The sequence below is a fragment of the Chaetodon trifascialis genome, chromosome 16 (genome assembly GCF_039877785.1).
Source record: "Chaetodon trifascialis isolate fChaTrf1 chromosome 16, fChaTrf1.hap1, whole genome shotgun sequence".
Lineage (NCBI taxonomy): Eukaryota > Metazoa > Chordata > Actinopteri > Chaetodontiformes > Chaetodontidae > Chaetodon > Chaetodon trifascialis.
In genome coordinates this window covers 22,638,741-22,699,688 of record NC_092071.1, presented here as the reverse complement: position 1 = coordinate 22,699,688, position 60,948 = coordinate 22,638,741, and the positions used below count along the sequence as shown (strand labels likewise).

The window sequence follows — 60,948 nt, the reverse complement described above, 5'->3', positions numbered from 1 at the left end:
CTTTAGCTTTGTTTCTAAGGTGGAAAAAAGTTTTCATCACCTTGTTGATGTGGACTTGAAGCTAAGATCTGAATCTTGGATAAAACCAAGACTGAACCTCAGATTTTCTCCAGGGAGTAAATTTCCCCAGATTACTAAACAGCATTTCTCTTCTACCTTACATTTTACTACTGGTTATTACTGGAGTACTGGAGTACTTCATTTATTTGCTAGATCTATAAATGGAAGAAAACAGCTGATCTTTCATGGTTTTCTATGGCCGCTGGCTTCACAGCACTGGGTGGGAGATGCGACCATGTCTCAAATAAGATCAACCACAAACATTAACCCTCCAGGATCTAATCTGTAGTGTTTCATTAACTCTGTCAGTCAGTGTTTGGAGAATGTTTCTCCTACCTCTGCCTTTCCACTAGTTATAACCTGTGAGCCTCTTAGAAGTCCTCCTCCCTACTCCGAACTCACCTTAGGAGCTCTCTGAGGGGCTAAGATGCTTTATGAGTATGTTTCACTGCAATAATGAGTCCTGTACACAGTTCTAGTCAAACATCAGAATTCTAACAATTTAGTCTCTATATTTTTTTTGTTTGTTTGTTTGTTTGTTTTAGCTCAGACTTTTACAGACCTCAATTTGATACATTGATCATTAATTTGTTAATGCAGTGGCCAATTCTGACACATAGGGATATACGTGACATTATGTAGGGTCCATGGACAAAGTCTGGGAGAGTAGAGGTGGCAAACGAAAAGAGATTTTCAATAATGTTAATTTCCTAACAAGAGGAATAAAATCTATGAATTGCCTTTATCAATTAGAGCCACATGAGCTCCTTCCATTCAGTCAGCCAACATTCAAGTCAAAGCAGCTTTTCATTTTCTCTGAATTTTTACATTCGTGCTATATATCAATGAATTACAAAGATATTTCCTAAACCTGGCAACTTTCAAACTTCTTTTCTATTGAAACGTATTATGAAGGTACAGAAAAGTGAGAAAACCACAATGTTTGCCTTTTTTTTTAAACATATCAGTAGCTATGCAATCTAGCACAGTTAGCCCCCACTGGACTGCTCAAGTTGTCTGTTTCAATGCACCAACCCCTAAAATCAAGTAACCATGTGAACACATTAACAAAATAACAGTCAAATTAAAAACAAAAAAAGATGTTTTATTAACAGTTTAGAAACACAACATTGCTTTGATCTCCCATTCCTGACAAGGTTTTCTTTGATTCCCCCCTTAAATAATTCAGAGTGCTGCAAACACACAGCTGAATCCCCCCCACCCCCTTCTCACAGAAAAATGGAGCCAACATCTGAGCAAGAATCTCCACCACAGGGCACGTTGAGGTAAAGAGCAGTGACGATATGAATACACCACCTCTTCCATGATTAGCAGCTTAGGAATCTTTGAAAACATCGAGTTTGTTCACTTTCACCAAAACACATTCAAGGTTGTATCGGCTTCAGCAGAAAAACCAACTCATGAGTCACTTTGCTTTATCCAACTGGATCAGAGGGATGATGGGAAGCAGACAAAATGTTAAATCATCCCTATTTGGGAGTTCAGGTTTAGAACTTTTCCTCAGTCTGTGCATACAGGAGCCCCTGAGCAGCAACCACCAACACTAACTGCTACATGATGGACCCAAGCTTTTCATTTTTGCACTGTCAGGAGAGGTTATCAAGATTCTATACAGCCAATAATTAGAAGAAAACTCTAGACAGACTTCAGGAGGACTGGAATATCTTTGTGTATTGTTTTCTGCAAATATAGCAACAAATTATATGGGTAAATAAATTCTGCATTGGAGCATGGTTTTTCCATGGAGAATCCTCCAAAGGACTCTAAACCACCCCTCACCCGCCGCTGTGGCCAACACCTTTAAGCAGTGCACTTACTCAGTGGCCATGGAAAGTCAGTAAAGGTGGAGGCGTGATGACAGCGCTCCGAGGTCAAGAACACAGTGTACAGGGCAAAGCAGGAAATGGGTGGGGTGTTTTGTTTGCGCTGCGTCGCAGAACAGAAGCAGTCTTGGGCTTCATTTTCACTGAAACGCTTCCTCTTGATGTTCAAAGTAAAAGTGTCCGTTCCTTACAGAATCCATGAAAGACAGAAGAGACTGACAGCACAGAGGAGGGAAGGGGAGCAAGATGAGTGGTCTCCAATCGTTATCCAATCAGCTTCCAGCAGTTCAATAAACAGGGACATAAAGACCAAAAAGAAACAGAAAAAAACAACAGAAAAAGAGTGTGAGAAGGAGCTTGAACATTTATACACTGTCAATAAATAGTGATTTTTTTCCCAGTTCCAGCTGTTATAATTCATCCTCTATGTGGTTTTCAGGTTGGGCCTTCTCTGTTGGTCCTGGAAATAAGACAGAGAAGAAAAAATGAACACTGTGCGTGTGTGGTGTCATGTCAACTCAGTTCATTAGTACAGACGAGCATTAAGACTAGCGAGCAGGTTCCCTCTCCAGTCCACCAACACAAGTGCTGAGTAACTCAAGCCCACGTTTACTGATTTAATAAAAGACAAACAAAAAGCTGTTGCTATGGTAAAGCCTGTTGGCTGACACTCCTTGGCTGCAGGGAGAGGAAGAGTGCAGACCTGGCTTATCAGCTTGCCCTCTTTGCTGATGTTACAATACAAACATCAGGTCACGTCTGACTGTGACGATGACTTCTGGAGCCACTTTAAAAAGCATGAGACTCATTCTTGAAATCTAAGACTGAACAAAGTAAGAGAATGACTGACAAACTAATGCAAACATAAGACTTTATTGATCCCACACCCGGAAATTCAGTCATTACAGGCAGAGAGTATTACAGATAACAATACAACAGTCCAGCTGTGATACAATGTTTCATTTGTGTAAAGACTGTATGTGTTCATTCAGGTCAGTGGTGATTCCTGAGTCTGTAGTTGTATTGAGCCACATTTAATGTGTTGCAATTATTTTGTCCACCCCCTAAAGTTCTCCAGCATCATCAGCAACAGGTATGGCAGACCAACCTGTAGTTGTTGTTTCTTCCGTGGGCTGTGATTGGCTGTCTGAGTCTGTGTCTACAGTGCTCTTGTCAGTGGGCGGAGCTTCACCAGGCTGCGCTTCCTCTGGCCTTTCTGTATTTGAATGAAAATAAACATGAGATGTTACTTGAAGCTTTATTACAGTTCTGGATTCTCTCTCTATTTGTGTTCACATGCGACTTTTGCTGTTTGACCCACCACTCTTTGAGTCCGTGCTCTCCTCTGTGGGAGGAATGACTTTCTCCTCAGCCGTGGTGTTGTTGTTGGCCTTGCTGCTTTTATCAGAGCTGGTGCTGTTCTTGGCTTTGGCTTTGGCCTTCGGCTTGGCAAACTTGGCTTTGTTCAGCAAGTAGTTGACCTCTCGATCCAGCAGAGCCAGCTTGGACTCGATGTCTTTGGACAGCAGGATTGGCCGCTCCTTTGGAGAGCGTTTGTCCTGCTCTGCTACCGTCTCATTCTTCCACGTCTGAAGCAAATGGAGACCATTACAAGGAGAACTACTCAGGCTGAGAAAACAGTTCTGAAATGTCTTTTGTTGCTCTGGAAGGACCTTTTGAAAGCCTGATAAAATAACCCTGAGGTGAAATCTCAGCTTGAGCAAAGAGGATCTACAGAAAGTCACTACTGAGCTCCAGCATTTTGGATTTCAGCCCATACTGAGCACTAAAAGTCAGGATACCTTTGCTTTGCCGCTTCAATAAATTAAATATTGTGCTCTTAATCTGTCTTTTGCAAATTCTCTTTCAAGGAAATGAATAAGGTAGAAGCTGTCCTCATCAGAGCGGTGACAGAGTGATAGCATTTATTCATTCACCACCTACCGTTGTTTCGTTGATCACTTTTTCTAACATATTCAGCTCAACTTCAGTGAAGATTTGGTCATCCTCTGGAATCAGTTTGGCACTCCTAAGGAAGACAAATAACAATGAGTTGATACAAAATGACAAAATCTCATCTCTTCTTCACTTCTTCACCTTCCTCTCGACACTCACCTCAAGAAGAAGCTGGAGGTGTTGAGCATGCTGTCCAGGGCAGCCAGGCGGTCAGGCCACTTGCGTCTCTCCTCCACCCTGAAAAACATGTCCTTGCACAGGCTCTTCAGCTGAGACAGCTTCTCTCTCAGCTGCTTGGTGGTGGCTGCATAGCCGTCCTCGTCCATCCACTCCGATGCCTCACGCAGCTTGGTGGAGATCTGCTCCTTCTCCTCCTCTGACACCACCAGCTGGTAATCCTCCTGGTACATCTTGTCCTGGAGTGAGAGCGTACAGTAAATATTAATGTGTTTTTGGGAGGTAATAATAAATCCTCGTCTCTCTTGCAACCCACTTACTGATTGCACTGCTTGTATCTTTACATGATATGATTTAAGAACTAGGATTAATGTGGCTGGAATTCCCTCTAAGATGCACTGGCAACTCCAATTATCTTACTTAAAAACAAGGACAGAAAAAAGAACAGACAGCTTCTGTTGCTTACCTGTGTCTCAAAGATAAAAGCTTCCAGACTGTTCAGGGTCTTCTCCCTTTCCTGCTTGGCCAGGTCTCTGTCTGTCAAATCCTGCAACCTGAAAACATACAAAGTTATTTTAGACAACAACACTGAGAACTAAACAGCACAAGAGCTGAAAAGAAATGAAACAGGCTGCTTTACTTCTTCTTAGAGGAAGTGACATCATCTTCAGTGGGATCAAGGATGTCATTGATGATGAGCGTCACTGCGATGTCTTCAGAGATCTTGCTCTTTTTCTGAGGTTTCGCCTTCTTCTCTGCATCCTTCTCTGCCTCAGTGTTTCCAGATTTCTCTCCGTCCTTTTCCTCCTTTACCAGCAGAAATATGGTTACTTTCAATATAAGCCGGTAGATGCTCATGTCTCTTGAATATAGATTTCAGAACCAGTGTTAATCAGAGAGATTACGTGTGACAGATCTTACCTTGGCATCAGTCTTGCTGTTCGCGTCCTGTGCCTTCTCCTGACTTTTCTCTTCAGCTGTACTTTTCTCTGATTCATCCTGCTTCTCCTTGGCAGTCTCATCCCTCTGAGCCTCTTCCTTTTCGTCCTCGTCCTTGCCGCCCTTTCCAGACTCTGGAGGCACTTCCTCCTCGTCCTGGACACACACAAATACAGGGAACAATGAAAGCTACAATCTCAGGTCACCATTCAGTGTCAGTGTCTGTTCCAGAAGAACTAAGACATAGAGGGACAACAGTCTATGCCAAGTGTTCAGACACTGAGCTCATGTAGGCCTTACTGTATATCCTGAACAAACATGTCCCTGTTTAACTGAGCTGTGCCACATATAGAGCTGCAAGTACCTGGACAGGCTCAGTCACATTTGGGGCAGGTTCTGACGATCCTCCTCCAAACAAGGTGGAAATTGTATTACCCAGTTCTGAAAGAGAAAAGTGTTGGCTCAGTTATGCAATAATGAGTCCTGTACACTGTAATACAGGTTGCAGGCAATTCACATGGCATCACATTATCATTATTGCTATTGGTGTTATCAGTAGTGTTATTATCATTATACGCTGTTTTCAAGCTCATTACTGGCTCATTTACAGTTGAAGTATTGTGCGGTAATTGCTGAGTATTTCAAGTATTTAGTCTGCTCCCGTCAAACATGTGACTTTGCTTTGAGAAATGACGTTTCAGAACCACGTCTAACACCCAGTTTCCACCATATCAGCAACAACTTGCTTTGTGCGGCTTCATTTGAATCAACCTCCCATCTGTTTATACGCTGGACACCAGTATACTTCACAGTTGAGCAAAGCCAAGCTCAAGATGAGGAAAAGAGAAATCCGCACACTGGTCGTTTTGCCTCCATGAAAACAGACTGAAGTGCCCACTCCTCACACTGATCACACATCTTGGGCGGCTGAGGTTACAGACCTACATGTGCAAAACCTACTAGTTAATGTTGATTCCTCTTCTTTCTCCTCCACAATGGTCTCAAACACAGACTCCACCTGTGCAGAAAAATCAGAGCAATGAAAAGTTATTTGACTTGTTATTATTCAAGTAAATGAATAAAACAAAAAAGATTGGATGATTTGAACTGTATCCCTCTTTATATTTGAACAACAGTCTGATGCTTCTTTTACAATCGTCACTTCCTTCTGTGTCTGCTAGTATGTGATGAGCATGCTGACACAGCCAGCTGCTTCATTGTACAGGATACATGTATTGATTGCCAAACTTTATTCACTTGGGGCATCATGTTATACTGTGTTTCATCCAAAAATGAAAGATTAATTAAGATGCATTGGAAATGTAATGTAAAACTGGAAACTGTACAGGTTATTATGTGATTAGGTACCATAAATCCTCAGATTTTTGTTTTTCCACTTCTATTAATCTCCTTAGAGGTAAGCACGTTTTCTTGGAGTCAAGTGTTTTTGGCTTTGATTTCAATAAGCCTCACTGATCACCACAGCAACCAGGAGTGATGGCAGAACAGTCCAAGTCTGACCCAAGAAGGTAAAAACACTGACAAACACTGTGACCTTACAATAAAAAGGAGATTCCAGTTAGAAAGCTGAACTGACCCGATCCAGCAGGAGCAGTCCACTTTCATCCATGTTGAAATGGGCTTTGATGCCTTTGGACTCTGCATCTGCGTGCTTCTGAAAGCTGCTGCCGACACCAGACAGCTTGACTGTGGTCAGGTTCAGAGAGCCAAACACACTGCAAAGCACAGAGGACAACAATGCTTATCTTCCAATCCATTCAGAGCATGAGGAGCACATCAGGCCCTGAGGTTTCCATCACACAGCAAACAGACAGTACCTGAAACTGATAAAAACATGTAAAATGCAGAATATCACGGAAATTGCTGAAAAGTGGATGTTATGTTTTGGTGTCTCTCACACATATCCGCGCATGCAGACATACACACACACACACACGCACGCACGCACGCACGCACGCACGCACACATACATACATACATACATACATACACACACACACACACACACACACACACACACACACACATAACAAATGCAATCCTTTTGCCAGATATCCAGTGTCACTGGACGTTTGCCTTGGATCTAAGTCATAAGATGCAGATTCGTCCAATATGAACAAAACAGAATTGCTTGAGATATGGGGCCGCATAAATCATGCAGTCATCATGCTATGGATCTAGATATAAAGCTTTACTGTATAGTAGTTGTATTTTCAGACAACATTTTCATGGAAATCAGAAAGTTTTTCATTTTCACTGCGGCTTATCAAGTACTCTATTACACTTTAAAAGCCTAAGGTACTTTGTTTTTGCTGGAAAACTGAGCTAACCAAAAACTGATAAAAACATGTAAAACGCAGAATATCACGGAAATTGCTGAAAAGTGGATGTTATGTTTTGGTGTCTCTCACACATATCCGCGCATGCAGACACACACACACACACACACACACACACACACACACACACACACACACACACACACACACACACACACACACACACACACACACACACACACACACACACACACACACACACACACACACACACTCGTGCTGAAGAGGCAGCGCACTGCAAAGAGCCCATCACTGAAACTCTACACGAACTAAATTAAATACAGAAATGGGTTAAATCAACAACTTGGAAGGGATCACACATCTGAAGTCATTTGAAAGCCATCAAAGTCTAGTTAAACGCCATAATATAAGCTTTCTGTAAACTCTGGCTTCTCCTAGTTGGTGCTTCATTAGCACCAGTCTAGAAGTGCCATTAACACTGATTAAGTGATTCAATATCTGTGTTTTTCAAAAACTCCATTGAGCAACAACAACAAAAAAAAAACTTAAGAGGAGAAGCTCTCCAACCTGATGTCATCCGGACTCAGGAAGCTGAGGTCGCCGTAGTTGATGTCAAAAGCAAAGTCAGCATTGTAGCGGTTGAATGTAATGACCTTGCGCTGGGGGTAGGGCGCCATCCTCTGGAAGAGCACACGTTTGTTGTGCTTCAGGGTTTTGATGCCCTCTTCCTCCGTCTCACGGGTGAACTCCACCTAATGGAATGAAATGACATGTGGCTAGAATCAACTTGGCCTGTGTTCAGGATATATTTTTGCATCGAATTTTGCAACAGTGAACAATGCAAGGCATCATATTTTGCTTTTAGTCCTCCTCAAAAATTCTTCACAGTGTAATTAGGGATACAAGATGGAAAAGACCACCGATCCCTTCTGAACACACATCACCTCCAGATACCATCAGCTTCCCCACCAATAATTGATATAGTTCATTAGTAAAGCCCTAAGAAAATTCCACCAATGATTCTGTGAGGTGATGTTATTAAAATGAGTCTCCAGCATCATGGGACAGGTAATGACCTGCACTGACCTGAATGGGGAAGACGGCTGCATCTCTGATCAGGAAAGGCTTGACCTTGAAGGCCTTGCTGAGGGCAGCAGCCTGGTACACAGCGCCCATGGCTGCTGCCTCATCTGCATTGATGTTCTTGCCCAGCTCCTCTCTGCACAGGAAATGCACAATGTCAACGAACGGTATCCTCAATCCTACCAAACCTTCTGAACTAAAGCTTTAATTTCTCTCATCAAGTAAGGGACAATGTGGAATCAAAGCACCGGCTGCAGAAGAATGCAGTTCTTTGTGTTCATTTAAGAAATTCAAAGTCATTCAAATGAGAGCAAGATCTCAGCAGTTGACACTTACTTCCCAACAGCTTTGAGCAGCACTTCCTGTACCTTGGGGACGCGGGTGGAGCCGCCGACTAAGATCACCTGCTCAATTTCATCCTGTTGGCACAAATAGAAGAACTCAGATTTACAGCAGTAATGCAAACATCAATGTATTTATACTAACCATTTATTATTTGAAAAATAAAAATGATTTCGCCCAGCAATTCATCAGTTCATGCTTTAAGATTTGCACGTCATTAATCATTTTTAATTTTGTCATACTCTAACGTCTGTATATGTAATTTCAAACATAATAATTTTTTAACTAAGAAAACATATGACTTACAGAGCCCTTTTTACCTTTAACACAGGTAACTGCCCCCTCAGGGCTTGTTGAAGTTTCATCATATCCTGTCATGTGGCATGACCAGGCTGCACTTGATAAGACTTGTCGAGTTGTGCAATGAGAATACTGACCAGCTTCATTTCTGCAGCGGTGAGGGCATCCTGCACCGGGCGAGGCACTCTTTCAAAAAGATCAGCACACAGCTCTTCAAACTCAGTCCTGGTCACCTTCGCTTTGAAGTCAATGTCGTCCATCAGACCCTCCACCTGAACAAACACATTTAACGTTGCAACTGCATTCAAGATTGTCTGGACAGGAATCTGTATCACTGATGTGATTTCTCATAGAAATACCAAGAAACTGCAACATTTCTAAGATCTTAAAAACAGTGAGCCATTTTAAGTCATTTTCCAGGTGCTGCAGATGGTTTGGTTTTAGGTCTGACAGACATGTTTACTGTGAGATGCACAGGGGTCACGTCCCTGGACTGACCTGGGCCATGAAGTCCACGTTTGCACTAAGCACCGTCTTGAGCCTCTGAGCCTCTTTGAGGAGCTTGGCCATGGCCCGGTGGTTCTCCCTCACGTCTTTCTTGGTCTTCTTCTGCTCATTGAAAAGTTTGGCCAGGTGGTCCCGGAGCCGCAGGTCCATCTCAAAGCCCCCCAACCCACGATCAAACCTACAGCCAGAACAAGAGGAGCACAGCTTAGTCAGAGGACTGAATTATAATTTCAAAATGTGGCGACTGAAAACCAAAAGCACAAAGCATTTAACATCTTTTATACTCGAAGACACTTCAGGAGAAACAAACACCCACATGAAGACGCTTTAATCGCTTTATGTGGATATTAATTAACTTTAATGGCTAAAGAAATTCTGAACAAAACCCTGGTTTAGCCATTAAAATCTGAAAATTATTGATTACACTCAATCACCTTTACTTAGAAGTGTAGGTGTTTGGTCAAGTGTGTTGTGGGGATAATATTACCACATGGTGAGTGTACCCAAAATCAATTTATCAGTTTTCAGCACAGGTGGTGCAAACAGTATGTACATCAGCAAACATGCAGCAGTGTTTGACTCCTGGGCCCTGTGTCACGAGGACGATCATTAGGCAAGCCAGCAATCTCTGGGCACAACTGAGGTTTTCTGATATCACAAGGAAAAAAACCATGGCAGCCACAGCTGCTTCAGAGCTAGTTCGATTCTGAAGCAGACAAGCACAACAGTCTCTTAATAAACCCTCTCTCTACATGGCTCTGGGTATAACACAGTCACTGACTGTCATTTAAACTCACACATGCGTACATCTAAAACTGTGGGTCTGGAGCACCTGCATGTAGAAAGTTAGTTATGTGCATAACTCAGATTCTATGAATACAGGCGCAGCCCTCATAGGCTATAGCTAGTGGGATTTGATTTTGATATTTAATGTGTCCAATTTGTGTATAACCAAGGAAACTATAAATCAAGAACGGGTCATTATGTCTTACTAAATACATTCTAATGCTCTGCACATCCACATTGTACGACCTTTAATGAAGAAATTTAATGTCTCTAGATTAAATAAGTGTCCCATAAAAATAAGGGCCTCATGATAAATAAATATTGTTAACAAAAAATACATTCTTCACTCCTTCTCGTTTGCTGGCTGCTTTACAGTGACTGACAAGATTAATAACAGCTGAAGGAAATATCATGTATTCAAACCTCCTCTGATTATTAACTGTGCATCAGTAGGTTATAACCATTAGCTATAACACAACAAAGGCATATCCCACATCTATCGGAAAATTTAAGAATTTAAGAGGAACTTTTAACAACAACAACCTGATCTTGATAGACCATTCTTAAAATTGAAAAATATGACATGAAAGAGCGCCAAAATGCTGTAGAGATAACTCTAGAATTAAAGAGCAGGCTCAGTGGGTTGATCCTGTAGCCTTCGTATGAGGTTAGTTATTGTGTCTATACCATACACAGCCTCTTGTTGGTTGATTAAGATTTACTTCTGCACTCCTGTGGTAGCAAACAGGTGCAAGGCTAGTGACAGGAGATGACTGTATCAAAAAAATGTCATTATGAAATAAAAAGACACTTTTGAAAAGGGTATTTTGCAATAAAATGTAATTAAAATGAAGTCCCATAAAATATGAAAAGATTAAATAACTAAGAAATTGAAAAGGTTATTAAGTGATTTCCTTGATTATTCATTCATGTATGTAGTATATTTTAGACTATTTATTTATATGATTTTTTTAGTCCATCATATTTATTTTTTCAATATTGAACACTTAGGGAGCCCATACACACAAAGGCAAAGGGAAGAAAATAATACATTACACCAATGTGCACACCTAAAACTGGCCGCATCTTTTATCTGCACATCACCAAGTTTTACATATTTCAAAGCCTCTTTGAGACAACAAGCCTGATACAGACTGGTATCTCTGGACCATTAAACAGAATCGACACTTTGCTGGTAGAGACATTTTGGACATCTTAGTGGTAATCAGACTTACCCAACACCTCTGATCTGTAACTGGGGCTGGGTGCCGGACTCCTTGGTTTTGATCGTTTGATAAGAGACAATGGTGGCAGTTGTGCTGCCCGACCCCATATCATAAAACATGACATTCTGAAAGGGAGAAAGATCAGACTTTGAGCAATTTCAAGTCACAATTTGAAGTTCAGTCTGTTTTCCTACACAGTTAGAGATACAATAATGTCACTACTGAATAAATATAAAGCTGCTTTAAACAATATCAGCAATATCATATCCAAGATTCTTATCAAGTACTCCTCCAGTACATGGTAAAATACATTTAAGGATAAAGCTGTTGATATTCTATGTTTATTACTGTCAACAAATCCAATGAAATGACCAAAACCAACAATGTGTTAGTCCATCTCTCAACAGTTTCTGTGGCATTCAACAGTGCATTTGTTGGAGACTATTTTCAGCGGTGGAGCTCTATGACACAGAGGAATAATATATATCAGGTTTTGTGAGCACACAATACTTGTCAGAATGATACATTCGTTGTTACCTGGGTCTGCACATGGGATTTGTTGACGATAAGATGCATATCTGATTGTCTAACGTGTATTTGGGATGTGTATTTGTTGGGTGAGCACCTTAGCTGTGTTGTCAATATCTTTCCTTCTGAACACCCCATAGTTCAAGGCCACGGCAGTGTTGTCATTAATGAGCTGGAGAACCTTTAGACCTGCCATCTGTGCAGCCTGGAGGACTGCCCTGCGCTCTGCCTGGTTGAAAAAGGCTGGGACAGTGATCACTGCATCTTTGATTGGTTGCTCTGTGAGTTGAAGAGATTAGGAGGAGGAAGGAAAAAATTTTGCATGATTCACACCGTGGTACAAGCGATTTAATGATGCATCTTCTTCCTCAAGCAAACTGACCTGCAAAGTCCTGAGCCAGTCCACAAGAATAATTGAGCACCATCCCAAGGAGCTCCTCAGGTGTGTACTGCATTTCTCTAGTAGAAAAAAAGCAGGAAGACAGGTTAGATGCCCTGTGTACAATAGTGCTGTGTGTCTTCTGTAATTCATCGCAGTGTATCACTGTATATAATATGTGTAGACTAAATGATAAACCACTGCTGTAGCTTATTTCAAATGAGTAGACATGTCTGTATTTATTGTATGATGGGAAATTCAAAAAAACAAAAACTCACTCTGAGTTTTTAAAGTAAACTGTGCCTCTAACCGGGTCCTCCTGCAGCTGGTGCTCAGGGAAACGTTCCTGGTACAGCGCCACCTGGAGATTATTGTGCTTTTTGCCCAGGAGACTTTGGAGGTGTCTATAAACAGTTTTGGGGTTCTTCACAGACTGAAATACACACAACATGTGATCATTAAAAGCAGACAAGGAAAGGATCAATGTCATTTAGGTAATCTGAATGTTTAAACTATGCATTCACTGAGCAAAAGGTACTCATCAAATTAAGATGATATTCTAGAAGTCTTACCACTCCGAGTGCACTGTCCCCAAAAAGTCTTTCATTTTCCTTGAGACATACAGCTATGGGTGTTTTCCTCCTTGACTCCCTGAAGACAAAGACAACAGCCATGGTGTTCAACTCTCAAATGTAATGTCATGCTGTATAGATTTTGCTTTTGTATTTTGATTGTTCATTAAGGCATGCTCTTAAGGAAACAGACGCTGTGTACACTAACTGGACACAGCATAAACAATGAGCTGTACTCACTTGTTGAGAACAATCTCCATTGGCACACCAGGTTTCACTATCGCCATTTTCATCCACTCACTGCCCAGGTCAACTGACATGACGGCTACAGTCACTGCAAATATAAAGAGGTGTTGCATAAAGCTGGCAGGCAGACAGGTGAGAGCAAAGATCCTGAGGTACAGTAGAGTTCCATTATTGATCTAGCTTATCTGTTTTCTGTATGTATTCATCAGTGTGGTAGTGCTGTAAAACCAGGCTGTAGCCCAAGAGTAAGCCTGTCTTTACCAGATACATTTTAAGAAAAACATGTCTGCATATGCCATGGATCATATTACCTGTGTAAGAAGGCAGCATCGCCACAACAAGGCTAAAGAGAGCACCCAGCACCAGCTTCCTGCCGCCCATGATGAGCTGTAATGATGAACAAATGAAACATTTATGTGAAAATAATAGAATGAGCTGGATGGATTTTCACAGCTCCTTCCTTGTCCATATTTGTCCAGTGTGTCAAAGCCTCACTCTGACAGGAACCTCATCAAACACCACCATCAAAACCAAACCACTTCTCTTGCCTGCTCATCTTTGTCCATCCTCCTGCACCTCAGAGATGCTTTCCGTGCAGTGTTGTTGCTGGAAGGCAATCTTGCACTTAAAAGGCTGAACTTTTTGTTTCTACACCCAAGCTTGATATATCCACAGGGATCTTTACACCATGTACTGTCTTTAGACATGTGACCAGTTACTGTTTATGTTTCCTCGTGGTTTTTCAGAGCTAGTGTGGCTGCCATTAACCTTAAGCAGGAGCGGTATGTGCCACTACTACCTTTGCCCTAGGATATGCAAATCATCTCATGTTTGTGCACCTGATCCCACCCATATAGGTGTAGACAGTTCTAAAACACGTGGCATTATACCATGCTTTAATGTTGGCTAAATCCTTAATATCTACAAGAAACCACTGTGCACGCAGAGGAAAGAGTGTGTTTAATCTTTGAAGGGGAGTATGCACACTATAGAGGAAACTGAAAATTCAGATGGAGTTCATCAAAATCCAAAACACTGTTTGTGTTTAAGGGAGAGAACAACAGGCACTCTGCATAGAAACTTCTAGCCCCGGTGAAGCAGTGACGCATGCATGCAAAACGGATGCACATCTCAAGCCTTCACCATTTTAAAAATGACTGAATAATAAGAATGAAAAACAACAACAAAAACCTGATGTCTTCCGATGGATGATCTGGCTAGTCACAGGTAAGTTGCTGATGTGTATTAGCTATATGGCTATGTTAGCATTACACCATTAACCACCAGCCGTTCAATTCACACACAACTGAACAATGTGGACCACCCTCTGACCCTTCCAAATAAAAAACTAGCACTATTAAGGTGGAAGAAAGAGCTGTATCTTAAGTTGACAGCTACTATTAGCTAGCTCACTGGCTGACAACCATCAATAAGAGAGCATGATTGGCACACTGTGCTGTTGCATGAACTTACCTTTCCTCAGCCGGCACAAATGAAACTGTGAAGGGACTACCAACAGACTGTGCTTCTCCGGGCAGGTTCTGGGATTAGAGGTCCTGGCTCTGCCTTAATTCAGAGCCTCTTTATTGTCACACTTGCCAGTTTTTAGTTCCCCTTATCACCGGCTTGCTCTCAGCAGTCGGGCCCGGAACGCGGCGTCACCTCATTGGATCCACTGGAGCCGCTGCTGAGAGAGAAACTAAGGTCAAGATGCAAACAATTACACGTACTGTTTCCGGTGAGCGTTTAACAGCAAAACACCCGCAGACAAACAGACCGCTATTGTGACAGACTTCTTTTTGACCGGATATCAAATTGAAAATTAAGAACAAATGCGAACAGACCTCTTACGAAGTATGTAAAGCACTTCAATATCAAAAAATGCTGCGAATGTCATTCTCAAAGTAAAGTTGTATTAATTTATGGTGGCCCAACAGATAAACAACCACTAACTGGGGAAACAAGTTAAAGACAGGGGGTAACTGCCAGCTGTCTTGGATGGTAACCTTTATTTAATTTTAGAATTACAGCGAAACCAAAGGGCGAGGGCGTCTGTTGTCTTGCACTAGCGTTGCATGTGCTCTTGTTTTGAAGGGCAAACCTCTCTGCTTCTGGTAATTAATTCCAGTTCTTTTGACGAATGGCTCCGCAACCAGCGTTGACCCTCCAACCCAAAGCCCTCCTACCTCACTCCACGCACTGCCCCGTGATTGGTCCACGTGAAATGAGTGACGTCGATAAACGACTTCTGGCTACATCCAATTGGTCCACGTCCAGATAGTGGGCGTAAATTGAATGACGCAATTTCCAGGTAAAATCGTACCAAACCACATGCCTCCTTAAAAGTAATTGGTTTAGATAATTGTTTATTTTCTCACTTTGAGGGAACTCAGTGTAACTTTCATAAATTCTGTATGCTATGTACTCTTTCACTGAAAATCATTTTCATTTAGTAAATCTGTGTTTTCAGTATAAAGCCTGTCTCATGACTTGTACACAACTTTCTGCAAAACGTGTTGAAAATAGGTGAAAACATTGTTGACAAATACAAATAACTATGATGACACAAAGAAACTGAGCTGGCTCTGTGCTGGGGACGGCACTGGAGCCCCTGAAGTTGTCAAGTGAAGGATGTTGCACAAACTGCTCACCATAATCTACAACACTTAAATCCTCTGCATGACCTACTAACCAGACAGCAGAATGCTTTCAGTTGGAGGCCTCTTTAACTCGCCGTATAAAGGACCGCTGCAGAAAGTCATTCCTACCCACTGTAATAATGCTGTACAATGACTTATCATCTGAGGAACTTTGCACAACTTTTTTAAATCTAGTAGTTTCCATGGACATGTGTATGTATTTTTAAAATAGTATTTTCTTACCTACCTCAGGTCAGCTTAGTGTAAATTATGTGTGTTTTGTGATATGTCAATTGCTGCTGCAACACTGCAGTTCCCTTTCCAGGATCAATAATATACATTCTACCATGAAAAATACAGTGGAAAAGAAGGCTGCACATTTGGGGCAACAAGAAAAGCTCGACCTGCATTAAGGTGCACCTACTACAAGCTGGAACCTCAGGGTCACAGACCGTAGGGATTTTGAAGCTGAGAGCATCTTAAAACAGGTTTTGGACGGGTGCTTTACAAGGCGTTGGGTACAGAGGATATATAGCACCAGTGCAATTTACACTCAATTAAAATACATATACTGTATGTTACATTTGACAAATACAAATATACCATGTAATGCAATATGATCTGATATGATAAACATAGTTATGCAATATATGATGTCATCATATGACAAGTTTTGTGTATTTTTTAAAGGGCACACTAGCAGTTGACACAAACTGCAAAACCCACAAAGTCCAGAGAAAATGCAACATCAAGAAAATTAACTTTATGACTTTATTCACAATTTGAATCATCAAATGTGAGTGACAGACATCACAGACGTGCAAGGTTACATATCCAGTACAAGCAAACACACCGAGGAAAAGTTCTCCAAGGTGTGATTCAGCAAAGTTTAAGGGCACAGTATTCGTTTTAAACTAAAGTACATTTATACAGTCCCCAGTGAATCGACTCCAGCTAGGAACACAATTATGCTAATAGGTCCATCACAGGTACTAAAAGCAGGCAGTTGCATTTGCTGCTAAACAAAGGGGTACCACGTACAGCAAAGCAAGTGGTCGAGGGCCAGTGCTGATGTGAAGCTGGACACAAAGTGTCTGCTCAGGAAGGATTCAGACCATGATCACAAGCTGAGGCTCCTAGCAGTTTCTCTTGGTGTGGATGAGAAGGTCTCTCTGTAGGTTGACTTCTAGACTGCCAACAGTTTTGCTGCCAGGCGGGTCAGTGACAAGAGTCAGTTTGTTAAACACTCCTCGACCAAAATAGTCAGCCACGACAGAGAAACCATCATTAGAGGTGCGTAGCTGAAAAGCACAGAAAAGACAAGAGAGCTTGCATTTACAAAGAGTCCTGCACTGAACCAACTGCTACAAGAAAATTACAATACCGTATGACCTAATTACACCCGTGGAGATGAGCAAAGATGTTCAGTATGATTAAAGCACATATGGAAAATCAGAATGAAGGAAGTGAATGATTGAACAGACAACTTCTGCTGTTTTTGGTTACCTTCCTTCCAGTCAAGTATTGTTACCTGTCTATTGAAGTGGTCGTGCAGGTCTCGTTTCTGGTCCTGTGCGCGCAGCATGTCCATGACCTTGCGGTTCTCTGGAGTGCACGTTGGGCACTCAGCCTCACTCTCAGCATAGCTTTCGAAGCAGTGTTGATGGAAGGAGTGGCTGCACAGGAAATGAACAGACGGCAGCTCCAGGGGGCTGTTGCACATGTTGCACTTGGTCTTCTGGAATATTTTGGCACTGTTTGGAAATATTGGGGTAAAGATTTACATTTCTTGACACAAATCTAATGTAATTCATACTGGGCTGTTTCCCAGCTCTCACTCCCAACCCCTGGCTGTAAGTGACAGAAGCAACAATAAAAAATTCTGGCTGTCACAGAGTGTCGAAGTGACGCACTTTGTTTTGAGCTCCTGGATCTCGGAGCGGAGGTGAGCAGTTTCTTCACGGTACTGGCGGATTTTGCGTTCATCGTCCTCGATCTGCTGGCTCTCCCTCTGCAGCTTGTTGATAAGGTAGTCTTTGATGACAGACAGGGTGGCTGTCGAGTTATGTGCCAGTGTCTGCACCACTACAACCGATCGTGGGAAGAAAAATCATGGATGCAATGCCGTGCTTCTTCTCAAAAAACACCATACTGTTACAAAGAGATCTCCACATTCTCAGTCTTCATCTTAACTAATTCTCATGTTGAGTGCATTTAATTCTGATTATTTAGATTAAAATCCATGAGAGCATATATGAAGGATGAAACCACCAGCTCACCAAGTAATGGAGGCATCAGGTTGTTTTGGTCAATGTGATGTAGGACCTCACTGATGTAGGCCTTGCAGTCCTCTTCTTTTCGGGCAAAGTATCCCAGTGCCTGCTCCCAGAGGCACCCCTCTTGGTCCCCATAGCGCTTGCAGGCCTCTATCACTTTTCCATACTCCTCATTCTGCATGTGGTAGTGCATTATCTGCTGGTACCTGCACACAAACATGAGTTATGCCCCATTTCTCCACAGCTATGGCATTCAAACCTTACACGTGTTGGAACGTAGAGAAACTAAATGAAAAAAAAAAAAAAAAAGCACACAAAAACTCACTGGTCTTAATTAAAAATTCTCAAAGTATAAATACGTTGATAGTCTCACCTAAACATTTTAAGTGGTCTAATAAAGATAATAATTACATTCAAGACTTGATTTGACAAACCTATATCTGTTCATAGTTTTCAGCAGTCAAGTTTGTGGTGTGAATGTTCTTAATCATCTATCATGATTAATCATAGATATTAATAATACACTGACACTGATCTCATTAACTGGTACGTGGTGTGACTGGCACACATATGATTTTAGGCTCGTCATTCAGTTTCATTTGCCACATGGAAGCAGAGGGTGATGAGATGGTTACTCATGATGTGCTTCTTCATCACATCCACTGGCTTCATTCATATTTACATTCTGTTCTGCCTCCCTCACTTACAGTTTGCCCTTCTCATAAAGGTAGAGGATGCCTTCTTTGAAGCTGTGCATCTGGCAGAGGACCAGGGCTTTGTCAAACACGGTGTTGTCACTCCTCAGCAGCGAAACAGCTTCCCCCTGCAGGACCTTTTTTCTCTACAAAATATAAGCATTGGGGAAAAACAAGTTAAAATGACTGTTGTCTTGTTAAACAAAATTTCTGCCAAGAATTCTTTGGAGTGATGTAATCACAGATGACTGTATTTTACAGTCACTTATCATGCAAGCATCCACAGCTGGTCAGTGTGTTTTGGACTGACCTCAGGGTCCTGTTCGTGCGCCCAGTCCTGCAGCCGGAGCTCCAGCAGTGTGTCATACACACCCTGGGGAGAACGGGGGTCAACCTCGATCATGTGTTCCAGGAAGGCTTTCAGCTCCCGTGGGTTATTGGCAAAAATTGGGATGAATTCCTCAGAGTTGGCCTTAAACCAAAACAAATACCAACAGTCATTTCTAAGGAATCTTTGTTATCTTATCACACAATCAAGACTACAGGACTATTCCAGCATCACATGAAAATGACGATGAAGAGTTCATTTTAAACACACAAAGATCAAAAGCTCTGAAGACTGACCTTATTGATCAGACCCCTCCCCAGGCTGACTCTTTCTGCACTGTCTCCGCTCGGTTGGTAGTTGGTGCATAAGCCCTTCAGGAGTAGCGTGGTACCTTCAGGGACATGGTGCATCAGCGTCTTGCCGTAACGCTTCATGTTGCTCTCAGCTTGTTCAAAAGGCAGACGTCCAATGTAACGCAGCCCTTCCTGATAATTCTGGTTTTAGGAGGAAACATCGTAAAACCCTTTTCAGGGAAGGAACAACATCCACTTATGGCTAACTAAGGAAATGATGCTCATGCATCCTACCTTGAGGTCTTCTAGCTGGATTTTCAGGTACCATTCATGGTGCATGTGCTTCTCAGCCAAGAAAACAGCGTGGCTGTGGTAGCTGGCCTGCCGAAGAACCTTGATGGCGATCTCAACATCAAAGTGGACCTCGCTTTCACTGCTCTGTTCATCCACAGGCCAGGAGGACAATAATATGGCAGCCCTTGGTGACTTGTTCATTACGCTGTTAGGCTTTAAATTACTTAATATTTTTATTACTGTCATTGTACAAAAGCATTTAGATTTTACTGCTGTGGTCCCTTCACCTCTTTATTTGTATTTATCACCAAAAGCGACACCCTCAGCACTTCCATTCATCAGTCACTCACCTTAATGAACTCCTCCAGCTTGGAGCTGTCCTTCAGCTTGGTGTAACAGTTCAGCAGCAGTGTGGTGTGGTCTGCGTTGGCCAGTGACTGCCTGTGCAGGGCTTGCAGATATGCCGTCAGGTTGTGAATCCTTTGTGCATCCAGGAATTTCCTGATGACATATGATGGCTCCAGTTTCCCAATGGTGCTGTCGAAAAATAGGTATGTTTTGAGAGTGCTTTCATGAATGGAGTGACAATTACAGAGCAATGAGTTTACAGTGCTGTAGAGCTACACTAAAAATTAAACAAGAACATCAAATCATCATGGCACCTTTTCTCTGGCATAACTTCAACACTTTCACATGGTGGAATAGTCAAAGATTAGTCAAACACTGCCCATACCACAGTTCAATCTAAGACAATCACTGTTTAAGCCATGGTAAATTCTCAGTAATGTAATTACCGAATGTACTGCTGGATGGCGCCGTCGTGGTCTCCCTTAAGGTAAAGGTGATCACCGTACTGTCTGAAGATCTCAGAGAGTCCGTCACTGTCTAGGTGCTGGCTCTTAGCCAGGTTTATAGCCATCACAAACAGGTTCTTTTTAAACAGCATCTTAAAAACAACAACAAGGAAGTGACAACCCTTTTAGCTGATCAGTAATCTTAGACAGTGAAGTGATTTATAAGGGAGCCAACTCATCAGCACTGTTCCTTAAACAAGTCCAATTGTCAGTTATCGGTGGCACCCTCTGCACTCACCTCCAGTTTGGTCTGTGTGTCTTTCTCCTGAAGAACAAACATTTTTCCATCTCTGGTCAGGATGTAGAAGGAGCCCCACTCTGCCACCACATCAATGACATCATCAAAAGAGGCACTGTAGGCGATGAACTTGTTGTCCAGATCGTAGATGGTCAGAAGCTGTTTGTCTGATGAGGAACTCTCTCTGCTGCCAAACTCTGTCCTGAGGAGAAAAGTAACGGCAACAGTCAACAGTCAGGACAATGGGTTTTCAGTGAGACTTTGGTAAGATGCTACTCATTAAAGGGCTAAAACCTGAGGATAAAACCACTGAATTTTCACCTTGCAAAATCATTCCACCATGTTTCTTTTTTTTTAAATACTGGTGTATCTCTACCTGCTGCACTGTCCTCAATGAGCTAAAATGCTCAAGCATGTTTGCCCTGTGCTGACACCTCAGAATGTGATTCACAGCATGTTTTCAAGGGAAGAAAGCGTTGTTTATGCTCAACACACTGTCCCTGGTGCAAGTGACATCATCACGTGTCTTGCATCACGAGTAGGCTCCTCAACTCATTGTGGCACATGGCCATGCACCACACAGTTTTTGATGGTAGGGGCCCACAGCGCACAGGGGCCCGCAGTGGCCAATGAGGACACACTGACACCTGACTGACCAATGGTGTAACTTCATCACTCACTCACTCAGTCAGTAAATCAGGGACAGAGAGGCTGGCCCTGCTTTGCTGCGGTCCAGCCAAAGGGACATTTACTCTTGTTTTCTACAACACCAGCACAGTGTGACATGCTTTAACAATCAGGGGGATATTAACCAGACCAGCTGCAAACAACCACCAGTCGAGCCCAATCTTTCTGGCGGCGGGGTATCAATTAAGACTATAGATGTAAATGAGCCCAGCTGCAGTTCATTTGATTTGCATGAAGTGCTGCTATATAAGCTTTAATGCTGCTTTGACACATATTAAAAATGACTCAAAAGCAATGCTAAAAAAAACAATCGTGTCTCTGCTGTTGAATCTGGACCAATGGTTGAAGACACTGCAAGAATGTATTCTGTGTGCAAAAGGAATGTTATATGAGAGGATAGTTAACTTACAGGCCCAGTTAATGAGTATCACTAGCTGTTTCAATCATATGGCACTGGACTGGAGCGACTGTGGGCCTGTGTGCTGTGTACTCAGTGTGCTATATAGTTTTTATGCTCAAAGATGCAAAACACTATGATGCATCTTTTAATATGCTGCAATATATTTATTTGCTATTTGTAACAATTTCCATTCACAACTCCCATATTTTGCCCTTCTGAATAGGAGCTCCCTAAAAATAGATAAATCAGGAGCCCCAGACACGTTACTTTAAGGTGTGGCCCCTTTGTAAATAGGAAGACACTTAATTTCATGGTTAAGTGACCAAAGAAGCACTGCAAATATAGCCCCCTCGATCTGTGGAATGTGCTCATGTACATATTTCACTTTCAACTGAAAATTCAACATGGGAGTATCTAAAGGGGCAGATAAACAACATAAACACAGCCTCAATTATTTTATCCCCACAATGATCAGAACGCCTTCATTTATTTATTCAGTGTTGTCCTTACTTGTCGGGTGACTTTGCATCCCTGATGAGCAAAAACAGATAACCGCGATGCCAATGGGCCAACAGCTTGTGTCCATCGAAGGCAAAGCAGGGCCCTCGTTCATCAGGCTGGTACAGGTACACACACTCATCACCAGCCACAATGAACTGGGAATCCTGGGAGGGATCTGCCAGGGAGGAGCAGCGCAGTGCACATCCGTGTGTGTCCAGCTCTACTTTAGGATACTCCTTGATGGACAGGGTGTAGCACTGAGCATGGGGAGACAAGAAGACAGTGGACAGAAGTTCAGAACGGCAGCCTCTAGAGAAGAGTGACAGAAAGACCTCATGACTTCAGCTCAAGAGCTGTACCGCACGGTTGTCTATAGGCTGAGAAAGATTTCGGGAGAGGGAGAGTTTGTGCACCCCAATGCTCTGGAAGAGGCCAGACTCACATGCACTTTCTCCAGAGTGGCAACAAACAGATGTGTGACCTTCGCCACTTGGCGGAACGCAAGGCCCGTGACTGGGCTGGTTCCCTCGTGCAGAGTCAGAGTTTTACTGTGACGATCTCTGGTGATGTCACCTTTGGTCAAAACCACACTGCCATCTGTGAAGCCTGTTGAAAACACAAAATCCATTAGAAACTGTGAAGAGGAAAGTCTCTGTTAGCCATACAGTGACCACTGGGCAGAAAGCAGACTCTTTCTCTGCGTCTTACCAATGGCCATGAAGTTGAGGTTTTCATGTACACCAAGGCAAGACACTTCAGTCGGTTTGTTGCCAGGAATTGCAGGGAAAATCCTCGTGCAGAGAGGATTTCCACTGTCTCTTTTGTCCAGGTTCCACACTTTCACCTGAAAAATGAGTTGAGTGGTTTATTGAAATCTCTGACTCAATTGTTCTGTTTCAGACTTCTCTGGACAACTGCACACTTACGAGAGGGTTTATTCCATGTTCATCCTGCCCCACTGACACAAGGATGCTGTGCTGCTTCAGCTGGTAGAGGTGTGTCACCCGCAACTTGTAGGCTTGAAAAGATGTCAACTGCAGGGAGCGCGTCAAAAGCCAGATCTTGCCATCCATATGTAACATTATGGAGGTTAAGGTCATGTACAGCTGTTCAAAGAGGTGCAGTAAGAAGGGTGTGCACGCCCTGTGAGGCAGTCAAACAATATGGGAACCCCAGCATGGCTGTCAATCAATGAAAACTTCACAGTTGAAACACATTCCTTTCAATCCTAACCCCACAAATCAATTATATACTGGAGTATTTCTGTAAAGCTGCAAGCGAGGTACTTTTTGATCATACACTCCAAACACTGATTAGGTTGACAGGGGGTGATGCCGCCGCAACACGACTGAAACATTGGACATGTTGTCAAAAGACATGGAAAACTAAGCATACAGACGGTCCAAACACAGAATACTATCTCAACAACATGTCCAGTGTCTCAGCCAAGCCTCTACACTGGATAGTGCGTTTTGCTGTCGCCTGTCTGTAGTTCTTAAGTTGGCCATGTTACCGTTACTGTGGAGGTAGAGGACTTTAGGGTGATCAATAGTCTTGGTTTAGCTGATTCCTCTTCAGTGTGTAGAATGAACAAGAAATGGAAAGTAGCTGCCACAAATAATTAGAAGATTTTTCAGCAGAGTTTGGTGTAAGGCTGTCTCCAGTACCAGGAAACGGATCACAACCTGACTCTTACGGCCAGCCTTCATCTCACTGCTTCGGTTTAAGGTGAAATCATTTCTCAGACTGGTACCGAATGTCCTCGGTTTGAGGTTTGCTTTCATATTTGCTGAGTCGGAGCTAGCATCAGCTGTCACTAACCCAAAGTAGCATTAGCTAAGCTAGCTGGTTACCACAGCGTTGTTAATGGATATCTCCCAGGACAATATGACCTCGGCCGGAGTCACAAGCCGATATTCCGCTAGGAAGAACAAAGTTTTTCCCATTATCCACAGGCTCCTTCACCGTATCTTTATCAAAGAAGACAAATTTCCTCCATTGTAAGAACGCTGCCATTTTGTTAGCCTTAGCACAGTAACGTTAACTTAAACAGGGCGTTGTCATGTGACACACAGTCACGTGAGCAAACCTGCTTCACCCGTGAAGCTGATCTTGATGGTGTTGAACATCCGTCTGTCATCGCTTATTTCATCATTTAAATACACAGCATAATACAGCCAGTGGCGTCTGTACGTGCTCTTATTCGTGTGTTTGCTGTATTATTTGGTTTTACTGCAGAAATTCTCTTAATCCAAGACAATTTCCTCTGATGGGAGACAGTAACTAACCTTAACATTAAGAGGTGCTTCGGAAAAATATCTTTCTGATAACTTAAAATTTCACAATATAAATTTATAATCTGCTTTTTTTTTTTCTGTGCATCAGATTCTTCAATCAAATTTTGCCTGTGAATGTCAGATCTCAGCCAGAGGTAACATACTGAAAAAACAATTACACAAAACATCCACACATGTATAAATGAGAACTTTGTTTTTTCCATGGTAAGACATATAAATACATATTAAATTATTTTTGATTGTATGGGTTAGGTTATCAAAATGCTATTTTCTTTAAATCATTGTTGCAGTTCATGTGAATCTGATGTGCGAGCCCTGTTTTGAGACTTGCACTGCATCATAACCCTGTGAGGAATAATAACCCATGTCCGGTCCAACTGTAGGTCCATATTACTGATCAATGAGCACAGCCACGTGCTGAACAAACGAGTATGAACAACACAATCTTTTCACACAGATGTAATAGATGTTATTTTAATAGGTGTTCAAGAAGTAATAGTTGTGTCAGCAGAAAGTGTAAAAGGAATAATAGTTGCATCAGCAAACAGTGTTATGACATATGAATTGTGGGTGGGGTGGGGCATGGAGGGGGGGTGGCTGGGTGGCTGAGGGATCCCTCACTAAGCAGGGGTTCCAGTAAGGCAAGGCTGCATTTAACAACTGGGCTGCAACAATCAAAAAAATCACATCTGTCATGATGATTACCAATAACATAAATTAGATTAAGCACATGTTGTACAAACTATCAGAGGAAAGAGACTTTAAAGATCTGGCAGAACCTCTTCACCAAAAAAAACAAAAAAAAAAACAGAAGGAAGCCATGATCTACATTCCAGTAAAGGGTAGATAATCTTATGCACGTTCATGTATAAATGGATGCATATTCTGTTGTATATTTTATTGTTTTTTATTCAGCTAGACCTATAAAAAGGAACAGTAATAAATAAGTTTAAACTCAAGCATTCAATTGTTCTATCTGATTGCAGGAATGTCCCCGTTTTATAAACTGTCCTGAACAGACTCTCACTTTTACTGCAAAGGAAAAAAGAAGTAGCAAACCAGGGAAAGCTATTGTCCTACCTCTCAAAATGCAAGAATCTATCAGTTACCATTCTTATGGATGCTCACACGGTACAGAAAGTCCTTTGGACTTAAAACCTCCACACATTTCCAATGAGTTCGCAGCGCAGCAGCTATCCTGTCATGAGAACTGTTGGTTGTAACGAACTACAGTATGCACCTAAGGAACAGTATACCATCATAGCATACATACAGTACAATCAAGACTGAATTAGAAAAATACAGGTACAAAATGATTACATTCAAGAAGACAGTACTAGCACAAAAGGGTATTATAGTCATTTAGGTAACTAATATAGGAACTTTATAGAAGCATTTTCTAGATAGAAAAGTGAGGGTAAGGTGAAAGTACAGTATTATGGCTGTTTGGTAGATGTGTGGATTTGTTATTGACTGGATCCTCGCATAATATATAATAGTTAAAATGCATAATTTCAATAGAGTGGGTAAAAATTATATATCTTCTTCAAAGACCATGATATTTTGGTTTGGGTCATAAGGTGCAAATACTGTATATTAAAAGAGGCATTAAATGGTGCCCTTTTGTTGCACTTCATTCCAACTCTGGGCTCTTTTACCAAGGAAATCCTATTAGATACACAGGATGAATTGTGCTGATAGTTACCTGAAGATTTACACACCTAGAAAATGCAGTGCAACGGTTATACTAGATTTCTTTTATTTAAAAAAAAAAAAAAAAAAAAAAAAAAAAAAGGACTTCCATTTGAATATACCTTTCCCTTTTCTTTGGCAAATGTCAATAAACTCACTTGCTATAAGCAAATATATCTCTGTTTTGGGGGAAGACAATTTCTTTGTCTTTGCAAAGAACCACACTGATGTCCACCAGTGGAAGAACTATACAGTTTACTGCTCGGATGATATCATCCTTGATGTAACTTTTCTCATATCTGAAAAAATAGAAATACCGTTTATTATTAGGATTATCGTGATGCATACTGTGGTTCCCTAAAGCTTAACTGGGAAATGTTTGCTGTTAGTCTGTTAGATTTTAAGGACAAATTTAGAGAGGAATTATAGATTTGTTGCATGTATTTGCACACAAGGGCCTACATAAGCCAAACATTATTACCACGTAACAATGCCTTGATTTAGGAAAAATACTATTTCAAGATGCACGAGTTCTCTAAGACTCATTCATTTCTTCTTTGTCTGTCCAGTCACAAAGTGTCCAAAAGCACTCTGAACACATCATAACACATATCCAAGAAATGGTGATGCTGTCGCAGTCAAATACACACCTCCAGAGGTGAAAAGGCAAATTCATTGTCTAGAGATGGTGCATTTTATCTCAGTGCCTGCTTGCTTATCAGGTAAGCATAGATGCATTCATCACCTATGAGCTTGATCTTTTTAGACAACATTCTTGATCCAGTAAACTTGACCTCAGGAGAAAACCTTTAAGTTCATAGAGGGGGCCTAGTTGAAAGGACATCATAAATGCACACACTCAACAGAAGAATCATCAAATAGCAATCAAAGAGCTATTAAATATTTAGATGTGACTGAATCTAAAATGTGATAAATGAAGTATTGGTCTACACAGAGGAGCAAAAGGCTGCTGAGTAAGGAGGTGAGGGGTATTGCTGGGGAGTCTGTGTAGCTCTCAGTTAACCTCCATTAGCCTGTGGCACCTCTTCCAGGTTCCACCAACCCTTAGGAAGACAACAAACCTGCAGTTTAACTGCATCCATCCTTATTTTTCCTCACTACTACAGCTGAAAAAACTGTAAACAAAAGTATGGCCAAGACAGACGCGTGGAAATGGAATGATTCTGACCAAATATTACAAAGCAAAAACACAAAGTTGCATCTAAATATAAATATTTCTGAAAATCAAAACATGGTTATATGTGACCTCTGAGTAGACCATTACTTGGCAATAAAATCTCAAAAGGCCAATAGGAAACAAAGGGGAAATCATGATCTAATGCCTTGTCTCCATTAGCTCTGAGAGGAACCTTATCAGAGTGCTCTGATTTTACTTGTGAATCGTTATTTTTCTAAATCGCTCATTTTATTAGAGATGTAGCACAGAGCAATTTAATAGGACAAATGATCCATTTAGACTGACAAAGTCCACATCTTTTACGTTGGGGTTTGTGAGTCCAGAGGACCCTGAAGACCCAGCTGAGAGGCTATGGTGTAAGAACACTGTGACCAGTGGAGACAAGGCATTTAATTACACTTCCAAGAGCAACTCTAACTTCAGCTACAAATTAGTGCAGTGTTTACGTGATAACCAAACAAACAGAAAAAAAAACACCTATTCCATGAAATAAGTTGCACACAAGGAATTAACCTTTCTAATTGCTACGCAAACTGCAATAAGATCAAGTATTGACAAAAACTGCATTTCAAAATTCATGTCTACACTGACTTAAGGACTGGTTGAGGGCTTTGTGGTGGCGAAACCGCAAGTCCCCCCCTCAACTCCCCTCCCCACCAGGATGAAGTGTCTGAGGGGGCTGCTAAAATTGCAAGGGGGTAATTTTTTCACCCTGAAACTAAAATTCACTCATTTAACCTTTTTTTTGGAACCAGGGCTGTAATATGACTAAACTCCAAACATAATGCAAATGACTCTGACCTCCCAAAGTATTGGTCAGGACACATGCAAACCTACGCCCTTGCAAAGCAGGTCTATGTGGGAGGGTTAAGGCTATATTTGAATTACTTTCACACAACCTCCTCATCACAAGAAGCAGTTTTTAAGCCAACCTACTGCCTCATAAGCCTGACAGGGACTCTGTGAACCTCCTGCCTAAGGATAAAAAGGACAAACAAACACTCTCAGCTATAGTCAGCTCTAGTTCAGATGCAAGGGTATGCACAGGTCTACTCTTACACATTCAGTCTAATATGATTATTTCTAGCTAACACATACTGTTTTACAGTAGCATTATCTTAACGTACATATCAAATACTCAACCATGATTTCTTCGCAGTTTGAGTACACCACAATAGTGTACCACAGGGAAACACTAAGCAAGTAGTTGGTAATGGAAGTATATCCATCATGATCATTTACCCTGGTTAAAGTTCTTTTGGGTTGAAGCTGGAAGGAATGGAAGGGATAAGAGCTATTCAAATACAGAGGTATTCTACCAGAGGTGGAGGGAAATCTTCAGTAGGCGTGTGTGTGAGGTAAAAAGGTAACAGAAAGCTGTGTTCATCTATAAAACCAATGCAGTGTTGGGTTTTTGTCCCTACCTAAAATGCTATTTTTAAATCGTAACACCTTAAAAATGGCCTCTACTTGACAAAACGGTGTACGATAAACCCATGACAACCGTCTCTATAAGGGAAGCCATGCACTGGGGTACAGCTTGGTTCTTCCACAGGCCCTAAACAGAGGATCTAAGGGGGGTGAGAGGAGTTCAGAAAGGCATCCTCCCTCAAACCAAAGGAAGGCTTCGGGGAACACTGAGATAGTGAGGAGCAAGGAGGAGGAGAGGGTCTCTTTCCTCCAACATGAACCCAAGCTCAAGCAAATTCACCACAAGGGGAAGGTGGAGTCTGTCCAAAGCTTCCTGATCAAGTCTCCCTTTAGCGTGGGGTTACCACTGAGGAGAGTAAAGCTCCACCGCCAAAGTCCATGTTGTGGCTTCTCGTAACAGCAACAGAGTTTCACTGATCAGCGCAGGAGATGAGGACTGGAGTCTGGGCAAGCTCTTTCTTCTGACTCTCAGCCAAGCCTCTCTGGCCTCTGAAACAGGACATTTAAGAAGACTTATGAGTGTGTTCACATGAAATTAAAGGACCACATTATGCTCATTTTCCGGTTCATACTTCTTTTTTTGCTGTCCACTAGAAAATGGCTACATGCTTTTCTTACACTGTCTATGGCTGCAGCACCTCTATTCATCCTCTGTCAGAAACAGACCTCCCTGCTGAAGAGCCTAATCTGCTCTGATTGGTCAGCTCTCTGTCTTCTGCATCTACTTTGCCTGTGTTTTTGCACCCATGGCCATGCTGGTGGCACAGATGGTGGCAGTGACTTTAGAGTTGTGACATCATAAACTTAGTTACAGAAGTCCTGATGGCTCATTTAAGACACCTTTTCTGATTATGGGCCGTGTGCATTTCTTGGCTGATTGAGCGTTTCGATACTATCAGTGTTTATATAGTGCTAGACCTGCTTTATAATCCCAAAACACACACAAATCTCAATTTCTACAATATGGGACCTTTAAAGAGTATAGGGAATCTGCACAAGGCTTTATTAAAAAGTATTAACCCTGCTGTATTCTGTGTTAGAACTGAGGTGCACTAACTTCTTATTAACTTAAGTTGAGAAAGGTGCTGTTTTATAGACTGTATAGACTACATGATTAGGACCGACGCAATGCATCGCATGCAGGAACTTGACCTGATGCACACATAATCTTATCCTCAAGCTGACTTACTTTTCTCTGACTCATTCTTTTGAGTGTTCCATGTCGCATTCAGTCAACATTTTACCTGCACACACTTTATATATTTGCTTGTTTCAGCCTGATGAATGCCACAAGTTTGGGATCATTCAACTGTGCCACTGATGAATCTGACAAACTGCCATATAAGGCTACCTGTTCAGCTACATTTGTAAGCAGGTCTGAATGCAGGCTGTAGGCAGATACCTGGATAAAGACTGTACAGGTTATCACACTAAAATTCATTCAGAATGTGGCATTATGATTATCCAATCAAATGAGCCCTTTTCCTGCACATGACTGACGCGGCAGACCTGGATCACTCCTAAATCTATTTCATTTCAGAAATTGTGTTTTTAACATCTCTGCCAACTAAATGGCAGAGATGTTAAAAACACAATTTCTGTTTTCCTGAAAAAAAATGACCTTGACAGGATAAACAATTCTAGTGTATATTAAAATACTCGAGTATTACCAAAAGAGTAACACACCCAATAACAGGTGTAGAATCCACAAAGTGAGCTCCAGCCTGTGCTCATCAGAAAACCTGTAGAAACTATAAGCCAAATATTGCTAATAGAATTTTGCTAAATATTTCTACAGCCTATAAGTCACTTAACATTAAAGTGAAAGGGCATACGACAGAGATTAGATGAAAAGCACACATTATATTGGCCACAGCATATGCTCTAATCGTGTGTTTCTGTTTCTACCTGTGAACGTTCTCCATGGCAGCTACTTCAGCGAGGGCTGCCAGGCTGAAGAAAGCAGGTAGCTCTTGCGGTACAGTGCTCCTCTCTGCTTCCTCTTCTGTGGGTTTACTGTAGCACCCTTTATCATTGCATAAATTCTGTTGGGGTAATGGCTTCTTATCCTGTTCCTGGTTCAGGTCCCTAGTTTTGTCCTCTGTAAAAACAAAACAAAAAAATCTGTCAGATCTGTGAAACAGGAACTTAAAATGTTAATATTTTCATTAAAAACAACATCTGTAGAGACATCAGTGTGTGCCATTCTAGGAAATATAACTCTTCATAGTAACTAGTTACAAACATTTTTCCAATCTAATTACTTCATTAAGTATTAAAAGTGACTTACAGAGTACTTTCAGTTACCTCCCATCCAAACAAAGAAATGACAAGCAAACATGTATATTGTAAGTTTAATATCAGAAATACTGACTTGTTTCAGTGGGCAAATTGCTCCGGATGCTGTGCCACTGGTGTGTGAGTGTACATGTGAATGGTTGATGCTCCTGATGAGCAGGTGGCACTTTGCATGGTAGCCACTGCCACAAGTGTGTGCATGGGGGTGTGTGTGTGTGTGTGTGTGTGTGTGTGTGTGTGTGTGTGTGTGTGTGTGTGTGTGTGTGTGTGTGTGTGTGTGTGTGTGTGTGTGTGTGTGTGAGTGCTGGCTTGTGTTGTAAAGAGTTGTGAACCAAGCCTGTGCTCTTTATGACTGGTCTGAAGTACTTCCTCTTTGGGCTGTTGGATATTTGTCTCTAGTCGAGCCAGTTTGTCTCTAGCTGGTGTACTCTCAGTTCTAGATTCCTTCCCATTACTGTAAAATTAGCCTAGAATGTCTCTCCACAGCATACCCAAAGAAAACTGAAAGCTGTTCTCTACATTCATATGCTTAAAATACAGCTCATAAAGGAAGAGTGAAATGGCTGAGTAGTAAAACAGAAATAAGAGAATGTAACTAACAACTGATTACATAAGTTTAATGAGACAAATTATGGAGGAACAAGTTTCATTTAAAGCACAAACATGTCTCATTTTGGCTAACATTCTTTACATAAGAGACAGATAGAGACAGATCTTCCTAATCCCACACTTTACTGATCAATCAATCAATCAATCAATCAATCAATCAATCAATCAATCAATCAATCAATCAATCAATCAATCAATCAACCGTCTTTAGTTAGTTTTATGTAATTTTCTCTTTGGCTTTTTCCATGTCTAAGTGCTTTTGTTTTTATTGTCGTACTTGGCTACATTGTAAATGAGGTCTCTACCTCAAAGTATTTCCAAGTTAAAATAAAGGTTGAATTGAATTGAAATCAATCATTCATAACTCACCCTCCACTGGAGAAACACTGCCATCAGCTGTGCGCACCAAGTGTGTGATCTTGGTCTTCCTTGCCTTCCTCTTCTGGCTACCAACTAGCATCTCCATACTAGTGGATCCCTGCACATCTGGGCACATTATGGCAACAGGGGCACATGATTTGGCTTTTGAAGCTGAATCCAGCATGCCGGAATCACTCTGTACCACTGTTGTAGAGAAAAGGTTCAGAATAGATGTAAATGATATGACCTTGGTATGCGGACACAGGCTTTATTCATTTGTTTAGCATCACTGTGATTTAACCAGATCAAAGTGTACTGTTTGCACATAGGCCTCAGCTAATTCTTAATAAATATACCTTTTATGAATATTTCCCTTTCTTGATAATAGAAATAGGTCAAGTTGAAACATGTGAGTATCACACATAAGCTATATTACACAGTATAAACATTTTTAAATCTCAGTGAAGACTATTCTCTTGGGTAGTTAAGCGATAAACTAGATATTGCATAGAAAATGTGGTAATGGGTCACTGTTAGAGGAATTTGTTCAATACCTCTGGAAATGTTCATATCCCTTTTTTATAATGCACAAATATCAACATTCTAGTTCACCTTTGTCCACTGCACCTGGTTTCTCCTTTTTGTGTTTGTGCTTCCTAACAATCTTGTGGAATGAAGTCTTTTTCTGAGATGGAGATGGCCCTGATATAGCAAAAAAACAAAGAAAAAAAGAACATGGAAACGCTATGTTATGGAGTCCAAATGTTTTTGTTTTAACAAAGAGAGAACTGGTCCTGAAAACATGACTCTACAAAGAGGTGCGAGGGGGCCATGGATGAGATGAGGATATTAAAGAACAGTCATTGTGTTCATTAAATAAACAGACCTTTAAACGTGTTCTTACCTTTTCCAGCTTTACAGCCTTCTTCTTGGACAGTGGAGCTGTCAGTCTTCTTCTTCTTTGTGACAGCAGTCCCCTTCTTATCAAATGTCATTGGGCTATACTGTGGCAGGCTGTTAAACTTCCTTTCAAACTCCTCCTCCAGTTTTCCTAGGCTGAGAAAGGAAGTTCAGAGTTTGCAGAGTTGAGAGCATATCATCAATAGCTTCTGTGAATAGCTCTAACACTATTAGATTAAGACTGGAACTGTTTGGATCATTCCACAGGTAAACAGGTTCATTGGTAACAGGTGATAGTCTCATGCTTGTGTATGAAAGGGGCATCCCGGAAAGGCTCAAGCGAGGATGGAGTGAGGTTCACCACTTTGCGAACACATGATTGTATAAAGGATGTTGCTACATGTGCTGAGGAACACTTTGGAAAACTGCTGGTAAACACAGTTCATTTGTAAATGATTGCATTCTGTTTTTATTTTTGTTTCACACAGGGTCCCAACTTGAATCTGAAATGGGGGTTTTAAGAAACACAGAGCAGTGTTTCTCCTCAGTTGACTGCCTCGGGGTGGAGGCAGAGGAGCCGTTCTATAATCAAGTTTCTTTGAATATTTAGTAATTACTTCTCCAAATATTTTTCAGTTAGTTTTCAAAATTCACATTACCCCACTCCTCACATTGGAATAAATTACATCCAGGACACAGGGTTTCAGGGCATTCAATCGATCGCAACTGGACTTTGTCAATTTGTCTTAGAAGACGTTTCGCCTCTCATCCGAGCAGGCTTATATATTGGGGAAACAAAACAGCCACTGAGCAGACGCATGGCACAACACAGAAGAGCTAACTCTTCAGGTCTAGACTCAGCTGTTTACCTGCACCTCAAGGAGGAAGCACACTCCTTTGAGGATAAAAATGTACATATTCTGGACAGAGAAGACAGATGGTTTGAAAGAGGAGTGAGAGAAGCCATCCATGTCAAGGTTGAAAAACCATCTCTGAACAGAGGGGGGGGTCTGAGACACCACCTATCTCCCACATACAATGCTGTCCTTTCATCTCTTCATCTCTTCCAAAGAGATTCAAAAACTTAGCCTCTGAAAATAAACAACAAAGCCATTCACACATGGCTCAAGGAGCCTCCCAATGACAAGAATGGGACACTAACGAGGCAGACGACTGTCGTTGACACCCAAGGGTGGCACCCTACCCCGCCTTAATGGGGGATCAATTGCCTCACAATAGAGTGATACCATCCTTGGTTTTGGGGGTTGGCCTCACTCAGAGGATAAATACTTGAATCTAACACCATTTCATCGGACTAGAGCTGTCCTATCTAGTCTGGTGCGCATGAACTGATGAAGCCTGCTCGGATGAGAGGCGAAACGTCTTCCAAGACAAACTGACAAAGTCCAGTTGCGATCGATTGAATGCCCTGAAGCTTACAATGACCTGGATGAATGAGAATATTCACAGGCATCCAGGACACAGCACTTAAGAAGAAGTAAATAAATCATTTTTTAAAGCTGGTTACTCCTGTTATTTCCTTGTAAACAGTGGTGAAGAACACCAGGAGCAAATGCCAAGCGCTGAGTTTTGATTAAAAGGAAATAATGACTGGTGTGAGCACACAAACTGCCCCTATGTCACCAGATAATCGGTTGCTGACGAGTGATAAAGCATTTAAAAGGCTGTTTTTTACAGAGTCTGGCACAGTGTTCACTTCAACTCTGCATCAGGGCTGCATTACATCACTTCCAGCATACTTCACAGAGAACAATGAGGGCAAATCAGCATCACCTGTTTTAACCAAATATTATCTTGTCTAGTTCAGCTGAAAACACAGACACAGAATCCATCAGCACGTTAGCGTGTTGTAACGTGTAAAAACCAAAGGGAAGAATGCTAAAAATGACCCATTCTATCATCACTCTGGAGCATCGCACTACATGCTACACAGAAAGGACCAGGAGACATGACTCACCCGTGTGAAGATTCATCTTTGGACTTGGACTTTTTCAGCTTCTTGGGGTTATTAGGTCCCATCTGAGAAACTGTCCAGCTGTCATCACTCCAGTTTGCATCATGGTCAGAAGCACGGAAAGCACCTCTTTTACCTGCACATGTGCAACAATTCAGACCAAAGGGAAAAGATCAGTCATTGATACGTATGAACCAGATTACATGCACAGACAGGATTATACACTCATTCAGCAGTTTGCCTTGGAATGAAAATGCGTACCTCGGTCAATGTTGGCTCTCAGTGAAGTCAGCATCCCCTCAGAAACGAGGGTTTTATATAAGGCGCCTTTGCAACTCCGCTCTGATTTCCTGGAGCCACGGTTCTCTGTGTTGGACTCACAGGTCCCATCACTCGACCTTTCCTTCCCCTTGTCGTCCTCCTTGAGCTTCTCAGGTGGGGGGCTATGGGGGGAGTGGGGGGGTTCTGCCATGCTGCCCTGAAGGTCTGTGCTTCCTATAATTGCCTCTTCTGCTTCTGTCTTGGGACTAACGTCAGTCACCTCTTCCTTCATCTCCACCTCAAAGGAACTGTGCTGCCCACACTGCCCACTGTCGTCTTCCATCTCCTCCTCCTTGTCTTTGACAAAGGTCTTGACTTTGGGCTTACTCTTCTTTTTGGGCACACTAGAGTTTCCACCACTGTGACTGCTCTGGATCTTCTTATTGGGCTTCTCTTCTGTGTCCTTCCAGGCCCCTTTGGCCACTGCATCAATCGTACTGAAGACACTGTCCATGTTCGATTCTGCATGGTTACACTTCTTGACGATCTTCTTTGCTGAACAAGGGATCTCATCGTTATCACTTGACTTGGCCACCTCTTTTTTCTTGCTCTTGTTTTTGACACGTGCATTTTGGCTGCTGAGTTGTGGGGGAATGGCGTCAGTGGAGGTAGAAGTGACAGAGGAGAGCAAAGGTAAGAGGGCTGATGTGTGAGAGGAGGGAGGACAGTCATCGCTGTCTGCTTTCTCCTCCTTGATCTCTGGCTTGACTGTAGGTGGCTGGAGAGAGGCTGTAGAGGAGCTGTCTTCAGGCTGAGATACGACTGCGTCCATCTTTCCAGCTTCAGACGCCAAGCACATCTTATCAAATACAACGAAAATAACCCAAAGTCAAACAAGTGATAATAACATGACAACAGTCCAAACTTCTAATAATATATCTCTACATTTCATTTCTATAGTTTTTTTTTAATTAATGAGAAATTTCGATCTGTAATCCATTTATTTTTTTTAATAATGTCTCTATGTCACCGTACATTGTTAAATCAACTGCAGTACACAGCTGTTTTTTGAACTATACAATTTAGTGTTGAGTAAATGGATAAAAGGATGGAAATCTGTATGAAGGGAACAAATGTCATAATGAGGGCTCCCCACCACTAAATGTAAAAAACATGCTTTCTTTCAGCTAACACTGTTTTCTAGTTTTAGCTCTTTCTTTCCACGAGCGCTCTCAGTAACAAGGTGACTTTGTTCAGCTTTGTCACATTTCTACAATCTGCCAGTCTCTAATGTGAGAGATCCCTGATGATAAAGATAACAGATGTTCCAGTCCAATCACATAAATCAGATGTTTTCATAGGTGAACATCCTTACAGGTTGTTACACAAAGCTGCACTGTGTTATTTAAGATGAAGCGTGTGCAAACTGTCTTACCTCAGCAAGCTGGAAGAGAGCAGACTGTCTGCACGGTTTTCCTTCAGGTGCCGTAGAGAGAGATGACTGTGAACACAGTAACATGATTTGTTCCTGTGTTTTCTATGAAAGCACACTGAATTTCCTGCAGATGCTAATGTCATTCAACAACATTTACTTTCTACAACAAATTCCACCATGTTAATTGTTATTGCAGGGAAGATTAAACCAAGGGCCTGTACCACAGTCGGGCTATGAGCTAAGCGACATCATCAGAGCCATGAATGAAGTGCTTAATATATGAGTAGAAACACTGACACCTGCTGGAGGATGTGGTTATAGCAACAAAAAGTGCAAAAGGTGATGCTCAACAAGGTGAAATGTAGACCATATGATCACATAAATAGAATAGAATAAGAAGCAAGAGAAACACAAGAAATAGTGTCACATGATTAAAAGCAAGGCTTAAAATGATTATATATGTCTTATGGAGTGAATATTTTCATGCAACACTGTTGAGAGGAGCTCATTCCTGATAAGGTTCATCTCACTGAAAGGTCGCATTCATAATCACAGGAGCTAATTAACAGTGTGGATTATTTTCCTGTCAAGAGACAACACAGATTATACTTTCTATTTCCAAGTCATCTCAAGTTTTTCTGAGCAGCAGTGATGGAGTAAGAGTGTAAAAGCATCGATTCGGTCAGAAGTCCTGTCAGGATGAAAGTCCTGTCAGGATGAAAGAAACTTTGCACAATTAATATGCAGCTATAATTGCCACAATGTATTTAACTGTGTGATATGCATCTTGTGGTATGTGGTTGCATTACTTAGAAGATCTGTGTTAAAACCAGAAAAGACACATGGAACATGGAGAAAAACAAAACAATTTGTAAACAATTTCTATTAAAAAATGCTCATCACTTTATTGTAAACTCTTTCATCCATGTCAGGTTTTGATGTGATCCTCTGGAATGAACTACTCCCGAGCAAGTTAGCCGTGTACCATAGGTCACCATGGTGATCCACGCAAGCTAAAAGTTAGATATCTTCACGATACTGAAAAACATGAGTTCAATCCAGACAGCTGGATAAAGCAGTGATCTCACTTTGCGGTACAGGCCCTGAGTGGTGCAGCTGTGTCTGCTGTCAAAAAGGCCTACAGAGCAGCTTTGAATGTTTTTAAGTCATCCATGCATATTCACAATACTCATCAATGAACCACAGTGACGAGAAAGGTTATTCATATCAATATCGGTGGAAATAACTGAGCACTGATAACTGGCACATCATTTTTGAATTGAATTCCAGTCCTACCTCTGCCAGTGGAGAAAAGGCAGACTTGACCCTGCTTTCAGTAATGTCAGGCACTCTGTTCGGTGTTGTCCCAGACAACATCTGTAGATTGAAACAGGGTGAGAAAAAAGTCAGTTCTGCTCTAAGTTATTCATAATCAGTGTTAAAGTGGATTTGGCCAATCAAAATCCAAATCTTCTGGAAATCTTGCGGAAACTGAGGAAAGCTTACATGAACAAAAGTGTGCAAAAACGCATTCCTTTGAAATGACCAAAAGTAAAAGCTCTTATTATACGGAATGGCTCATTTCACAATAACATATATTGTACTGTTAGAGTCTCATCATTGATGCGTTAACATGTGAGCATCACTTTAATGTTTCAGCTGGTAAAGCTGGGACTAAATCTAACAACTCTATATACTGCTGATGATTATATGTTGCATTCATAATCTGAATGTAACATATAATCATCAGCATAACGTGGAAATACTGGAGGAAAGTAATGTCAAAACTGAACTTGAGTATGTACTCAGCTACTAATATGTTGTTTGTAAATGGCGACGTATATACTGCAGGTCTTCACAGATACTGTTATCTTTGCACATATCTCCACATTGCCTGACCACACCAGTGATGTGCTTTATAGAGACAAAACGACCTCTAAAATTCCAGAGTACAGGGGAAGAGAAATCCAGTCTCAGAACAAACCTCTTCCTCATCCCCTGGAAAGGAGCTCCCTTCACCGGCTGTGTCAGGTAAACTAGGTTTAGTGCTGGAGGGGATCTGGAGAGGGAAACAAAGCTGGTGTTAGTCGGTCTGTTAAATAAAGTCTGAATAATAAAAATCTCTTTAAATTCAAAAGCATATGTTAAATTTGTGGTTGCCTTGTGGTTGTTTGCCTCCACCAACTAGTCAAGTTGCAGTTTATATCCATGCCTGTCTGGACTAATATAACATCCATAGTGAAGACTTTGAAGGAAATCAATAAAAAGCATTAAGAGTACTTTTTAGCCAAACGTGGAGGCATAAAAACATGAACTAAATAAAACTAACCATCAGTGATTAATCTTTGAGGCCATCTATTGGAGAGCTGGTATATTACATGAATGCACCCATTGGCGGCCTGCAACAACAACCTACCTCTCTGTTTGTGAGGGCATGTTCCCCCGCTAACAGCAGCATGCTAAGGCCTCCCATCTTTGTAGGATCTGACGAAGAATGACAGCAGTTACAAAAAACAATCCTTCACTTTGTCATGTTCTCACTGAACTGACGCTCTTGTATTATACACACCTGCCATGGCAAAGTTTAACTGTGGCATGCTGTCAGTTTTGGGCACTTTTTTGGCAGTGGTGGAGTCCTTGGCTGAGTTGGAAGAGAAGGACCAAACTTTTTTGCGGGGGTTGCTGACTGGCTGGCAGGAAGGGCTCTTAACTGGTTTGCTGGTGGTGGGACACCACTTGTAGCCCGGATTTGCCTTCATAAAGGCATCCTTGTACTGAAAAACATCCAGGATTATTGTGGTTACAAGCAACACCATGGTATCAAATCATCAAAACTAAATGAAAGTATTTCTCTACAACATGAAACACGAATGACCAATCAAGGAAAAAAACACCTTTGGTATTATTGATCAGAATTTAACAATCAAACTTATTGACAGTGGCCTGGCAACAAACAACCCACCAAATGTCATTCAGCTGCATATGAACTCGCTCCCTCATTCACTACTGCTCATATAACAGACATTCAACAGTGTCTGTCATACAGGGAGTTTTCATGAGCCACTGTCGTTTTGCATCATCACCGACAGGTGTAGCATTGCACGATCGTAATTTTACAAATCCATCAAATGTGATGCATTGCATAGTAGAGCTGTTAGAAAAAGCAGTGCTCATTACAGACAACTTTTCATTCCATCATACACATTTCTGAGGCACTACACACTGCTTAACCTTAGATTGTCTTCAGAGACAAAACACAATCCGTAAATTTCTCATAAAAAAACAAAAACAAAAAAAAAACAGGTTTCCTGGGCCTTTAAAGTTGATTGTTTGAGGTGATTCTTCTCTTTGATGTGATATCACCTTTATCATCAAGGGAGTTCATGAGCTGCTCAAAGTCCATGCCTCCCTCCAACATATATGGCAACCTGTCACCACTCCAGCCAACTTGAGTCATTCATTCTCTCTTCTGCTGTGTTTCCCTGCCACATACTGACTCTCCTCTCATTTCAGATCCAGCCACTCTCTCCTGGCCTGCAGTGACCCCCTCCCTACCTTTCCCATCCCCTGAATGTCCCTGCCCACCTGCTCACCTGTTCCCACTTTCCCTCATCAGTCCTGCAGTATATGCACCAGACTTTGCACTCACTCCCTGCCACATCTATTGTGCTTCCATCTGAGCAGTCCAGCCTTTTGGTGTGCCTGATGGTGCCTGCTTGACTTCCCTGCATGGCCCTCACTTATGCCTCTCTGCCTGACCCCATTTTGGAAAAGGCTGCCTGTTTTGATCTGCCTGCCTGGTTTTGATCACGGGTTAATGTGAAGTATTCCTATTGGAAATGGCAAGTAAATAGAGTTGCGTGATATATTGTTTCAGCATCAACATTGCAATGTTCAATAGTCCACAGCGTCTAATTTCAGAACAGGCAAATGAACTCAAACACGTCATGCTCCAACTTTTTTGCTACTTGACAGAAAACGAAAACTCTCAAAATTTTCATTTTCCATGACTAATCTATAAGAAAAGTCCGACTAATATGACATAATTTGGTGTGATTTAAGGGTTCTTGCTCTGCTGAAAGGGGTCCAGTTCATCAGTTTATCACAGAACCAAAGCAGGCCCAACTAGTCGACTACCACAGCCTGAGAGCTGCCTGTTCTGGCTGTTTGATTAACTGATCTAAGCACAGCCTTTCACTAGAGCACAGAGTGAACCGATCACTGGCCCTGCAGAGTGTGCGGATCACCTGCCTGTGAACGTGCATGCAACATGGCTACCGTCACAGATAATGTCACCTGGATGCTCAAGGCAGGCGTTCAGTTACATGCATGCGTGTATTCCCATTATGAGCGGCACCTACTCCTGGAGCTGCTTAAAAGTTAAAAAGCTCCTGTCACTCGGCTGCTCCATCCAGCCAGCATACAGATAAATCTGTTTGAATTTCAGCTGCACCAGGATGTCTGTTCATCTTCCACCATGCAGACTAAGCATTCATTTTAACACTGTTAGAAATGATAGATGACATGTAAATAACACAACTATGACATATAAGTCTATTTGTTAAGTTTATTAAGAAATGTGTTGTTTTTCCCCAAATACCTCTCCATCTACTCTCTCTCCACTTGTCCATGTCAGTGTCACAGTCACATATGACAAACCAAAAATGGAGGAGTCCAAGCTGATTTCTGGAGGGGGCAGAGGGCTAAACCAAGTGTGGTAGAAGTCTGAGGGATGATTTTGTTTTGTGAGAGGAGGATAGACCTTTAAAGCACCCAGCTGGTGACAATGATGATTGTTAATGGTCTCTGTCCAGGAATAACACAATGCAAGTATCCAGAGAAATTTCTTGTGTTTTTTCATATTGCAACATACAGCACAGAAAAAAAAAAGTGCCAGTATCAGTGTCCTTTTTCTCCAAATATCGTGCAGCCCTACAAGTAAACAAAGGTCTTTAAATGCAGATCAGTCAGAGTTAGAATCAGATGGACTTCTGACTGCTGACTTAAAAACAGGATGACTGTGCAGCAGGACGTTCTCTCTCACGCTGACATCTCTCTCTTCAGAGCAATACTTCACTTTTTTTTTTTTTTTTTTACAACATTACTTGTAGTATGAGACGGTCCAGGAGTTTGTCACCACCAAAGCTGCACCAGCTCCAGCTTAAATAAGTGAAGTTATCAAACTGACGAGTCACTTTGATGCTACAGTACTGAGAGAGTTGTACATAATATGAGTACAGATGGAAGAGTCACAGCAGTCTCACCTCCTTGGCCATGTCAGTGTATTTCTGCTTCTCTTTGGGCTCAAGCACAGCCCACCAGTCAGCCAGGATCTTAGTGGCCCCACGGTTGTCCAGGCGAGGGTGCTCCTGCCGCACCAGGGAACGGTGGCGTTTGCAGAAGAGGAGGAAGGCATTCATTGGCCGCCGTGCCCGCTGTTCGCTCGAGTCCTCCTCTACTTCTTCTGCTGTGCCTCCACACTGCACCTGCGACCCCTGCTCCTCACCACACAGCACCGGCTGCTGAAAGTCATAAACCATTAGATGCACTGTTGTACCATGCTTTCTGTCACATGGACAGGTGACTGAATGACCTGTCAGACCATCAAACACACACACACACCTTCTCCAGCTCCTCTTCATCCTCCTCTTCCTCCTCCTCAGAGAAATCCAGAGCCTTTTTGGAGAGAAGCGGGTGCCACTGCAGACATTTGCGTTTGGGGCGCTTGCAAGTGACCTCCCCTGCAACAGGTGGCTCCTTGCCCCTTCCTCCACCCTTCATGGTACTACCGCACCTAAAACAACAACAGATTGGGAACATGAGAACATGTGTCCACACAACATTCATCATTACTAATGCTCTCCAGTGGAAGCACACACACCTGCTGCCCAACTAGTTAGTGTTGTAGGTTTTAACTGCAAGGTTGACAAGAGCTGCTGGCGATGTGCATGTCCAGGCCAGAACATTTAATGGCTTAAAGCAGGTTTGAATATTAGTACTGAACTTTTGCTGTGATTGATAACTTCTAATTATTGAACTCAAATCCTACTTTGTTCACTGATTTCTCTGATATTTGCAGATTTTATTTAAATTCCTGGGGATCATAATGAACTTAGGTTGTATGAGCACATACTGTAAGAGATGTGCCCTGATTCTTATCAACATGTACAGTACATCAGCATGTCCTGTTTCAACATGTTTACCATTTATCTAGACTTTAAAAAGGTCTGGTGTGGTTTGACAAATAATATTTAACTAAAACTAATTTCATTTTACATATTCTTAAAGTTAGAGTGGGAACCATAAAATGATGAATACAAGCACGCACTTCACAGCACTGTAAATACAGGAAACTAACAGACGGTGATTTAAAACTGTCTGTCTCAGAAACAAATTGTGGTATAATGAACATGGCCTTGATTTCAAGCTACAATAAAAGTCTCTTTAAACCTCTGAATTGCAGCTTCTGTCTATATTTGGTTTAATTTAACATGACCAAGGGAGCAAGTGAAGAAGCCAAATTATCCCCCGACTGACCATCATTTCATTAGCCTTAATTTACTCGGCTAATTTTCTCTCTTAACTTGCCTTGAAGGATCCCTCCTGCTGCGGGACCCATGAGTAACATGAAACAGAGCTGCAGAGGATGGTCGTCGTGAGCTGGTGGGCTTGGTAGTGACTGACACGTAGCACCCACGACCACATCATGGTCCACAAGGTTATTAAATATTAAATTACACAGTGGTCCAGACTGACTCACTGGTATTGCAAATAAATCATTACAATGAAGGATGTTTCTAATTATTTTCTTACTCACTAGTTCAAGATTTGTGAGCTGCACTGTGTCTGGAGCTGGAGGTTTCCATGTGACATCACTGAGGGACAAACAGTGACCCTGACTTTTCAGACACTGACAAATCATCATCATTTTGCATCATCACAGAGGGGTGAAGTGTCACACCACTGTGATTTTCACATCTAACAGGCTTTATTAAACCGCAGGACTGTTGGCAAACATTACTCTATCCAACATAGACGCTGCATTTTTGTTGCATTGTTGGAATTTTTGAGGGAACTATTTAGAGCATTCATTTCACATTGACAATTTGGACTCACAAGTGAAATGTCGGAGGGTGAATGTGGTGCAGTAGGCAGCAATTGACAGCTCATAACTTTGTTTTTACTTTATTTTGTTAATAAGAACATCATTAGTTCCTTTTTGCATTGTTTCAATTTAAGCAGAGACCTCCACTACAGGGCCCAGCCGTGACCCGAGAGCCAAGAAACCATCACACAACTAATGATGTGAATCAAACAAAAGGAGTATGGGGGAAATAAGCTTCTACTAGTCATTACTGTTGACCAATGGGCAACAAGCTCTTCAGTTATGAATCACTTTAAGAGCTGCACCAGATCATTAACGCAGTGCCCTTTCTGAGAGCTTTCCTTTGAAAAAGATAACACAAACAGTCACAACACAAAGCAGTCAGTTAGCTTCAGACCTGAAAAAAAAAAACTGCTGCAGGCTGTTCGTTTAATAGTTATGTAATGTGATTTATCAGTGAAATATTTCCTTCATTCTGTCATCTGACTACATTTCAGAGGAAACATTTAAATAAAGAACTGTGAGAACCGAAGACTTCATCATGATCATGATTGGCACACCATAGAGCAATCATTGGATCTGCTGTATGGACAGTGTATCTTTGACCCTTGCACTATTTAGCCTCTCGTAATCGTGTTAGAATTATTAGAAACAACTCAGCACAACAATGTCACCATGTAAATAAGTGAAGAAAAGTAACTTTGCACTTGGCCTTGTCTCACATTGGGCCTGTCAAACAAAACCATGAGGGAGCTGTCTCAGAAACATGCAGCCGGTCACAGCCATGTTGTCTTTGAGCTACAGCACATGTTAATGCAACTGAATTACTGAACGCTGATAATCAAGCATGTCTATTTTCCTCCATTGGCTTCTCAACATGTTTGCACTTATTCAGGATGTCTAGTAAACATGACACTAATGCAATTAGCAATCAATGAGTGAATGACTGAATGACCGTATTCTTTGTATGTATGGATGCTGAGTGGAAAACAGGGATACTTACTGAAGAAAAAACTATGGAAATGCTGTATGAGTGATGAAGATGAATCTGCCACAGCCTTTGTCATGCAATGACGATGACCTATAAAAATACAAGACACTGCTCTCAGTCATGCGTTACACTGTTATCTCTGCAACAATTTTCCAACAGCATGAGCTCGGCTGCAGGAAAAATGTGTGCAAAGCAACTTTAATTTAGCATTAGTGAGTGACACTGCAAAGCACAAGACCTCATCAGCTTCAAAGTACGGTGGGACATTTTGTCTGATCTGATTACCGATCACTTCAATCGTGCAGTCGATCCGCCCTTGTCGCCAAAACCAAAACATGTAGGCCAAAATCCTGCGACCACTGGATGCATTTCACACGACATTACACAGTGTGAATGAAGCAGGCACCGTTTCACAGAGCGTTTTGCTGCGCAGAGGTTTGCTTGTGAGCTCAGGTAAAACTGCTGATGCCCGATCGGACAGTCTGTCTTGGGAGTGAAGTCTTGAGCTCCTGTGTCGAGCTTCGTACACACAATAACAGCACGAAATCTGAGAGGAAGGCGAATAAACGATCTATATGCCTTCCTCATGTGCTCCTACCTCTAAGCACACATTTTCATCTCCGTGCAAAATGTCGATCTGAGCTCTGACAAGACAGACAAGCCGAATGAGAGTCCATCTTGCTTTGGTTTGGAGGAGAAAACCCAAGTACAGTACAGTAGTGGGGATATTTCACTCCTGTCAAACTCTCCGATGACAATGTCGTCGAAATGTCTCCCACTCCGAGGGAAAAACATCCACAGTGATTAATTAAACTGGGGATTTTCTGTCCAGGCACACGCATCTGTGGGCAGTGTTTTACCGGGCAGTAGCTCCATTTTCTAGCACTGTTACTAGGAATAAAAGTAGCTAGTTAGCTTGCTAGCTCTCCAGCCTGCTAACTGGACGTGTCACGGTTTTAACGTGCCATGGTGCCCGAAACACTTCGAGCTTGTTGTGGAGCTGCTGACAAACCCCACAGGCTGAAATGTGATCACAATACTTGTTTGTGTTGTTGCAACTGTTCGTTTACACAAAACGCAGGTTTGTATGTTTGATGCGGATAGGAAGATGGGGGGGGGGGGGGGGGGGGGGTCATACCACCTCACTGAGAAACAGTTGCTTTGCCGTGTATTTCACTCGGCCATTTCAAACAGCAGCGGATACATATTTAAGTCACCCAGTAACAGTGACAGCAGGGCAGGTTCAGGAGGCACAACACTGCTTATCAATGAAATGTCGCGGGGAAACAAACAAATTGAAAGAGGGAAAAGCAGCAGGCGGACATCATGTCCACAGCAGCGATAATGACAATTTTTCAGAGTGACTGACTGAGAGGCAGAGAAAATAGCGACCGGGTTTGAACGGAACATCAATAAAAGCACAAGTTCTCTGTCATGAACGTTCCCTTAATGTCTCGACATACCTCTAATATCCTGCTCAGGCAGCGGGGGGGCCCTCTCATCATTGGTGCCGTCCACCTTTTTAACTTATTGACACATCATAACAGTTCAGCACTGACTGTAACGTTACTAAAGCTGCAGCTGCATCAAGTCCACGACACAAGGAGACCGGAAGCAAGGCGGTTTGTCACCAAAATAAGAACTTTTGCAGCTCGAGCGATGAAAGTCCAATTCTATTAACAACTTTTAAGTGAAACTTGAGTTTTGATATGATGGTTATTACACATTAATTAGACTATACAGTACATGACGTGGAGCTCAATAATAAATTAATAATTATTAATTAATTAATAATAACAACCTTAATGCATTTTACCACAGCAGTTCTCTTACGTCCCAAACAAACACGCAAGTATTGCCATTATTTAGCAATTTTATTTAAATATTTGGCAATTTTTGAGTGCTTTACAGAAGATATAAAATGCATTAGATCCAAAACTTACACAAAACTTAAGTAAATATAATCTTAAAAGAGTACAATAATACGTAAAATAAAAATAAGGTAAATGAAGTATAAGAACATCAACGGAGCATATGCTACTATGGCTAAATAAATAAATATGGCATAAATATGATCGGATCACCCTTTGAGGGACGCTGGACAAGAAACTGCCATTGGCCCCTGATAGCCCTATTGCCTCCATGTTCAAACTATTCAATTCAATTTTATTTGTATAGCGCCAAATCACAACAGAAGTTGTCTCAGGACACTTTCCATATAGAGCTGGTACAGACCAAGCTCTTTATCTACAAAGAAACCACACAGAACTACATGATCGCAGACAAAACATGATCGCTTCATTACATGCCCAGGGATCAGTACTACCATGCTGGAAAACTACTACCTGGCTCGCCTCGGACTTATATCATTTTAGTACAATATCAACCGCTGTACTAAAATGTGCAATATTTGTAACAAATCTATAAGTACCAAAAAAAAAAAAAAAAACCCTAAACAAAAAAAAATAATAAAAACCCTTGGGGTCTGGTGCCTTTTTTTTTTTTTTTTTTCCTAAATTCCAGCATCAGGTATTAATGTTGCACACACTATGCGCTGTTGGTCTGTCCGTGAAAAAAATATATAAAGATAATATGAACCACTGGAAATAACATCTGCACGAAATATTACGTGCATCCAGCATGAATTCAAGTCACTATCTTTATTTTCATAAAGTAAACCGGAAGTTACCTTTGTTATTCTGTCTAACGTGACAATGGTGTGGAAACGCAGCACTTCGCTAGATGATGAATGTTACTGTCGACGAAGGCGACACATTAAACGACCTCATCCCACAAAATAACACCACAGTGCCTTGATTCCGGCAGAAATACAGAGTAGTTCAGTCATATAATGTATTAAAAATCACTTTCGTTTTCCTCGAGGGGGGAGAAAATTCTCATCTCAGCTATATCCCTCCCCTCCCCCGGTTTGCAAAGTGTTCATTCCCAGAATGGCCTCTACTCGCCAACAACATCCCTCACTGAAGTTTATCTCTTAGCACTGTCCAATTACCAAAGCCGGCTGTCGAAAAGGTATGGGCTGCATCAGAAAACCACTGTAACGACTCACTAAACGCCGCTTCCAATCTATCTCAGTTGACTGACTACTTGTTAAAGCTTCCTGGGTGTCTGTGCGCGTGATAACTGATCAAAATGTTCCAGGAAAGTATGGCGGACGGTCAACAGCACATACCTGAAGGTGCCAATCAAGGAAACCGGCAGCAAGTTACTCGAATCTTCTTAAAAAGCTTTAGCCGTGAAATGATCAGTTTTGCAGTATACTGTACACATTGAAAATATCCACCCCGTCATGTAATGATGTACGTGAGTGGGTACTCCTTTTGATGGACAGCTGCATTTTACCAATGAGAAGCGACGTTATATTCTAGTGTGTTGCGATTAGTGGAACGTCCTCAAATTTACTGTTCGGGGCACATGTGGGAAATTTAGGCCGAAACAATACAAAATAACGTTAATGAATTCAGTGTTTGCCTGTAATATACAGTAGCAAAGCTTCATTGGCCTTGTGGTAATTCATGGTGTATTTTTAAGCTCCGTAAGAACGCTCACATACAGCTTGTCCGATCTTTAGAGCACTGGGGGTTTGTTTCAAACTGATAGCACTTTTAACTGTCCTTCCACATTGATAGACTTTGTCTCTGAACGGCCTGTGAATTGATTGATTGTATCAGCTGATCAGCAAGAGGCATCAGCTGAATACATTAAACAGACAATGATGATATACACTGAATACTGACCTTCACAGAGGTGCTGAATTTCTAAAAAAAAAAAAAAAAAAAGACATGATTGTAGAGTATGCCAAATGATATAAATCTTAACAGCACTGAATGGCAATCTAACTACAATAATGATGATTATTTATAATGCACTTTTAAAACAAAGTGAATGGGAAAATAGAGATAAAGGAATTCAGCACAATATCAATAAAAGACTGCAGTCACCTTAAGTCTTCAGTCGTGTTTTAAATATCATCTGTAAAATATCTAAATCTCAGTTGTCTGAGATCAGGTATGAGATAACACATACTATGTCCTTCTCAGTACAATGCTGCTGTCTTCAGCTGCATGCAAAAAGCTTGAACATCTGGATATCTTTGAGTTAATTGACCTCAGACTATCTTCTGTAGATTCTTATTGCACTCTTCGGTTGTCTTGATTTGCTGTGAGGTCAAGCAAACAGCACATGCTAAAGTGACTTTGTTGGACTCATTGCAATGGCAATATATCTTCAAGAAATGTATTTTTGAAACTGTCTCATTAAATTTTAGGTTGAGGATGATGAAGGTTGTGAATATGGCAGTTTATGCCAGCACAGTTTGCATGGTGGCACAGGCCTAGATGTTCTGACATGTCCAGGTGAGAAAAGCACACATGTAAATAATAACCTTATGATGGCTGAATTCCATGTTGCCACTTCAGTTTCGAGGCCCTGCTGTTGTCCATGCTGGCTCACCATCATGCTTGGATAGAATGGAGCCATTGTTAATGGCATTACTAACACCTGTGCTTTTACTATTACCACGAGTCCGAATGTCTGCTGAGGGCCAAACAGCACAGCCAGAGGACCTCACTGATAACGCTGCACAAACTCACCAGCAGATGGCAAACACTGATAAAAGATGCAGCAAAGATAAACATTTGACAGGAAGTCAGGAACTATCAGTGGTGAGCTGCCATAGAAACATGAAGTTGCATTAACTGCTTTTGGAAAAGAGGAAATGGGGTTGGTGGAGAAGTGTAACAGCACATAATCCAGTTGGCAAGCTTTCTCACAAAGGACACAGCCATGGCCTCTACAAGAGGCATAGAGACATCTCCCTCAAAAGAAATCCAACAGTCACAACTCAAATTAGATTTTATCATTGAAGAAACAAATACTAACAAAGCATTATGCAATGACAATGACATGAAGAGTCTACAGCCATGCTGGCAGCTCTGTGAGGCTGCCACTCTACATGCTGAATGCTAATGTCAGCATGCTAATGTCCTCACAATAACAATGCAAACATCCATCTCAGTTTAGCCTGTTAGCATGCTAACATTTGGTATTTAGCACAATGCACAGTACAGCTGAGGCAGATGTGGATGTCATTAGTTTTGCAGGTATTTAGAATAAAATTGTTTTTGGGGCAAGCTAAAATTTTGACCTGACAATGGTGCTAGAGGAAAACTAGTCACTAGTTTAACTAGATTGTAAAAACATGGGATATGAGCTAAAAATTCCATTCCAAATCCATTCCTGGAATTTCATGGTATCCCTCTCAGGAACTAATTCATTCATCAGATATCATTTAATTCACTGCAATTATCTATGAATGTACTTTTGGCGTGAATAGAAAATGGATAATAAAATAATTTTAGTTAAAGCAATATGGCTGAAAAATCTCGGTTAATAAACTTAAGGCCTTGCCTGTAACAGGTTGTCTTTGTTCAGTCCAGTACTTCTGTATTCTTTAGAAATTGACTGAAATGAACAGGTGAAACATACGTATGTGCATGTCCATGTGGTCTGATAGAACCACTCAGTGTTTTATATGTGTGTCTGTCTGTAGGTGAGCATGAAATCCATTATTTGTTGTTGCTGGGGTTCTGGCTCAATATCTCATTTTCAGTCTTTGCTGACACTGAACCACAGAGTTTTCACTGAACTCTTCTGTCATTGCTGAGACTGTTGTAGTGTTGCGTTTTATTATAAGGTGCACCTGCTACTATGTTACTATTATTTCCCTCTCTGTATATATTGTATGTATATGTATATACAGTCTATAACCATGGTTACATAGCTATAAAGATGCTTGCAGAAGCATGTTTCTATTGCAAAACCTGTGAATAAATTCAGAATATTGCTGTATGATTCTGATAGTGTCGGTATTAATGTTACGTATTGTCTCTTCCTGGTTGGCTGGCCGGCTGCCTCCCGTGCTTGTGCTGCATGTGATGGATTCACCACAACGTGCAAATCAAAAGGTCAATCAGGTTGAACTTTACAGGGGCACTGAACTGGATTCAGAGGACTCAAGGTTGAAGGGACATCAAGGTGAAAGACACATAATGCTGTGTACTTTTTAAACAAGTCTTGCCTGATGCAGTTTTAGATGTCTTCTACCCATCTGCAGGAAATAGATGCTATTCAATAGTGCTATACCCTAAGTAACCACTATCGTGGTGCTCTACCTAAATTACAAGCAATTTTGATTCAATACTGCAGAAGATCTGTTATTGTTAGTTTCACAGGTCTGTTTTTCATATTGACACAACCCACACTTTGATCATAAGAACGTTCTTAACTCAGTAGACAAGCAAATTTCATCTTTTCCCACCAGTATTCAAAGATAAAATGTATTTGAGAAACCACAACGAGGTCTAACCAAAAGGATCATCTTTGTTTAAGTATTTAATGAAAGATATAGAATAGAGGATACAGTGAGACACATTAGCACTTGGTGCCTTAAAAGAATGAAAGAAATAAGCACTCTTCACCAGAGGTACAGATGCCCCCTGGTGGATTGGTGATGACACAGCATACAGAATCTGGTAATGAGTCTGTCTCATATACTCAGTTACATAAATAAACATAAAAAACTCAAATTTATACATGTAGCTTGCATCCAAGTTTAAATACTCTGTGTGTGTGTGTGTGTGTGTGTGTGTGTGTGTGTGTGTGTGTGTGTGTGTGTGTGTGTGTGTGTGTGTGTGTGTGTGTGTGTGTGAGAAAAACATTAAGTCCATCTTTGCCCGTATTCTTTCCATGACTGAATTTACACAGAATGAAACACCCACTTTATCAGGATGTGAAATTATTAGTAATATTGTTAGTATTAAATTTGTGATTATTATAGGTATTGAAAGCACCTGTTTAAAGGGTTAGAAGTAGAGAAGTAAATTGTATTTTTGTCATTGATTGTCAACATTTCTTGTGTAAATATTTTCTGGAGATGATCAAAACAAGAGTTTATTTTCCAGAGCAATTTCATGTCAGACCCAGAGCACACAATTCTGAAATGAATGTTCAATAGGAAACTTGTAAATTGAAATAATAAAAATAAAAAACTGTCATTAATACACATGGTTCAAGCAGGTACACCAGCAGGGTTTACAATATGTACAGTACCAGCGGTGGGAGCGGTGGTAGCACCTGTATCATGAGCCCTCAGGAGGATGCACACATCCACCTGGATGGAAGATGAAATCTGTATACAGCAGTGCGAAGGTAAGAACTGGTTAGATTCACTTGGTGCATTCTCAAATGGAAACAAAAGGTCAATATTCTGAAGACAAAACTGAATTTTAGTCAGACATCCTTTTGCACTTGGACACAATACAAATGATTATGAACCATTTTTCTTTTGTCTAGTAGTTCATTCATCCCTTTCATTGTTTGCTTACACAAAGGTGTGTTCAGCTCGTGTAAACAGATATTTCAATCACTGCCTGGTACATATTCTTAAATGCAAACCCCATTATCATCAACACCATTATCAGTGGCATGACTTCATGACAGAGCGCCATAATTCCTAACCAATAAAGTGACATTATGTCTAACAGAATGTAGCAAGTTAGCTGTGTCCTAATTGAGGTGTTCCTTTTCAAAGTCTGCATTTCTAAAACAGCCTGACCCATCTCCTCCAAATGTGGTGAGGAAATGCAGATTGAATATCCATAAAAATTTGAAGACACTATCATTTTATCCTTTAAAATCCCAGCATAATTGAATCGCTCCATGCAGGTCAGTTGTTTTTTCTGAATGTTCACATGAACTTCAACGACTCATGAAGTGGGAACATACATCTTTGAGCTGGACCAGTGGGAAAGCCAGTGCAGGGTGCAAGGGATGCATCAGCTGCACATCAACGTCACGGCTCACATTGAAAATGTGGAGTTTGTTCCAGCTCACCACTGAGATTTCCACTGTATCTGTGCTTTGTGGGCAACTTCCTGCTGGTGAACTGTAAATCTCAGATTTAATAAGCTGTTGAGGTGCACCATTGTTCTCTGCCATTAATGAAGGATGCACCTTTACGGGCAGTGTCCCTCTAAAGACATAGCCCGTGAATGCTGCTAACTTGGGTAGAAACACTGACATACTAAAAATATAATACTTACTTTTGGTCAAATTTATATATTATGGGGTCTGTAACATTAACAACAGGAAAATCCAAAGTGTGAATCATAAAATGTGAGTTCACTGCTGAAGGGGAATATAAGTGTGTTAACCAAAACATAGTGCTTGGACAAAACCTCTTACAACAGTGTTTTTATTTAAGTTTAAAATAGACACAAGTCTGATTGAATGATTCAAATCTGGAGTTTGATCATATCTTAAAACACAGCAAGTACCCCAACGCCTCAGTTGTGTTGAATATTGCACATCCACAGGAAACAGAAGACTGTTGCAACATGCATAGGTCAAACATCCTTTACATTTCCACACAAAGAACCCCTCTGGCCTGCATCATGTAATGTCATGTGTTAAAATGTTCACAATGATTTTGGAAGTACTGTATTAGGTTTAGCATTAGTATCAAGCCCGTCTGAAGATATCTTTTCTTTTACATCTCATCATATTGCTGGCCAGTAACACTTCTGAAATTCAAGGGTCCAAACATCGAGTTGTCTCATCATAAAATGTTTTTCTTGTTGCCAAAGAGATAAAAGTACATAATATCAAAGTTCTCTTCAGTGTTGACCTCTAGCAGTACAAGGTATGAACACCCTCAGAATGACATTTACCTTAGATCTGATTCAGTCTTCTTTCACTGAAGTTTGGACGTGAGGGAGGATCAAATAAAATGTTCCGTTCTCAAAGAAAAAGTACATTTATGAGCTTCAATTTCTGATATACAGTAAACCTTCTCTGTTAAGGCAAGTGGTGACCAATACGGTATGGAAAATCTGCAAATGCATGATGAAACATATTGCAAAAATAAAAGGAGACACGAGTGTTGAATCACACCTATCAGTGCTGAAAATATTTGTTTTTCCATCAGCCACAAATCTCAACTAATTTATGACAAGGGACAAGAAAAACATGGTCCTATATGTACATAAAAACATCACTTTCATCATCAAAGTACACACTTCTTTCAGAAACGGTGTGTGTTTTCAGTGCTTATCAGCTACTACAGGTACAGTATGTGGTCCATACAAACAGGTCAGGATTCAGTCTTCTCAGGTTTCACTGTGCCACCTTACACAATAATCAGTGGATCTGATTTAGATTTGCTTTAAAAATTGTATTTATTACTGTTATCATACAGTGCCTATTTTCGTTACCAAAAACAATGAATAAGTGCACTTTTGAAAAGTCCCATTGATTAGAAACATACCTGCAGTTAATGTAACTACTATATTAACTTTATAACAGGTTGGGTGAAACATGCTGTCTAAATCAAATAGCAGGAATCCTAGAATATATATTACACTCACAAATCCAACGACCAATGGCATTGCAGCTAAACAGAACAGGAAGGGTATCACACTGGTAGATGCATTAGTCATTCCAAGTGCTTTAAGTAGTTAATGGATTTGTCTTATTTTCAACAAAGCGAGGTACTATATTGTATGCCCTTTCAAACAAGGCAAGCCACTGGTGAGTAAACTAGAAACAGTGGATATATTGTATCGTGCTGGATCAGTTAAGCGTCTGCTCAGAACATCAGGGCTCATCCACATCTAAAACAAACAGTAATAAGTCTGACAGCTTTATTCCGACCTGCTGGCTCTCTATAGCAGATTCAGGGTAGCTGTTGTCCTGTCAGGTATTCTGCTGAACATTTAAAAGGGTTTTGAAAGGTTTTTAAATCAGGCCTGGTTCGCTAGTTAGTCTGATTGTTCAGTCTGATTTCTCCATCTCAGAAACACCTTATATGTAAGACTGCAATTGTCTTACTGGCAACTTAGAGAAGGTCAGCCATGATTGTAGCTATTAAAACAGCTTTCTGTTTGAACCAGAGGCAGGAGATGTAGTCACTAAGGTTCAGTGAGCCCATCTGAGGGTCAACATTAGTGTTCTAGGCTGAGGTCACAGGTGATTAATACTGCACATTGTTTCCAGAATCAGGATGTTTAAATGCTTACATTTTCATATCTAACAAGTAAAGGATAGACAGATACTTTTTCTCTAGTCAGGTGCTTGTATGTACAATGAAACAGGGTTTTCTTGCTGGAATCCTGCCTCCTGTTCATACTGGACATTAAGAGATCTCTTCCACATGAGCTTCCAATATGTGATGGGGACAAAAAATTAGACAAATCAGTTGAGTGAATCTTTTTGGTACAACATTGTCACTTTGTGTTTCCATCCCTCCACTGCAGCTCATCAGGGAAACGCTGTCTGGAGAAACACCATGATATTTTATATACAGACTATAGACTATATGAAGCAGAGAGCAGCCTCGGGTCACTGGACAAGATATAAATCCAATCATCATCAAACCTTTGTCGTTAAAACTTTGGAACAGCTTGCCTGACAAGAACAAGCCATCTGAGTCAGTATTGTCTTCAAAGTAAAGTTGGGAAAACTCCATTTTTAGTCTTTTAAACTCTCAGTACCTCTGTGTTGCTGCAGAACATTAACATCTGACACTTAACTGCATTTTGTGAAAATTTTGCACTCACTTTACTTTTATGTTCTGCCTTCTCTGGTTTTGCACTTTCTACCAGACATTTTGATACTTGTCATTCCTGTTCTTCACTGTCCTGCTATTAGTTTCAAAAAAATGTGTTTCACTGTTAAATTTAATCACCACTTTGAACGCCCTCTCCACTGCAAGTCTACAAAATACTGTGAACATCAAATGTCTCTTTGACCAAAACATTTCCATCCACCCTAACACAGTCACAACATACTCCATCACTCAAATAAAATATGCTCTGGAAATGACTTTTTAATCAAAGTTATATTTTCAATAAATACTTCTGTGCTTTGTGCCCTCTAGCAATTTAAGTAGCAAAATATAGTGTTACATCTCTGTCGCCGGTAGCAGCTTTCTCCCTTTACTTATAATTGTCAATGCAACAGCTGGATGAGAAATGTCTGCTTTTAATTAAAAAAACAAAAACAAACAAACAAAAAAACATGAAAATCTTACAGTGAATAATTCATATTCCTCACACATCCTCAATGTCATGTCAGAGAAATAAATACAGTAATTCAAGGATGTAAACAAACACAAAGCAAAGCTGTGTTCAGGGGATGCACAGATGCAAAATCAGACAAAACAGTAACTTCATATCATTATTGGCTAGCTGTTAGTGTGAGGGGAGGGGGGTGTCACCATTGGAATACCTTTCCTTCCTACGTTAGCAAAGCAAAGAAATGTGCGCTGTGCCTTCCACCTCCAGTTTACCGATGTGGACACATACTCCATGTTCACTGACTCTTCATCGCATTTCGTTTCCTTTTCCTCAAATGAAAATCAACAAATATACAAATGGTTCATGTTTCAAGACCTAAATTTCCTAACACTTTGTGGTATACATTCAGGAACATTCATGTTGAGTGAAAAATGAAGCAATAACCAAACAAAAGAGAAAAGAAAATAAAAAAACAAAAACATATTCACAATAATTATTTATGAAGACTATTCATCGCCATACAGTTATCATATGTTACAACTTATTACTAGGTTCTAGCAGTCCAGACTCCCTTCCAGGGCGATGAGTTATTATAGTTTCTCCTTTGAGGGGATCCAGATATAGGGTCCTGAATGTTCCTCTATCACCTGCTTGCAGTGGTTATAAATGTCCTCTAAGGTGTCTCCTTGAACCAGGGCTGCAAAGCAAAGGGAACTCTTTATGTACTGTGGAACTCTGCATGGAGCAGGTACATCAAATTGAAATCATCACAACCACATGTGCATATTTTCACCCTCTTTTCACTGTTTAAGGCCCCCATGGATAGGATTTAGAGATTTCTGACCTCTAACCGTTGGGTAGAAAAGACCCTGTGGACCCCAACGTTTGACACTAACTATCACTGCAACAAAAACTTTTGCCATCAGAAAACATTTAAATTTGCTAATATCACATAAAAAATGGTATATAGTTTATCTTCCAACATAAAATGATTCCATATTTCAATTTGTCTTGAATAAGTGTCAATGAAAGAAAAAGCTGCATTTAAGATTCCAAAAGGGAATATTAAGTATCTTTAAACTGGACTGTTCAAGTCAGGAGTATCACTGATAAACAACACAAAACATGAACTTTGTTTTTTGCATGCTGGAGTCTTACTCCATTGGAAGTTAAAACCCTCCTATTGATTATATTACAGAACTGATATGTCCCACCACCATTGTTCCTTAACACTTGGAGAAGGTAGCTTCAATGTTAACTGACATGTCCAGTATGTCTACAGAAAATCTCTCTATAATAATCCTGATTATTTTGGCAGCTGCATGTAGCCTGTGAGCACAGCTGTCTTATTCCTTCTGCTCTTTGGTAAGTTGGAAATGCCTTTAAATTTGCAGTTGTGTTAAATCGAGGACCCAGCGTGCCGTGTATGCTCGTACACTGTGTTTGAGCAGTGAGAGACAAGCTGAACAGAGAAGGACTCTTTTGTATTTGTGCTTTTATTAATAACATACCTGTGAAGAATTCACCAAACTCCTGCTCCAGCTTCATCGCCCTGTCAAATGTCTTCCTGGCTTGTTCCTCTGTCAGTCTCTTATTCATGTCCCTGCACGGGGGCAAAGGACACAAAACAGCACACACACATGATTCTGTCTGATTCTCATTTCAGATTCAATGTGAACAAAACACTTCATGCTACGTCCCCGACTAGCATTTCTAAGTAGCACACAAACACTTAATAAACAGTTTATAACATGCTATAATGTAGTTTTTATACAGATACAGGCACATTTATTGATCTACAAGATTTGTCAGGCAATTGTGACTTCTGCTTGTAGCTGCATTATAGTGTGTTATAAACCTTTTATGTCACATTTGTAATATAGCAAAAAGAAGAGGGCAGCATTCAAAGGGCACTCAGGAGTGCTTTGTAAGAATAGACAAAATGAATACTCACATTAATGAATCAATAGATTTAGGTTTTATGAAGATGGCGATGGGATAGAGTTGTGCTACTTGTAGTCGTTTGATGGCATTTCCAGACACATCCAGAATGCAGTGCTTACCCTGAGACAGGCATGAATTTACAAGAGATGTCCCACTTAAAACCACACAAAGTCTAATATCTCAGGTTATAACATCAAAGCTGCACCATGCAAGACTTTTCAAAAAATCTTCAAATAAATCTCATGTGATGTAAAGCTAAACAGCATCAAGTAAAAGAGAAAGACTCTGGCTCCTTTCTTCCTTTGGCGTAGAAATCACACACCATGGGCCCTTTGAGGAACATGTGTATGTGTACAGGCTTTACAGCTACAAGAGCTCAGCTTCACTGTTAAACATGTCTGCTTGTATGTGGTGCAGCTAACATGCAGCTTTCAGAAACAAGTAAAGAGTCTCACCCTTTCAGCCACATATTTTACAGACTGGACACTTGTTCCATAAAGGTTATCATTATACTGTCCCGCCTCAATGAACTTGTGCTCTTGGATGTCCTTCTCCATCTGCTCTCTGGACATCACAAAGTGGTAGTCTCGCCCGTCCACCTCGTAGTCCCTCTTTGGCCGAGTGGTATCTAGTGCAAGGAGGACAATAAGGTCTTTACAGCATAGTAATTAGCATGCTATACAACACCAGTACACATGCTACATTTCCTTTTTGATTCTCCCTGAAGGTCTATAAAGCACAGAGCAAAGCTCGTAAAGGTGCTCTGTGCAAACACTAACACATCATTAACAGATTAGTTGGGGTACCTTGTTAGAATTACCACAAAGCCTGGTGGAGATGATTCTCTCACAGCCAATGCTTCTTCCATCACAAATAGAACAGGGTTACTGTTACATTTGTTTATTTAGGACAGCGCCCTGCTGCTCTGTGCTGTAAAAATCCTACCAATCTGGATCTGGCGGAAACCAGAGTTTGGTCAGTTATTTATGGCAAATAGACTGTATCTCAATCTGAATGTGGTGCATATTTACCTTTAAAGATACCCTCTGCAAGTGTGGGACATGAAATTTGCACAAAATAGGGAAACGGGACATTAAATGTTGTCACAATGTTTTTCTCTGTTATTGAAAAAGCACCTTTGCTGACCTTTGTTATTTAATTAATCAGATAATACTCAGTGGGTAAGAAGGATGGATTCTCCACTTATGTGCTACAAACATGGAAATGTTCTTAGAGCTCCCAAATTGTAATGTTCTGGAAAGTTTTTGAGCAAATTTCACTGGATATCTTTAAAGAGAGGATGATGTCTAAGACTTCTACAAAGGTAGGAAGTGGACTATTATCTGAACACTAGTGTTCTAAGACTAACATTTCAAACTGACTCTACACAAACAGTAATTCCAAAAGGATCAAAGGAGTAAAAGTATTTTTGGGGACAAAATACTTCAAGACTCACTGTGGAAATAAAGGGATGAAAGAATCAGCTCAGCTTATCTGCTCACTTACCTTGATGCCCTGAACTGTTGGCAGCTTTATATGGTTTAAAGGGTATATTGAAATAAAAGAGATCGGTAAATCAAAACATGCAAAATAAAACCTTCTTTGGCTGAGGAGGAACACATTACACGATGCACAGGGGAGTGATCCTGTTAGGATGGGTCACAATGTCAGGAAAAGGGTTTATAGCCATAAATAAGCAGCATTCAACACTGTCTTCCTCTGAGACAGGGATGGGGACGGGGGGGACGGGGGGGAAGCACTAAACTAATGTGTCTATAACATCCATGTCAGCACATACTTTCTATTTTTGTATTATACATATTTTTTATTTTCTTTTTTGATTAGTATGGAAAGTTCATGTCATAATGAAATCCAGTTCATTCAGTTGTCAGTTACACTTAAACAGCAAATACATCTGACAATGTGTAACGCATTTTACTACTTTGAATTTGTTTGACTAAGGTGTTTGAAATCTTCCACAGATCCAACAGCCATCAGTGATTCAAAGTGAAAAAGGGGTGACGTTGGTGTGCAATGAAAGCGAAAACATCACACACTCCACAGCAGATATGATCATGGTCATGACTGATCCAGTAGCAGGTAAACACAACAATGAACACAGACAAACACTTCATCACTTCTACTCATTGTCAGTACCATCATGTCACGATACAAGTACGACCCTGATTACAGATTCAAGTTGGGACGCTGTGTGAAACATAATAATAACAACAGAATGCACTCATTTACAAACAAACTGTGTTTACTGACAGTCCATGTAGTAATATTCTTAATACAATCATGTGTTCACGAAGTGGTTAACGTCGCTCCATCCTCGCTTGTGAACGACTCAGCCTTTCCAGGATGCCCCTTTCATACCCACTCATGATCCTATCACCTGTTACCAATCAACCTGTTTACAACAATTTAAAGAAGTGCAGCGGTGCAAAAGCATAAAGGTTTCAGACCTGTATCAGGAAGTCACAGCTTGTTAAAGGCTGAAGTGAAGAGATGAGTTTTTAGCTTTCTCTTAAAAATATTCAGTGAGCTGCTTCCTGTTATCTGTAGGTAGTGTGTTCCAGAGCTTTGGGGCATAATAGACAAAGGCTGCACCCCTGATTTTCTTTTGCCTGTTGTTGGAAACCTCCAGCAGACCAGCAGCAGATGATCACAGTGTTCTTGAAGATAAATAAGCAACAAGTGATTTAAAAATGTAGCTTGGTCCTCGTCCATTAAAGGTTTTATATACCAGGAGGAGATCATTACAACCAATCCTGAATGTTACAGGAAGCCAGTGCAGAGCAGCTAAAACTGGACTGACATGCTCTCTTCTTGGTTCTGGTAAATAATGTGCTACAGTAAGTGAGTCGGCTTGAAATAAATGG

General features: G+C 41.0%; 4 protein-coding genes across 41 annotated transcripts in view; all 4 read right to left on the bottom strand.

The window, feature by feature from the left end:
• Window positions 1-1,146: 1,146 nt before the first annotated feature.
• Window positions 1,147-14,952, bottom strand: hyou1 (hypoxia up-regulated 1). Its single transcript, XM_070983282.1, has 24 exons — window positions 14,740-14,952; window positions 13,578-13,653; window positions 13,261-13,354; window positions 13,021-13,099; window positions 12,727-12,881; window positions 12,452-12,528; window positions 12,167-12,348; window positions 11,551-11,666; window positions 9,521-9,707; window positions 9,160-9,294; window positions 8,717-8,799; window positions 8,384-8,516; window positions 7,865-8,049; window positions 6,574-6,712; window positions 5,937-5,994; window positions 5,341-5,417; window positions 4,959-5,132; window positions 4,678-4,844; window positions 4,504-4,591; window positions 4,020-4,276; window positions 3,849-3,933; window positions 3,226-3,493; window positions 3,013-3,120; window positions 1,147-2,364 (listed from the first exon to the last, which is right to left on the bottom strand). The coding sequence occupies exons 2-24, from the start codon at window positions 13,645-13,647 to the stop codon at window positions 2,315-2,317; spliced, it is 2,967 nt and encodes a 988-aa protein (XP_070839383.1). The 5' UTR covers window positions 13,648-13,653; window positions 14,740-14,952; the 3' UTR covers window positions 1,147-2,314.
• A 1,695-nt stretch (window positions 14,953-16,647) lies between these two features.
• On the bottom strand, window positions 16,648-24,540 carry vps11 (VPS11 core subunit of CORVET and HOPS complexes). The gene is made up of 16 exons (XM_070983151.1): window positions 24,346-24,540; window positions 23,398-23,546; window positions 23,180-23,315; window positions 22,914-23,077; window positions 22,481-22,728; window positions 20,884-21,085; window positions 20,586-20,737; window positions 20,142-20,328; window positions 19,792-19,935; window positions 19,501-19,698; window positions 19,187-19,348; window positions 18,889-19,022; window positions 18,185-18,387; window positions 17,819-17,990; window positions 17,437-17,659; window positions 16,648-17,206 (listed from the first exon to the last, which is right to left on the bottom strand). Exons 1-16 carry the CDS (start codon window positions 24,485-24,487, stop codon window positions 17,042-17,044), a joined length of 2,781 nt encoding a protein of 926 aa, XP_070839252.1. The 5' UTR covers window positions 24,488-24,540; the 3' UTR covers window positions 16,648-17,041.
• Window positions 24,541-25,228: 688 nt separating this feature from the next.
• LOC139344875 (HMG box transcription factor BBX) lies at window positions 25,229-46,624 on the bottom strand. Of its 5 annotated transcripts, none has more exons than XM_070983294.1 (16): window positions 46,487-46,571; window positions 45,036-45,113; window positions 42,550-42,721; window positions 42,192-42,449; window positions 39,497-39,701; window positions 39,344-39,411; window positions 38,912-38,986; window positions 38,224-38,304; window positions 36,928-36,993; window positions 35,493-36,351; window positions 35,235-35,367; window positions 33,261-33,412; window positions 32,969-33,058; window positions 32,366-32,560; window positions 30,998-31,190; window positions 25,229-29,578 (listed from the first exon to the last, which is right to left on the bottom strand). In XM_070983294.1, exons 3-16 carry the CDS (start codon window positions 42,706-42,708, stop codon window positions 29,500-29,502), a joined length of 2,613 nt encoding a protein of 870 aa, XP_070839395.1. In that variant the 5' UTR covers window positions 42,709-42,721; window positions 45,036-45,113; window positions 46,487-46,571; the 3' UTR covers window positions 25,229-29,499. The 5 variants fall into 5 exon arrangements, with proteins under 5 accessions (XP_070839395.1, XP_070839398.1, XP_070839397.1 ...); XM_070983297.1 differs by having other exon boundaries at window positions 32,984-33,058; XM_070983296.1 differs by having other exon boundaries at window positions 42,192-42,446.
• A 6,657-nt stretch (window positions 46,625-53,281) lies between these two features.
• Window positions 53,282-60,948, bottom strand: part of dlg2 (discs, large homolog 2 (Drosophila)) — a 220,157-nt gene continuing 212,490 nt past the window's right edge. For 20 of the 34 annotated variants that reach the window (XM_070982281.1, XM_070982287.1, XM_070982286.1 and 17 more), the window contains 5 exons: window positions 59,570-59,593; window positions 58,519-58,691; window positions 58,074-58,183; window positions 57,631-57,722; window positions 53,282-56,816 (listed from right to left, as the gene is read on the bottom strand). In XM_070982281.1, coding sequence (XP_070838382.1) covers window positions 56,710-56,816; window positions 57,631-57,722; window positions 58,074-58,183; window positions 58,519-58,691; window positions 59,570-59,593 — 506 coding nt within the window. In that variant the 3' untranslated portion in view covers window positions 53,282-56,709. The remainder of the gene's footprint in view (window positions 56,817-57,630; window positions 57,723-58,073; window positions 58,184-58,518; window positions 58,692-59,569; window positions 59,594-60,948) is intronic. The other 14 variants (XM_070982307.1, XM_070982284.1, XM_070982292.1 and 11 more) reach the window with 1 other exon arrangement.

Excerpts from the sequence above, each read along its gene's own strand:
- hyou1 (XM_070983282.1), bottom strand. The coding sequence starts at position 13,647 with ATGGGCGGCAGGAAGCTGGTGCTGGGTGCTCTCTTTAGCCTTGTTGTG. Across the intron at positions 13,100-13,260 it reads ATGGAGATTGTTCTCAACAA|GGAGTCAAGGAGGAAAACAC; the intron begins GTGAGTACAGCT and ends CTTTGTCTTCAG. Across the intron at positions 4,592-4,677 it reads GTCACTTCCTCTAAGAAGAA|GTTGCAGGATTTGACAGACA; the intron begins GTAAAGCAGCCT and ends GTATGTTTTCAG.
- vps11 (XM_070983151.1), bottom strand. The coding sequence starts at position 24,487 with ATGGCAGCGTTCTTACAATGGAGGAAATTTGTCTTCTTTGATAAAGAT. Across the intron at positions 23,547-24,345 it reads AGGTCATATTGTCCTGGGAG|ATATGGATGGCAAGATCTGG; the intron begins ATATCCATTAAC and ends CCATAATGTTAC. Across the intron at positions 17,991-18,184 it reads CCTGATGCCTCCATTACTTG|TGGTGCAGACACTGGCACAT; the intron begins GTGAGCTGGTGG and ends GATCGGTTGTAG.
- LOC139344875 (XM_070983295.1), bottom strand. The coding sequence starts at position 42,708 with ATGAAGGGTGGAGGAAGGGGCAAGGAGCCACCTGTTGCAGGGGAGGTC. Across the intron at positions 39,702-42,191 it reads ACACTGACATGGCCAAGGAG|TACAAGGATGCCTTTATGAA; the intron begins GTGAGACTGCTG and ends GATGTTTTTCAG. Across the intron at positions 36,994-38,223 it reads CCTTTTCTCCACTGGCAGAG|TCATCTCTCTCTACGGCACC; the intron begins GTAGGACTGGAA and ends CTGTGTTCACAG.